Source organism: Papaver somniferum, chromosome 6, assembly GCF_003573695.1.
Source record: "Papaver somniferum cultivar HN1 chromosome 6, ASM357369v1, whole genome shotgun sequence".
In the NCBI taxonomy this organism is placed as follows: Eukaryota; Viridiplantae; Streptophyta; class Magnoliopsida; order Ranunculales; family Papaveraceae; genus Papaver; species Papaver somniferum.
In genome coordinates, this window is record NC_039363.1 from 172,397,531 (window position 1) to 172,469,619 (window position 72,089).

Below are 72,089 nucleotides of genomic sequence, written 5' to 3' on the forward strand. Positions count from 1 at the left end.
AGAACCAATGATTTATATCAAGATGTGTAGACCTAATAACATGCTCACATGAAAGTCTTCCCAAAGCTAACACGACTGGTGGGCATAATCCAGAGTCTTCTACAAGATGTTCTCATCACCTCTACAAATGAGATACAACACACTTCAGGCCATGGGTTTGCAAAAACGTACCAATGGGTGAGGAATGGGACAATGTTTCCTCAACAAAAGATGTTCGTCTATGTCTCTTCTACAACATACCAAAAGAGTGCATCAATCGGACATACGAGCTGAAAGATATGGCCTTTACCGTCAGGTCTACGAAATCTGAAAAATTTGTACGGGATTACAAATTACAAATGTGCACGCTTCGTTGGATGACATGTACAACTACAAATTGAGTATTCTTATCTTATTAGACAACTCAGTCTCTTAGCTTCAAAAGTTGGGGTCAAGCATCAAATTCCGACGTCGTATGAGGTTCCTACAGCTTCCAGAGCGTACAACATGCATGCAACAATTCTTAGACGGGATTCATAACTTCCACAGTCGATCGGTGTCCACCAAGTCTTTTCGCTAAGAGAAAGTCTTATGGTGGAATCCAACCTATTCCACGTGTGGAAAAACCATGGAATGTCAAGTCTAATGGCTTCCAAGTTGGGGTTTTCCACAGAAAATCCAAGCAAGGTTCCACCGTTTCGTGGAAGGGTTCGTGGAATCCATCTGAACGCCAATAAGAATAGCGTTAAACGCTATTAAGAATAGCGTTCTTTTTTTCCGTAGATTTAGGATGAGTTGTTGAAATCTAACGGCTGAGAAAAAAACGCTATTCTTAATAGCGTTTTTTTAGCGCTATTAAGAATAGCGTTTTCACTATTCCACCACTACACTTGCACTTCCATCCACGGTTCCAAATGCTGAGGTGGCGTGGAAGATGGAACTCTTCCACCATAAGACTTGCTCTAAGTCCTTCATAAAGGTACCTCCAACTTCGAACACCTGGGTCTTTACATCAATTTTTCTACCTGGGTCCTCTATCCAAGTCTTGCCAGAAGAAGAGGAAACGAAAAGAAGAGATTTAACAAAATACGGGGGACTGACGATCCACTGATCATAACGATCAGTTTTACAGTCCAAGACTCGTGACACCAGACTCTCATGTGCTAATCATTCATCATAAAATCAATGCTACCACCGGGACATGAAACCATGGTCATTACATCATCCCGTCTCGAGAGCAACCTCAGCTACGGTCTCGTGACCAGGGTTTCAGAAGTGATGTTCTACGACTAACAGAAGCAAGATGGCGCTGCAAGCACCATGCTCATGTATCAATCGAAGGGTCTTGATCTCAAAGGAATCAATGACATTAAAAGCCTTCACCAACCGTTCAAGACACAAGCGAATGGTCTAAAGACACAACATGAATGTTTTACAACAAGCTCGTCTGAGATGATTTTACACTGCCCTGTACAAACCGACGATCTGGGAGAAATTGGTGAAGAATTTGTGGATGGGTCATACACCATTCTCTTCGTATGGATGTCCTCTTCAACATATCCAAACTTCACAGCAACTGAAGAAATGAGACAAAAGTTGTGGCCAAAACATTGGACCACATGCCAGCTGAAAATCTTCTGAAGGTCTCCTGGAAGTTTACTGTTTCGTCGATTTTGGATCCTAAACATGCTCGGAACCCAAAAATATTCTTTCATAAAGTTTGAAAATTTCCTGGGCATGAGGATACATGGGTAGACCGCGAAAATCCAACATCGAACGAAGATTCTACAACAATTTCAATGAAGACCTAATTTCTGAATTTTCTGATGACGAATTATGGCGAAATTCTTCGTTCATCCACATCTGAATCAGGAGCTACACCATCAACACAAAGCCGAACTTCATCTTCAGCCGATAGTCTCATTTGCTGAAGTCGGCGGTGCTTCTACTGATAATGGACGACTCACAGATGATCTAGAGACATACAAAGTACCAGCTTTCCAGCGTCTCTGAAAGGTTGATTCATCCCAGGATGAACATATGCAAACGTCTTCATGTTTGACTTGATATTTCTAGAGTGTTCGCCGGAAGATCCAGAAGGGTGGTTGTAACCAGAAGTCACCACTATCCGAGGCGAAATACATGGAGTCATGGATATACCAACAACAAGCACGCGCTGAAACGGTAACAATCCAACTCTTACCTATTTACAATTTCACTAGCTGTAGTGATTATAACGTCAAAATTTCGAAAATTTGCTCGTTCCTTCAAACCTGCAAAGTCGAGCAAAATTCATTATTCATAATCATGACTTGATTTCATCAAACCGTGAACAACCCACGTGAATTTTAACATTCATTGGTTTTTCAAAAATTGGACAGACGTCCATTTTACAATTGTGAAAACTCACATACAGACATTATTTCATCATATATAATTGTCTACTTTCAACAGTTGTTCAAAATCAAAACATGATTTTACAAAATATATAAATATTTAACGTGAAACTCACGTATATTTGAAAAACGATGTTTATATATTTTGCTCCCTCGCACGAGCATCTGTCTTTGAAGTGAGAGTATATTTTCAAAGATTTCTGAAAGCTCGAAGATAAAATTTTCATGAAAGCTCATAAACAAAATTTTATTACTAACAGACGCAATGTCTATTAAAAAAAACTTTTCTCTCGTACGAGCATTCACCTTTGAAACGAGAGTTTATTCCACTTTGTGAAATCTTACGTATTTAAAAAAAAAAATTGTTTTTCGTGAAAGCTCATAGACAAAATTTTATCATTAGACTCAGGTCTATCTTGTTTGTTTCTTAAACTAACGAACGAACGTCCGCAGATTCCCTTTCTTGGTCCTGGACCCGTGAATCCTAAATCGACCAAGGTTCCACCATCGAATCAACGGTTCTCCACCAATTTATGCTCACTGGATGATGCTCTATTACGCCACTGGGGTTCCGCTTAAACCATGGTTTGCTCATTCAGTCGAAATCCGATAATGTCTTATCTTATGACTAAGTTCAATTACTTATTTTTGTCCGTACCTGGAAAATCACAATTCAATGCTGACTGAGGAACATGACTGTTCCTCACTAAGCAGGGGACTTAATGTAGATGGTGGATTTTCGAAAATGGGTAAAATTGTAAAAGTATACTCCGGATCCCCGCAATCGGATGAGTATTGAGACCCACGTCTCTCATTAAAGCGTGAAAGCTCATAAAACCTCAGATTGAGAAAGTTCTCTCAAAGAAGATGTGGATGTGTGGTCTCTCAGCTGAGACCACGACACATCTCATGAATACTGAGCAATTTCAGTAATTACTCTGGATCCAACAATCGGATGAGTATTGAGGCACATGTCTCTCAATAAAGCATGAAAGCTCATGCCATAAAACCTATGATCGAGAAAGTCTCTCAGGGAAGGTGTAGATGTGTAGTCTCCCGGCTGAGCCACGTCACATCTCATACTGTATAGAATCGAAAGATTGGGCGGCTCCTAGACAGCATGCCTGCTACTATAGAGCGATAACGTCTTCGGGATGTAACCAGGTTTTCCCCGACTATGCAAGAGGAATATGACACTCCAGCAAGTTCATATTGCTCAACCCTCAGATAATTAATGCTCCTAGACAGGAAGCCCTTCTAGTATAGAGCCATCAATTAATTGTCTTAAATCGTCTGAATATCCAACAATATTCTACGAGCCATCAATTAATCGTCTGAATATCCAGCAATATTCTACGATTCTTCGTTATATTTCGTCACTTCAATTCATGGTTCTTCCCAGCAGAATTCCACGGGTTAGTGATAAATATTCAATGAAACAGGCATCTGAGCATCGAATAAGCCCTGACAAAAATGGTGCAAGTGTACTTAACAAATAATGCACACACCAGCATTTTGAATGCACGAACGAGCATTTCAAAAAATATGAATGAACGAGGAACCTATGCAAAATAGGAAGAAAATTAATAATAATATATTAGCAAAGGCGCCAGGGGACTGGGCTCATCAGCCTGCCGCTCATGCCGTGACCAGTCCCGCACCCAATTTTATACTTTATCACATTTTATTATTTTTCGTTAATCTCACGAAAATTCTCTCGTTCGAGCAAATTTCCTTTATTTCAAAGAAGTTATTTAAATCACATGATTTTATCAAAAATAATAAAATTAAGGAAAGGTGTCGCGGGACCGAGCACCAGCCGGCCATGCCTTGGCCGTGGCCGGTCCCACACCTCATGTCTCCATTATTTTATTATTTCTCTCAAATTATGAAAATTCCTTGATTTCATGAATTTTCCCTAAAATCATGAAAATTACCTAATTTCATGTATTTTTATCTAAATCACATGATTTTATCAAAAATAATAAAATTAGGGAACGATGTCATGGGACCGCCAGCCGGCCGGTCATGCCTTGGCCGTGGACGGTCCTACACCTCACGTCCCATTATTTTAATATTTCATCTTAAATTATGAAAATTCCCTTGATTTCATGAATTTTCCCTAAAATTACCTAATTTCATGTATTTTCTCTAAAGTTATAGAAAATATTAAAAAATTAGGGAAAAACCTGTGGGACCGGGCCCTAGCCGGTCCCACATGCCTATTATTTTATTATTATTTGGTGTTTTGTTTCCTGATTTCATGAAAACTCCCTGATTTCAACAAAATATCTTGGTTTTCAACAAATCCTTTTGATTTTATAAAAGTTAGCTAAAATCATCAAAAATTACATAAAATTGGGAAGAGTGGCTTGGGACCCGCGCTCATGGCCGACCGGCCATGCCGGTCCCACACTCCCATTCCTTATTTTATTATTATTTTATATCTCATGAGAGTTCCCTAATTTCACCAAACTCTCCAGTTTCATGAAATTTCCCTCAAATCAGAGAAAACACATAAAATCACATAAAACTGGGATAAACATGTGGGACCGCGTTTGTTAGCCGGACGGCCATGCCGTAGCCGTGACGGTCCCATACCTTGAAATCTCATGTTTTATTTATTATTTACATCATCTCATGTATTTTTGCCGGTTTCAGCAAAACCATGGATTTTGCATATTTTCTCCAAATGTTGCTCAAACGTGCATCAGAAAATATCAAAATTCTCAGGACTGAAGCACGGACACTGTGGTGACACGGGCACATACCCTTGACCGACCAAGGGTGACCCTGAGGCTTGCAAACAGCTGGTCCCGCATGTTTTAATGATTTTAATCTAATTTGCTCAGTTGCTCATATTAGGTTCGAACTCTTTCCAAACAATTGGAAGTTCGCTCAAACGACCATCTACTGGTCCCACGACCATCAAGATCCGGTCTCATGACCTCTTGGTCAGCCCCTCATATTTTCTACATCAGGTTTTATGATTTGTTGCACACACGAGCATTATTTCAGTAAATGATTAAACCAGCATTTAATCATTCTTTCACCAACTGGTCCTCAAGAGACTTTGGTATTTTTTGCTCATTCGAGCATATGGGCGTTATATGGTGAACCCGTCATCCCATGTAGCCGGTCCCTTGTTGATTTGCAATAAATCATCATTTCGGTAAAATCAGGGTTTTGAATCCAGAGCTCCGCAGAAACGTGATTCTGTGCAGATTCGAACACTCTGGTAATTTTATGTTGATTCCATGATTGATATTCATATTTATTTTGCTTGACCAAGCAGTCAGTAACTTAAATTAATATTTTATTTGGTCCAGCTACCAACAATTCATCAAAAGAACAATATTTCCTCGAACTAGCAATATTTGTTCGAACCGGCAATATTTATTCAATTAGCAATATTCGCTCAGACTAGCAATATTTGCTCAAATCAAAGAATATTGGTTCAACTACCAATATTCAACAATTTAGCAACACAGTTTTGCTCGTCTTAGGTTATAATGATACCTCGTCTCAGCAGACACATTAAATTCATGAGTTTCGAAACATTTTCTAATCATGTTCAACTCAGCAATACATGGACTCATCGTCCCATAAAGTCATCAACTGACTCCACAATCACGAGATTTCAATCGTGTAACATGGGGGGATACCAACTAGGGTTTTGGTCTGGCGGTCTACGGCACGTGTGTTCACCCACGATGAGAATGTGAGAAAGTCGTGCAATCAGTTGGAAGAGTCAGCAAAGTAGTGGGTGGAAAGTTAACCAAGTCTCCGCACGATGAGTAATTGGTTTTAACACGATTTCCCCATTTCCCATTCTATGATTCCAACAACTGTCACACTTCATGGGATCATGGTGTTTTCAACTACGGCATTATAAAATGTCTCTGAATCCTGATTGAAAAGACAGAGGTTTTTCGAACAATCGAACAACATTTGCCAAAACGAGCAATTTCTCATCAAAGTTCATACAAAAAATCTTTCGTCTTCACGAACTCACAAAAATTACTCTCAATTGAGCAAAATTCAATCATTCAGAGCATTTTCACGCTGAATTCACAACACACCTACAATCTCAGATCACCATTGATCTCATGCAGTTCTCAGCTTTCCTCCTACAGATCGACCCATCCTCTTTTGTGACCGAATTGACTCTGGAACGGCCATTGTTCTTGGTTTAGGCCGAGGTCTTACAGATTGATCTCTCGAACTTAAAGCACTCCAATCTTTCAGTGCATCTGTGTGAGGTTCAATATTTCGCTCGGTTCAAGGAGTCTCCACACGGTCGACTTTTCAATTCCGTAAAAACCAGCAAATCGTTTTTCCCCATCCACAACTGCATTAGCTGACGTCATCAGGATGATGTCATCAACCCGTCACGATCACCTTCTTCGACGCCGTCATCTTCTCCGGAAACAGCAGGAGGTTGCCGGCGACATTACCCCGGCGGCCTCACCCAGCAGTCGTACCCAATTCCGTCCAGCGGCGGCAAGAGTGCTACCATGGTTCTTGGCGTAACTTACTTTGGTAGTCCTTGTTTATTTACACCCCTTCTGTTTACACTGCCGGATATTTACGCCCCAAGCAAGCCAACATGAGCCGAACACCAGTAAGCCAAGCCAAGCCGAGTTGCCGGCGAGCCAAGCTGTTAGCGAGGATTTTTGCGCCCCATCAATTTGCTTCTTCGGATTTTTATGCCCCACTATGGGCTTGAGCACACTATTCTTATTGGGCTTGGTCTTCAATTTTGTTTCTTTGATATCTCCTTCATATGAGGTCCGAATTGGACGATTTTTGGCTCGTTGCGATCATACTTCAATGAAGGTAAAATTTATACATTTGGGAAAGAATATTTTTTGGAGCAAGATGCTCATCACTTCATCATCATGTCACTGCCACAACGTCAACTGGGTGCCAAGTCAGCTAGCACCTTGCCATATCAGTTGTTACATAAACAGCTTGACACCATATCAATGGAAGTTGCACTACATCAACTGCTCCTATCTCGTCAGCAATCTATCCACCCGGCTTAATCCACATGAAATCATTCATTCGATAACTTCTTCATCATACGTCTGAATTGTGTGATTTTCGGCTTGTGGCGATCACATGTCAATTTCCAACATCATGGGTGGAAATTTCATCGATTGGAGAAAATTTACTTTTTGAGAATGGAGCGGCGACATCAAAAAAGGACGCATTCAGCGTTTGTGAACGTTTTTTATCCAAAAATTGCTCATATGCAAAGTTCGTGATTGCTGATACCACTACTGCAGTCCAATTGATCGCACTGTTGTAGTCCAATTCCTCAAAAATAGCTGCAGTCCAGTTGATCGAACTGCTGCAGTCATTTTCCATATAACAGCTACAGTCCAGTTGATCAAACTGTTGTAGTCCAGTTTCTCAACAACAGCTGTAGTCCAGTTGTCGAACTGCTGCAGTCCTTTTTTGAATTACAGCTGCATTCCAGTTGATCGAACTGCTACAGTCCAGTTGATCGCAACTGCTGCAGCTAAGTTTTATTCATAACTGTTAAATTCCATCTGATCGCAGCTATTGTAGACGAAATCCACAACAACTATCTGCAATCCAGTTTTGATTCAACTGGTGCAATTAACTCTCGCAGACAGGTCCATATGCTATGTCAACCCATAACGTGAACCATAAGTCGTCATCACCAAGACGACACGCTAAGTCAACCGCACCAGGCATAGCCATTGCACAAAGCCAAGCTGTTCGAGCCGTCTTCTCCAGCATGAGGTCGTCGTGAAGCTACCCTCATTCACCAGAATAGAATCAACTTGATGCCACCTCCCACTCACAACATGACGTCGTATCCCACACATAAACCTTTCAATATGGTGCATATACAATTTACATATTTTTGCATCTTTTCATCTGATCAGTCGTACTTCTGTTCAATAGGACACCTACAATGTGGAGAGCATTTTCTCACAAGCAAATGCACACATTTCAACTCTGCGCGCATCTGGAATAACGGGATTGTCCCCCGTGCGAATTCCAGGTAGCAGACAGCTTCAAAATTTGATGCGCGAGCAAGATGCAGCAAGGAAGTGCACCATTTTGAGAGCATTGAGCAGCATGACTGTAACGATCCTCAAGCTCGTCAACGCTTTTAGACCAGTCAAAATGCAATTTAGCCGCTGATGACTCGATTAGTTTAACACGAACGTTAATTAATAGAAATTAATCTAACAACGATTTAGATACAAAACTAGTACTGTTGAATAGATCTCGAAAAGCTACGTGGAATGGATTACTCGAGCGTGTCAATCGGATATCAGACGAACACGTATACATCAGATACATGTGAATGGCGAAATAATCATTTATGCATCTAGACCGAGTGGCTGCCTGTATCAATTTTCTGGGTGCCTTAATAAGTTTTGGTCGGCCTTATCTCTAGATCGTGAAGATAACTCTCGTATTTCCTCTTTTTCTTCATTATTATTTCTCTTTCTTCTTCCATTCTTCTTCTTCTTCTTCTTCTTCTGTTCTTCACCTCTGGTGGATGATCGTGAGAGTTTTGAGGTTGTGAGGTCGGGAGAATTAGACAAGTCATCAAGGGTTGTTTCTGGAGGTGGTGTTGTTCTTTGCTGGACGAGGAGAGAAGAGGAAGTATTAAATCAGAGAAGATATATAATTAGGGTTTCATGAGAATCGCAAAAGAGGATGACAAGATGAAATTGAGGGTCTAAGGAAGTGATTAAAGATGGGTTTTGTGTATTGAGAACAAAGAAGAAGAATTCAGTATTCAATTTAGGGATTGGTTACAGAGAAGAAGTTTAATTAAGAATTGAAGGGTTAGGGTTTCATAGAATGTTCAGAGACGATTTGACGAAGAAATTGGTTATGGTCTTGAAATTTATTATATTCAAGGAGTCAAGGTTTGAAGAATCGATTCACACAAGAAGATGAGCTGATGTCAATTTGCTGGAATGAAATTATTTAAGGTAAATGTTTCTATAGGTAAAATAGTATAGCCTTCAGTTCATTGTTGAGTTTATATGTTTCTTAACGAATTAAGAATTCAAGTGGATTTGTTGGATATGTGCTTGAGCTATATTTTGGTTAAGTTTGTGCTAGAATACAGGGAAAAGAATTAGATGAATGATAATTTGGTTACAAATGGTAATTTTGAGATGGATGGTGTTGTGATAGATGAACTGAGTTATTGTGGTTGTAGTTTAGATTTGGTTGAAGAACATGGGACATGAATAATAGTGGGGGTCTGAGAATGTCTGTAATGGTGGTGATAATGGAATAGCTGAGTTGTTGTTGATCTGAGCACAGATTGAAGCTGATTTATGTCTAGTGGCATTGGACTGAGATGGGTTGAAGTAGATTATTGTTTAGCTGCAGTTGTGAGAATTGTATTGCAAGTGGTATGGGATTAATCCAATGATGAATGAATGTTTGTGGTTATTGCAGATGGACAGTATATTCTGAGTTGAAGTTTAATGTATGAATTAGGGGATCTATGAACTGTTACATGTGAAGTGGATGAAGATATTTGATTTTGTGGTTATTGCAGGTGCAATACAACTTTAGAGTGTTTGGGGTTCTAGTAGTATTGTTACTGGTATTGTAGTTGTAATTGAATTGTTGAAGTTAACTGATCTGGTAATGATCCAACAAAAGAAGTTAGGTGATTGAGGTATTAGAATAAGGGTTAAATGAATAGGTGGAGTTGAATCTCTCTTGTTTAAGCTTAGAGCTGCAATTGCAGGTAAGCTGTAATTGTATTTGTAATTTGATTTTGAAGTTTATTTATAAAGACTGAATTGAAGTTGAAATGTTAAAGAAGAAGCTGGAGTTGTTTGATTGATGCTGTAACTGTCGTAGATTGTCCTTGACTCAGATGTCTAACTTAGTTGAGTTAACCCTGTTAAACCTGAGTTGAGTCTTTGGCCGATTCTATGGACTCAGTTGACCGATTTAGACTTTTGACTTATTTGACCAAGACTTGGACGTTCAAGACTTTTGACTTATTTGACCAAGACTTGGACGTTCACCGTTAGTGACCCACTAAGACTGTTAGAGACTGTCAGTTGACCAGTTTGACCAGGCCTTGGATTAGTGGGCTTGTGTTGTGGACTTGGGCTTAGGACTAGTATTTCTATTTTAATGAATTGGATCCTTTATTGTCCGAGTTGAACTTTGGTTCCTTCTACAAGGTTGTAGATCTTCGTAGGACTTATTTATTGGACTATAGAACCAACCTCATTGGATTAATATACTTTTGATATGATAATAATAGATAATGAAAAGGTGTAGAACCATATATGGGCTTAGAACCATTAGATAGTTCACTTAGTTATAACTAGAGATTTGTATGAAAATGTGTTGTGAGCCTTGTATGAGCCTTTTGGCTAATTCTTGGAGTGCTTGTGTGATTAACAGTTAGTCTTTATTAACAACGATCGATTCAAAGGATGAACCAGTGGATTGAGAATCTTGAGGTAAGCGAGGCTTGTCTTCAGATCAGGTGGGAACTCTTGTAACTCTCTTGTAATCATTAAGTTAATTTGAATGTCGAGCATGATGTGTCTTATTATTTTTGAGCATGTCTGAATGTAATTATATGTTCTTATGCAATACATGTTTGAGTGCAATTGATTGAGTATGTTGCGTATATGTATTTTCTAGTCTCCTCGCGAGGATTGTCTGTGTTCCCCACGGATTCTCGCTAAGCGTTTATAGGTGGGGAAGGCCACGCACTAGTATATAGGTGAAGATCGGTACCCAATATTATTATAGGTCAAGCAACCTATAGATTACATAGACCCTAGAAGTTGTCTGGTGGCAGCTATGGGTTGATATTATTATTTTATACCTATTTTATTATAGGGGGAATGACTCTCTGCCTTGAGGGTACTTGCGGGACACATCATGGTATCACTGGGTAGCGGAGAATAATAAGCCCCCCAACTATTGAATATATGTGGGGAGATTGGTCGTTTGCATATTATGCTTGATTGTTCAGTCTTAGTAGTATGACTGGGTTACTATGATCTCGACTCAGGAAGAAATTCTAGGTTCCTGGTAGGATGGGACCTATTGGGAACCTGTTGTGCGGAGTCGAGTCATAGTAATCAAACCTTCTTATATATTCTAGACTTAGATGGTGGCATCCGTACTTATGAGGAGTATGCATTCCATGAAAACATCATATGGTGCCTGGATTCATGCTATCATTTGAGACTGGAGTTATTCTAGCATCTTCTCCTTCATTAAGTGAGACGAGGTTAGGATGACATATGTTTAAGTTGCTGTATTTCATCTCCGTAGATCCATCCGGTGGTGGATATTTTATAGATATTGTTCATGGACACAATACCTAAGGAGGAGAGTTGGAGCAATCTTCTGCTTTGTGTTGTGTGTATCAGATGTGCAATCATTTGTCTTTAGTAGAACTGTGAAGTATGTTAGTGATTGCCTGATTGTTATAAAGGTATCCACTGAGCCCCCTTTTGGGATGATGTGCTCACTCGTTCCCACTTCAGTTTTTCGATTACCAGAAGATATGGTGCACGCGAAGATATTTGTTTCCGTCTCTTAAATATTTTAGAGTTGTCGCGAATTATTATAGGTTTGTACATATTTTTTTGTAATCACAAACAAACTATTTAATTCATATAACTTGAGAGATTTTTTCATTTATAATTGTTCGAGTGATGGGATTAGTTTTGGGTTAACTTTTGTATAAGATTTTCTATTTGGAAGTTAAGATATATGATTGAGATGTTTAATGCCTCATTAGGTAGTTAATCACTTGGATCAATAAGTAGCTTAATTTTGGGGCGCTATAATGACAATCACTATCTTCTGGGGGTGAGTTGCATATCACTTCAATGTGACTGACCATCACTTGGGGGCGAGATATGTAACACCTCACGGTCTAAAGCAACTCTTCTGGGGGTGAGATATGTAACACCTCATGGTCTAAAGTAATCTTTCGGAGCTAGTTGCGTAACACTCCACACACTTGGGGGACAGTTACGTAACACCTAAATACGATGCAAAATTCAGCTGCTGGAAAGCGGAGCAAAGGTAACCGGAACTTCTTAATCCTCCAACGAGTTACAGGATTAAGAAGGGCGAGCATATACCCTAATATTTCGATGCAATTATTGCAATCAGTAACGTTAAACTGCTACAGTTAAGTTGATCGAACTGCTTTAGTCCAGTTCTTAAGCAACTGCTGCACTCAGTTGGACGCAACTGCTGCACTCAGTTGGACGCAACTGATGCAGTCCAATTTTGCTCATCAATTCTGTACTCAGCTGGACGCAACTGATGCAGTCTGGTTTTATTTATAACTGTTACACTCAGGTTTATCGAACTGTTTAAGTCCAGTCCCTCAGCAGCTGCCGCAGTCCAGCTGATCGAAGCTGCTGCAGTCCGGCTCTGCTCGTCGCTGCTGCATTTCAGCTGATCGAAGCTGCTGCAGTCCATCTATGTTCGCAACTCCTGCAGTCCAGCTGATCGAAGCTGATGCAGTCCAGTTATGTTCGCAACTCCTGCAGTCCAGCTGATCGCAGCTGCTGCAGTGCAGCTTTGCTCGTTTCTGCTGCAGTCCAGCTGATCGAAGCTGCTGCAGTCCAGCTCTGTTCGCAGCTCCCGCAGTCCAGCTGATTGCAACTGCTGCAGTGTAACTTTGCTCGTCACTGGTGCATTTCAGCTGATCGAAGCTGCTGCAGTCCAGCTATGTTCGCAACTCCTGCAGTCCAGCTGATCGCAGCTGCTGTAGTGCAGCTTTGCTTGTTACTGCTACAGTCCAGCTGATCGAAGCTGTTACAATCCAGCTATGTTCACAACTCCTGCAGTCCAGCTGATCGCAGCTGTTGTAGTGCAGCTTTGCTCGTTTCTGCTGCAGTCCAGCTGATCGAAGCTGCTGCAGTCCATCTCTGTTCGCAGCTCCTGCAGTCCAGCTGATCACAGCTGCTGTAGACCAGCTTTGCTCGATGCTGTTACTACCCAGTTTTGCTCATTACTACAGAGGACAGTTTTTTGTGGCCGTCGTTGTCCAGTTTACCGCAATTACTGCAATCCAGTTCCACAACAACTATTGTAATCTAGTCGACATCGTTGCTGCTATCCTGATTCATATAACTATTGAAGACATATAAACATCGATGTCATATCCAATAGCACAACCAAGACCATTGGAGGTCCAACAACAAAGTATGTTACCATCTTAACTACTAAAGGGTCACACCCTTTCGCTCACAACTACCACGGCTCAGTCCGTAATTGACAGCAGCTTAATACCAACAACTACTACTACCTAGTTTGGTCGAAAATTACTGATAGTCTGCAAATTCAAATTTCGTTTACAACAATAGCTTACACAGACTCCAGCCGAGTGACGTCAAATATATCTCATCTTTTACAACAGTTACTAGTCAAGTTCTACTCAACTACCACAGTTCAGTTTTACATCAACAATTACAGCTCACTTTCCACACCACTTTGCTCCAGCATCATGCTTCCGTTGCAGACTAGTTCGGCCTTCAGTCATGTTTTTGCATACAACAATGGTTCATACTCAACTGTTTCCCGCCGATCTTCCAATCACAATAGCCTCACTTGGGGGCGACTTGATTATGATTTCCACAATCAACGAAGGAAGTTTTCTTTGCGCTTCAACAATAGAAGTTTACTCTTGGGGGCGTCTTGATTTCCGCAAACAACAAGAGAAGGTTGCCAATCACTTTAGCAGCACTAATCCATACTTAAGGAAGAATTTTGTCATTGATCAAGGAAAATGAAATGTTCTTAACCCCCAACAAGTTGCAGGTTAAGAGGGGGCGATGTTTGTACCATGAGTAAAAATACCACATTGGGCCAGAATATTGTTTTGGGCCACTATTCAGCTGTTACCAGCCAACCCACTGAAGTAGCTACCAGCAAGTCCAGGGCTCCATGAAGTCCATACCAGGTCAATGGTCAAAGTCAACTGTCGGTCAACTGTCGAAGTCAAGTTGCCAGTCGCGCTTCTAACCAGTTTCAGTAAAGTACTATGCCTCACTGCCAGCTAGTCTCTGCTCGTGTTGTCAGTTGTGCTGCCAACCAGCATCCATCCATACTGCCAGCTAGTTATGCCAGTCAAGCAAGTCTGCCAGCAGGTCATGCCATTCAAAGCTTGACAGTCACAGTCAACAGCAGAATGGAACCATGCAGGGCGGATTAATGTAGAAGCCAACCAGTGAAGAATTAATACATGCGGGCAGTTTCATGCGGAGTTAATTCAAGGAGGCATGTAGGCAGTTTCATGTAGAGTTAATTCAAGGAGGCATGCAGGCAGTTTCATGCATAATTGATTCCAAGAGGCATGCAGGGAGATTAATGCCATTTAAGTTTATCTCGAAATTAATTGTTCAGCGGTATAAATAGTGACGCCCTGGTAGAAGAAATGGGACATGAAAAAATCCACTGTAATTCTAAATATCAATAAAATGTCACTCCCCAACGGGATTCGTCCTTTTGATGTAGGCAAACCATGCCGAACCACGTTAAACTTGTGTCTCTCATCTTTATGCTATTACATGTTTTTAACCCTGTTTTCATCAACAACACCAAAAATCATCGTGTTTAGTGCCCGAAAATATTTCTAGGTGAAAACAGTAGAGCTGAACAATACTTTTTTCTTCATGAAATTCCTGAAAGTGAACGTGTTTCTTATGCTTCTTATCATCATGATGATGATGCACAAATATGGTACAAAATATTGAAGCAAGAGCTTATTTACGTCACCTGGGAAGATTTCTTTGATGATATTCAAAGTCGTGTCCTGTTACGGTTATTGTTTTAGTTTCTTTTGAAAATTTAATATTTGGATTTTGTTTTTAGTCTTATGTCAGGTTAACAAGTTTAGAGAATAATTAGGTGTTTACTTGTTCAACTGTGAATGTGTTTACCTTAGTTAAGAGTCCATATCAAGTAGTTTTAGTTGGTTTTGAATTAGTTTACTTCCTAGTTTGTAGCATCCAGAGGGTTAATGGGATCGTGCCATATCTTTTGTAATCTATTTAAGATTTGAGAATGAATGAAAAAGGGTATCAATCGAATTAAGTTATTGAAAGGGATTACACTGTGTGTTATCTTGGACGGAAGGCTCGTTAGTAAGCCGGAGGTTAAATATCCTCAGTAAGCTTGGACGTTGGGTTCGTTTGTAAACCTATCTATCTTCACTTCTTCACCGTCAACTTTCATATCCTGACCATTGTTATCCATCTTAAACTATCATCAAGTCATCCCCTATACCATATACTGTGTATTCCCTTATGTGATCGTAACAAGTGGTATTACCAGAGCAAGGTTTTCACTTCCGCAAAACACAATCATTGCTTCCTAGAAAACTAATCATACTACTGCATTTCCACCAGCTTGGTGCAATAATCAGAAAATGGATGCGAGGGTTGAGAATATAGAAAAAACTACATAAGATCTAAAAGAAATTATGACAAAAAATCAAAAGGTAATCGTTGAAAAAATAACTGCTCTAACTGATCTCCTCGGAAAGTTTGTTCTGATGCAAACCAATACAGAAGGTGATGAAAAACGGTCAACTGGTGAGAGACAACAATCAAATGAAAATGGAGGTTCTTTTTCAAAAACTTCTGTAAAACTGAAAGGTGGTGTTACACTAGTTTTTCCAAGTCTCAAAGGTTCTGAAGATCCTACTAGTTGGTTATGTAGAGCTGAACAATACTTTTTCCTTCATGAAATTCCTGAAAGTGAATGCGTTTCTTATGCTTCGTATCATCTTGATGATGATGCAAAAATATGGAACAAAATATTGAAGCAAGAGCTGATTTACGTCACCTGGGAAGATTTCAAATCAGCGCTTCAAACCCGTTATGGTCCAAATAACTTTCTCGATTTCTTTGTAGAACTTTGTAAGTTGCAGAAAACTGGAAGTGTTGAAGACTATCAAAATCAGTTTGAAAAGTTAGTATCAAAGTCTGGTTCAATACCGCAAACTAGACAAGTCAGTTTGTTTGTTGGCGGGTTGGGAGAATCCATTCGAACTGATGTGCAGGAAAATACACCAGCAATACTGTCAAAAGCAATTGGTTTGCTACATTTGTATGAGGCTCATGATAAGTCACAATTATTTGCTGTTACTCCAACAACAACTCAAGGAAAGATTCCAATAAGGCAGTTAACTGCTATGCAGTTGCAAGAACGCAAGAAACAATTAAGGACTTTGCTTCCACTGTGATGACAAGTTCATGCCGGGACACCGTTGCAAGAAACTTTTTATGATTACTACGGTCATTCAATAACTTGAAGAAGATCATGTCATGGAGACTGACAATCCATAGCCTTGAGGACAATGCTTAAGTTAAGGAGAAAGGAGCTGTTACGATTATTGTTTTAGTTTCTTTTGATAATTTAGTATTTGGATTTCGTTTTTAATGCTATGTCAGGTCAACAAGTTTAGAGAATAATAAGGACTTGTTCAACTGTGAACGTGTTTAGTTTAGTTAAGAGCCCATATCAAGTAGTTTTAGTTGGTTTTGAATTAGTTTACTTCCTAGTTTGTAGCATCCAGAGGGTTAATGGGATCGTGCCATATCTTTTGTAATCTATTTAAGATTTGAGAATGAATGAAAAAGGGTATCAATCGAATTAAGTTATTGAAAGGGATTACACTGTGTTATCTTGGACGGAAGGCTCGTTAGTAAGCCGGAGGTTAAATATCCTCAGTAAGCTTGGACGTTGGGTTCGTCTGTAAACCTATCTATCTTCACTTCTTCACCGTCAACTTTCATATCCTAACCATTGTTATCCATCTTAAACTATATCAACTCATCCCCTTTACCATTTACTGTGTATTCCCCTGTGCGATCATAACATGTCCATCTTTAGATTCATCGTATGACCAATCGGCTCTTTGTCTGAAAGCTTTGCCAAAATAATTTTCCCTCGTGAATCACGTCCAGAGTATGAAAATAATTATGAAGATCATTACACATTTAGAATCCGCGATCTTCTAAGGAAACAAGTTGCTTGAGTTGTTTGTAGAAGGGGACGTTAATGATATAAATCTAGTGGTTTCATGAAAAGAACAAGTGGTCTGGTGGTTGGCATACTCCCTCCCACTACGGAGTAGGGGTTCGAACCCTGTAATCGTGCTAAAAACAAAAGAAAAAAAAAACACGACGCAAATTTGTCCTGGACTTGTGATGATGTCCCTTCTTTAAGATAAATAAATAAATAAGAATATCACAAAATGAAAAGTAAATAAAAAAAAATATCACTTAACTAGAGTCGTAAGGATTGTCACTTGTCAGGCCCTATAAGGAAAAAATATGGGGGACTTAGGCGCAGGCCAAAAAAAAAAATTTCTTACCGCCAGGCCCACAATTAATTTCTGATACAGTCGCACCTATAATTATTTAAAAATATTTAAAACGTACTGAAAGACTCTATTACCCTTCATCGTTTTGGGCATAATTTTTTTTCTTCTCCGCCTGTTTCTTTCCCTATTCCTCCATTAATCTCTGTAACGGATCTGCAAAGATTTTTTCTCCATCATTTAAAGAAATAAATCATTTAAAATCGATGATTCAAAGAAGTAAATCATTTTTGACTAAACCCTAGAATACATTTCAACAAAATGGATGAAACAGACGAAGAAGAAAAAATCAAGTAGAAGAAACAGAAAAAAAGTTATGCAGCTAAATTTTCCATTATGTTGTCTTATGCACTAAACAAAATGATGCAGAAGACATTATGCACGTGCATAAAAATCCATAAATTAAAAAAGTGAAAAAAGTAATGCATAAGACAATATGCAGCTAAAACAAAATAATGCATAATGTCTTATGCATCTAAAAAAACTGATGCATAACCAGAAAAAGTGAGAAAAGTAATGCATAAGACATTATGCAGCTAAAACAAAATAATGCATAATGTCTTATGCATCTAAAAAAAACTGATGCATAACCAGAAAAGTGAAAAAAAGTAATGCATAAGACATTATGCAGCTAAAATGAAATAATGCATAATGTCTTATGCATCTAAACAAAACTGATGCATAATCAGAAAAATGAAAAAAGTAATGCATAAGACATTATGCAACTAAAACAAAAATAATGCATAATGTTTTATGCAGAAATAATAATGGCATAGTGTCTTATGCACTAAACAAAATGATGCAGAAGACGTTATGCACGTGCATAAAAATCCATAAATCAGAAAAGTGAAAAAAATAATGCATAAGACAATATGCAGTTAAAACAAAATAATGCATAATGTCTTATGCATCTAAACAAAACTGATGCATAACCAGAAAAGTGAGAAAATTAATGCATAAGACATTATGTAGCTAAAACAAAATAATGCATAATATCTTATGCATCTAAAAAAAACTGATGCATAACCAGAAAAGTGAAAAAAAGTAATGCATAAGACATTATGCAGCTAAAACAAAAATAATGCATAATGTATTATGCATCTAAAAAAAACTGATGCATAACCAGAAAAGTGAAAAAGTAATGCATAAGACATTATGCAGCTAAAACAAAATAATGCATAATGTCTTATGCATCTAAACAAAGCTGATGCATAACCAGAAAAGTGAAAAAGTAATGCATAAGACATTATGCAGTTAAAACAAAATAATGCATAATGTCTTATGCATCTAAACAAAACTGATGTTATGCATAAGACATTATGCATAACATCTTTAATTCAAATCTAATCATAAATTTCCGATTGAGATCAAAAACATGGAGACAAATAAGGTATGAAAATTTCCAATTCAGTTGATATCGAAATACTGCAACACACTTCTTACCCTTTTCAACTTCAATTTTAATTTCTTTTTACTTCTCGAATAATCAAAGACAACAGAAACCCAAAATCCCCAGATTTAAACCGCAGATTTTGAAACAGAAACCCTAATTTTATTGAGAAGATTATTCAGAAAAGGATTTGGGAAAAGATTTGACAAAGGGAAAAATCCAAATGTTAAAAACGAAGAATCGGAGTTCACCATTGTTTTCTTCTCGCTTCTCTCTGTTCGTCGCTCGAAGAAAAAGGTAGTTTGGCCTTTTAAAAACTGAGAAGCGGAATTTCATAAATTATGAGTCTGCTACGAATTTTTGACGGGAAAATGGATGCGCGCCTGAACTTTTCTATCCGTGGATTTGACAGTGGAAAAATCTGGGAGAATGGGTCTCCATGTAGTTTTCACAAAAAATATTCCTCAACCAAACGCTGTTGACCAAGATTTTATATAAGAAGGGGAATTTCAATTTTGCTCCTGGACAGACCAAAAGGCAAGTCGGTCCCATTGAAACTTTTTCTTCCCCATTGGTCATCTTAGACGGTAATGCATGTGCCAAAACGGAATCACGCCATTCCTTTCTCAGCAGCGATGAGGTAAGCCGCTAACGATCTTATTCCTGTTTCTCTTATTCCTTTCTGAGCGGCGATGAGCGAATTCCCAACTTTTTCTAATTGCAGGGAAGAATATGCGACTCGTACATATCTTGATCCTTTTAAACACGTAAATCTTCGGGATTCAAATATTGTAGATTTAACCTATCCAGAAACTGATGTCGATTCCGACGACGATTTTGATGGTGTCGTTGAAGAATTAACCTATCCAGAAACTGATGTCGATTCCGAGAGTGACGACGATGATTATGATGAGGTTGTTGAAGATTTACCCGATCCAGAATTTGATATTTTATCCCAAATGGACCGCGATTTTGGTGATGCTGCAGTCATGTCGAGCAATACTCTAATAGAAGCACGTTCAGCAGGTCATCTCTTGTGGATGAAGAAGCAGAGGAAGAACCAGGGGAGGTTGGAGTCGTCTTCATCTGAAAAATTCTACATGGTTTACGTTGATGTCTATTTTAGAAAGAACAGGGAACCAAGATATGGGATTACCCCATCTGTGCTTACGTTGGTCTCGTCGAAAAATATTCGGAGTTATTCAAGTTCATGCCTACTTGGTGGCAATGATTAAAGCTGCGAAACTGCTCAAGACATATATACGTACAGCAAGACAAGTATACTTAATTGGAGTGGAGTAAGAAGGGAGCCCAAGGCTGTCGAGAATCCAAATGTTGGAATTGGTAGATCAGATGACTAACAGCGATACACAACCATGCATGTTGGTAGCACGTAGATGCATTACTATCATTTCCGCATCAACTATTTGTCACCCATGGTTGGCACACTGCATAGACAGCGGCAAAGATAACGGAAGGTAGCACATGATGAATATGTTCCCCTCTTGTACCATGTAGCTTGTGTATAAAAGGAGCACCAAATGAACAAACCTTCATCAAACAATTTCTACTTACATAACTTGTATATCCAAATACCTTCTTCCTCTTCTACAGAAGCTGAAAATGTCTTCCTCAAACAAAATTGCTTACCACACTCGCTCCACCAGTCTGCCTACCAGATCTCACCCTCTTGCTCTTGCAGTTGAGGAACAATTGTGCAAATTGAGATCTTCAGATCTCACCTCATCCATCTCCAACAACTTGGTTGCTCTAAAGAACTTGTATGAATGTGTTGAGGATTTCCTTTCTACCGAAGACGGAAAATGCTTAGACGCAGTCTTGGACAGATCTGTCATGTTATTGGATGTGTGTGGAACCATTAAGGATGTTTTGTCCATGATGAAACAATCTGCCCAGGATCTTCAGTCGTCTATCCGAAGGCGATCAAATGAATTTGACGCATACATGAGCTCAAGAAAGAAAGCATGCAAAATCATCCGAATCTGCCTTTCAGATCTTAAAAGAAACACCAACAAGAACAATGATCTCGTCACCGAAGTCAGCCTCCTGGCAGAAGTTGAAGCAACTACGCTTGCAGTTTTTGAATCTGTATTGTCTTTCCTATCTGGGCCAAAGCAAAGCAACTGGTCACTAGTCTCAAAGTTGACCACTAAACGCGCAGCACAACAAGTTGTTACTGAAGTAACTAAGGTTGATGCCGCATTGAAAAACAAAGTCATTGAAGCAAAAGAAGTGCAGAAGCCATTGGCTTCCCTTGAGATGAACCTTCAAGATCTTGAAGATGGACTAGAATCTGTCTTTCGGTGTTTGATCAAGAACCGAGTTTCACTTCTTAACATTCTTAACCAGTAGATCCATAGATATATTCACCTCCCATTGGTATTTTCCGCATTTTATCAGGAATTGCCTAATGGAATTTTGACTGTACATTTTGTATACAAAAGAAAAATCAAAAGTATATTATTAATACAAGAATTCACTTACTCAAAACATTGGTCTCAAATTCACATTATATCTTCTTTTTCGTGCAAATTTACATTTGGTAATTATATGTTGCATCATTGAACCATACGTAATTACTTGGTAACTAAAATCTTGCTCCAGGTGTATCGATAATGGTTAGAATTATTGAGGAAGCATTGACCTTGATGAAAACATCAAATGAACATGTGAAGATTCTAATTATTGAGGAAGCATTGGCCGATCAGCGATTTATTCGCCTCGCTCTCAAGTCTGTCAAGATTCTTCTTGTTGAAAGAGTTTATGCATCATCATATCTGTTTATTTCTTTTATATGTCAACTTAATAAATAAACAAACTCATAATTTTCTACTTTTGCCATGTATGGTGCTGGTTGTTAACCATTAATTGCATTCGTGAGGCTGGAGCTGTGACAACGAATTCTGTTCCAAGTAGAATCTTAGAGAAAAATAATGGCCTCTCCGTATCATGTGAGAGGGAGACAAAAAGAGATGACAGAGGGAATCGCGTGCAAAATCTTGTTTTCGCAAGGTCAGTGCTAAATGTTCTTGAAGGCAGGTATTAACTGGTAGATGCACAAACAGTGCCACTCGAGCACATGCATATATTAGCATGTACAGATTTAAGCTACAGACAAACAACCAACAGACATGGAAAGTAAATGTGGTAGTTCCGCCGCATGACAACCTGAAAGAAGTGACTATGAGAGCCTTTAATGAGATTCCTCATGTTCCCTTTAGGTTTGTATATATAAGGTGCAATTGAGTAAACCTTTCATCAACAAAACTAAATTCATTTCTACATCTTCTTCTGCAAATCAAAGTGAATTTCAATGGCTACCTCAAACAAAACGTTCCATGCTCGTTCAATCAGTTTACCCACCGAATCTCATCCTCTAACTCTTGCAGTTGAGGAGCAACTCTGCCGATTAAGATCTTCAGAACTAGCCACTTCATCTTCATCCATCTCTAGCAATTTAGCTTGCCTCAAGGACTTGTACGAATGTGTTGAGGATTTCCTTTCTACCCATGATGGGAAATGTTTAGATGCCGTCTTGGACGGATCTATCATGCTGTTGGATGTTTGCAGCACTGTTAAGGATGTTTTGTCTCAAATGAAGCAATCTGTCCAAGATCTTCAGTCGTCCATCCGTAGACATTCAAATGAAGTCGACACATATATGTCCTCCAGAAAAAAGGTCACCAAGGTGATCCGAAAGTGCCTTGCAGATCTTAAAAGAACTGCCACCAAAAAGAATGATGTCAGTCTTTTAAAGGAAGTTGAAGATACCACACTAGCAGTTTTGGTATCCATACTATCATTTGTGTCTGAACCAAAACAGAACAAGTCTATGATTTCTAAGTTGATGCCCACCAAAGGTGCAGCACAACAAATTAGTGAAGTAATGAAGATCGATATCGCATTAAAATCCAAAGGCATTGAAGTCAAAGATGTCCAGAAGCCATTGGAAGCAGTAGAGATGAACCTTCAAGATCTTGAAGTTGGACTTGAATCTGTCTTCAGGTGTTTGATCAAGAACCGAGTTTCACTTCTCAACATTCTGAACCACTAGGATACTTTTACCTCCCATTGGCATTTTCCGCATTTTATCAGGAATTGCCCTATGGAGATTTTACTGTACATTTTGTATATAAAAGAAAACAGCTACCTATATTAATACAAACAAATCTTTACTCTAAACAATTGTTGCAAGTTCATGTCGTTCACTATTCTTTTACCTTTGTGGTGTGTTTGCAAATTACACTCGTTAAATATATGTTCGTTCTATCATAATGCACATGAATTACCCGGTAGTTAAGGTTAGAATGATTATGGAAGCATTGACCTTGATATCAATTATCAAACGAGCATGTGAAGATACTAAAATTTGGTGATTCGAGGGGACATAACCTATAGAATGATCAAATTTAAAGCTGTCAAGATTCTATCTATTGCGACGTTAAACAACATACATAATGAATGACCATTGTTGTACCTTTAGGAAACAAGATCCGGATATGATTGAGACAATAAAAATATGAGTACCTCAAACGCGGACTAGAACTGGAAGCTGTCAAAGATTCCAAGTGATTCTTTTGAGCTGGGGGACTTCAGCTGTAATTCCCGGACTCAGAGTTGGAGTCATCATCATCCCCAATGCGGCATATCTGTCTTTCATTCACGTATTTTTGAAAAAGAAAGTCCTCCAAGAGTAAGGTCGCGAGTTGTGATTTTTCCGTGCTAACTTGTTTTCACCTTGTACTTCACCTTTTTCTGCAGAACTTGACGATTCATAAGCCTATAACAAGTCCATATTTCTCCCAAACAACTCAATATGAGTACCTTGTCTCTCCAGGATTCATATAAGCACAAACCAAAGAATTCTAGTCATTTCTTCAAATGACTGTAATGCAGAACCAACATTCTCACTACCCTTGAGAGTAGAAATCCAAAACAGTATTCTAAACAAAACAAAAAAACTAGACCCCGATCCTGATTTCTAAACATGAGTTGTTTCCATTCTCTGATATATATTTCTACATTTTGTAGAATTTGGAGTAGTTTCTGTTCCACTTTCTATTGCCTCTTCAGAATATAGAGTCGTTACACTTCAGTTGACCCCCCGAATTTCCATTTTAAGAAGATAAGGAAATGTTTCTGTTTTATGTCCATCAGCAGGGCATCTGGTCTAGTGGTATGATTACCGCTTAGGGTGCGACAGGTCCCGTGTTCAATTATAGCTCAGTGGTAGAGCGTCAGTCTTGTAAACTGAAGGTCCGCAGTTCAATCCTGTTTGAGGGCATTTTGAAAAAAAAAATCAGTCCCATTTTTTGAGTCTTGTAAACTTGCGTGAGGGAATTTTGGGAAACTTTTTCCCATTTTTTGAGTTCAGTCTTGTAAACTGAAGGTCCGCAGTTCGATCCTGCGTGACGGAGTTTTGGGAATTTTTTTCAGTCCCATTTTTTGAGTCTTGTAAACCTGCGTGAGGGCATTTTGGGAAGTTTTTTCAATCTCATTTTTCAGGTCTTGTAAACTGAATGTGTTCAATTCTGCGTGATAATATATGTAATTTTGTTGCATGGTTCAAGAAAAAAGAAATTGATTTTGCTGCGTCCATATGAGCTCTGAGTTCCATTCAATGTACAAATAAAATGTTAGCAAATGATATATGAGTTCCTCTTTACGAAATACCAACAAGATGCTGGAAAAAGTTTAAAAATATCTACCATAGATTAGATTTTACTGATAAAAGATTAAACGAAGTTTGAGATAAGAATATTTTGGTATATGTTGTCACTTGATCAAATTGTGCTACATTCAACAATCATTTTTATGTTGATAGTACTGATATGTGTCTTGTGTGAACATTGAATTTATCAAGCTGAATAAAAAAGATTTTTGTTAGAGGGAGAGCAAAAGATGATTCGAGGAGAGCAAAAATCGTTGTTGACTCGTTAACTCGACAGATTTGATAAATTTATTTGACTCGGACCAGAATACCCTTAACGATACATGTTCCTTTCACATGCTCTGATGCTCACACACCTAAACCCAAATATTAACCTAGTTTGCGACAGAAATTTTGAACCAAAATCACGACCCTTTACTCCTCCTTCCTACTTAGCATCCATAAACGCTGCTAAATCCTCCTTCACTTCTTTGATTGGGTAACTTTATTTTATATACGGAAAATGGATCATTTGTCCAAATATTTTTAAATCACGGTTCAAATGGACGAGTAAAAAATAGTTTGGGTGAAATGGCCAAAAAAAATAATAGCAAGGATGAAACTGGATTCATCCTAGCTTAAATTTAAAAAATAGTAAGGATGAAACTGGATACATCCTGTGTAAATTAAAAATAAGAAAAAATATCTGAAAATGGGCACGATGAAACTGGTTACATCCTGCCTATTTTTACATTTTTGTCCATTTAAACAGTATCAAAATCTAACTGTCCATTTCACCCAGGAATTATTGATTTTGGTCTTTTTAACCAATTTTGTGTTTTTTTTATATATTGATTGAGAAAGGAAGATCCTTATTAAGATAGGAAAAAGCAATTACAGATTTAAGATACAACAATACTAACTCCAACGGTTTGATCAGTTGGTGCAACAACAACGAAACACTACAGTACGGTTTGACACATCCCGTCCATTAACTCATCCTCGTTACTCAAAAATTCCCATCACAGTTTTCCCAAAGCAAAAACAACTTTATCCGTAGAAACTAATTTACCAATATGAATCGCAAATGCGACAGACCAACAATAGATTTGATTCCGACTGGTTTAAATTCACTACTGCTCCCAGATATATAATCAAATATAACAAATTGATATTGGCAACTTGCATATAAACCAGGCGTGGTATAATCAATTAACAACTCCTACTTCTTTACGCATTTGAAACCCTTCATACAAAGCTTAAGTATCTCAGTTGCAGTTTTTCTGTTCTTCAAAGTATTCATTCATAAAGATCAGCCCATTTGAGAAATTGGGAATTCGGCCATTACTTGACAAGTTAAATTAGATAAAATTGTTAGCACGTTTGGTTAGGGGAGAAGGGTATTTTTCGTCACAAAAAAAGAGAGTTATGGACTCACTGAAAAAATGGACCGAGTTAACGAGTCAACAACGATTTTTGCTCTCCTCAAATCACTTTTTGCTCTTCCTCTAACAAAAATCATAAAAAACTAACTCAGAAACAAAAACAACTCTCTGACAATTGGAATATGAATGCAAAAGATAGGAACAAAATTGGTTGTTAAATTCAAAACATCGGTACACTCCATATGGCATTCGCACTCAAATTTCAGAGGAAGGAAAATTAGTTTTTAACCCAAACGGAGAAGCTGATATGCTCTAATCCGATCATTTTGCCTTTTGTTCTCATGCGCTGCTGTGCACATGTCAGCTTGAAAAAAAAAAAAACCTAAAAGGGCCCAACCGGGTTCGAACCGGTGACCTCTTGATCTGCAGTCAAATGCTCTACCACTGAGCTATGGACCCATTTGTTATTAACGTCCTTTATTTACTCCCAATTACCAACTGTCAAGATCAAATTTGTACAAAATCTCAGAATTTCTCTAATTATTCTCTGTGTGTCGATAAGTGACCTTAATTTCGAGGGACACGGCATCGAGAGACGGACATTCAATTTTCCTTTCTTAACGACACGTGTCAAATATAATCATAAGGGAAGAATTGATGTGGCAGCAGAGTGGTCATCTAGATTAAAAATCTCCCTCCTTTTCCTGATCTAAATTAAGGAAATTCTCAAATTTATCAGTGAAGTAAACAGTAATTGCAGTTGTTTGAAATGGAAGTAAATCGTTTAAAGATTGAAATTAGAAAACTGGAATTTCTAAAGTTGGATTTGCTTCTAAATCCAACAATCAACTTATCTCAATTCTGGGAATCTGCAAGTAATGTTGATAACCTGACTTCCATTTTTCGGTATATTGGTTTCAGTTTTGTTTCCTTAACTGACCTCCTTTATTTCTTTATTTATCTTCAGAATCTTCGATTATATGATGTCGATAGCTCTAAATTTAGGTCAGAACTCCATTACAAGTGGGACTTCTTGGCTGCTGTTTCCAGGATGAATCTATTTGCTTTCAGCATTGATCTGATTATTTGTCTTATAAGGTCTGTTGCTTACCTTTTCTAATCATAGCGTTGGTTAATTGCATTTCTTTTCAGGTTGTTATTGGGCAGTGATTTTTCATGCTTAGATTTTAGCTTTTTGTATCACCAATAATAGGCTTACTGAAAAGAATTAAACTTGGGAAGATTCATGGAATAGTCTGCGTAGGAAATCTTTAATACGTATATATAACCAAACTGTAGGGTGCATAAAAGGTTAATGGAATACAGGTAATCTTGTTTATAGCTTATACAATGGGCAGCGAGATTCATGTACAAAATTCAACCACTTTTATTAGAGCCTACAAGTTGTTTGTCCAAGGTGCCAAACCACACACTGTACATCGGAAGGACTTTTAGAAGCAAGAAAATTAATTTTTTACTAAACAAATTTTGTATAACTTATCGGAAAGTGGTAAACATAGGATTTCCCAGTGAGATCAGGAGTAAGCTGACAACAACCATGAAAACTTCAAACACCACCAACTATTTCCACTCCCAAACTAAAAAGTGCCAAAGTGATAAAATACTAGTAAGCCAGCTAGTCAATCAGATTCTGCCAGACCATATAAATTTGTCTTGCCAAAAAAAGCAATTATTCTTACTGTTTGTAATGACTTGTTTACATCTAGTCTTTCAGAAAAAAACAAATTATACATGATAATTTAAAGAGAATAAGTTAAAACCTTTTCTTCTCAATCCAATGACGAGTCAATAATGAGTCTTTGTCTTCAACTACCACTGTTTCCAAACTGTACATTCTTTGGATAAAAGTTTCTAGTTTGCATTTCATGTATCAAGAGCTAAGTTAATGAACTAGTCAGTTCCATTTTTGTTACGGATCTCTAAGCGAACATTAAAAATGCCGGTGCTCGATTTGGTTTCACCGGTTACTGAAATTTTCAAGTGTCTACTGCCTCCAATTCTTCTTCAAATTGGATACTTAGTTCGGCATCGGAGAAAGATCGAAAAACTTGGGAAAAAAGTAGACAATTTGAAGAATTTAAGAATTGATTTGCAGGTTAGAGTTGATGCAGCCAGGAGGAATCTTGAATCGATTCGCAGAGTTGTACAAGTGTGGCTTGAACGGGTAGATAAGGAAATTAGTAAAGATGAAACAATGGAGAGACTAATGAGTGGCCAGGCTCTTGAAGCTCTTAATTCTCAGTCTTGTTTCAGCGCCACAACTTCTTGCGGGAGCAGTCGCTATACTCTTGGATGCAAAATTGAAAGGAAGACTATCATAATCGAAGAGCTTCTTGAAGAAGGTAAGAGTTTTCGCGATATTTCTGATCCAAATTTTGATGGTATAGATTTTCTTCCTGCAAATCCAGATTTTGAGTCATTTGCATCAAGAAAAATTGCTATAGATGCGGTAATGGACGCATTAAAAGACCAAGGAACTAGTTTAATCGGTGTGTATGGAATGGGTGGAGTAGGAAAGACTATGCTAATGACTGAAGTGAGCAAACGGGTGCAAGAAGAGAAGCTTTTTGATGTGGTTGTTATGGCAAATGTGTCTCAAAATGTGGACCTGAAAAAGATACAAGCTACGATTGCAGAGGTCTTAGGCTTGGAAAGGATTAAAAAAATGGAAGATACAAGAGCACGAGCAGCAATGTTATCAGCCCGATTGATGGATGAAAAAAGTGTGCTGGTTATCTTGGATGATGTATGGACACAAAATCTTAATTTATCTGATGTGGGTATTCCCCGCGGACATAAAGGGTGCAAAGTTGCCATCACTACAAGAATGCGAATACAAGTGTGTAATTCGTGGATCGTTGACAAGAATATCGAAGTTGGAGTCTTGACAGAAGAAGAATCGTGGGATTTATTCAAGAAAAATGTAGGTGATTCTCCGGATACGCAATTAGAACTGGCAAGGCACATTGCAAATGAGTGCAAAGGTTTGCCGATAGCACTTGTTACACTTGGCAGGGCACTGAGAAACAAAGACAACTTGTTGTGGGAGGATACTGCTCTTCAACTGAAAAATGCCACCTTTAGTTACATTGAAGGTATGGATTCTCAAGTCTTCTCTTCAATAAAATTGAGTTATGATTACTTGGGGAATGATATATTCAAAAAGTATTTCCTGCTTTGTTGCTTATTTCCTGAAGATTATCGAATTAATGTGGATCATGAATTGATGATGTATGTCATTTGTGATGATGAGTTGCTTGAAGTAGATAATCTAAAGCAGGCAAGAGGTAGATTACACACAATACTGGATAAACTTGTAGGTTCGTGTTTGTTATCTCGCAATGAGAAAAATGTATCTCTTGTATGGATGCATGACATTGTTCGAGATGTAGCAATATCAATTGCATGCGGAGATAACAACGGGTTCTTCGTAAAAGCAGGCATGAGATTAAAAGTTTGGCCAAAAGTTTTACAGTCGAGGAGGAGTAGTAACGTTAAGCGCTTACGACTATCACTAATGCGAAATCAAATCAGTGCACTTCCAGAGCAACCTGAACTCCCTCGGCTCTTGAGCTTGTCTTTGGAAGGGAATGAGCCCTTGAAAAAGATCCCAGATAGTGCCTTTGTGAATATGAGATCAGTTGAAATTCTTGATGTGCGCTCGACTGGCATATCTTCATTACCTTCATCACTTCCACTCCTTGTAAACCTCCGGACTCTCTTTCTAGACTTTTGTAATTTTGATCACTGCACGGATATATCTCTTGTTGGCAAGTTGAAGGAACTCGTGATACTTAGTCTGCAAGGGTGTAAATTAAGACGGTTGCCAGAAGACATAGGAGAGTTAACAAACTTGAAGCTATTGAATCTGTCATTCAATGAGTCTCTTGAAGTCCCACCAAATGTTATTTCGAGGTTGTCTCAATTGGAAGAGCTATACATGATAAAAAGCTTCACTGCGTGGGAAGTCGATGGGTGGGAGAACAAAAATAAAGCTAGTTTAGCCGAGCTAACATCTATACATACCTTAACTACTCTACACTTTAGTTTACTCAAGGATGATCCTCTTGGGGATAGACGGAGATTACGTCTTGACGTAACTTTTGGTCAAAGAACAGGCTCAGATTATAGGTTCTGTCACAATTTCTGCGAGCTTATGGTGTCACCTCCTCCGCTTTGTGATTTGATTAAGGTGCTGATGGAAAGAGTCGAAAAGTTAAGTGTCAGAAACAGTAAGGGACTCAAAACTGTGGCGGAACTTGTTCCGAGTAATGTTGGATTCAAGAAAATGAATTCTCTGCATTTGCAGCAATGCGACGAGATGGAATATCTAATGAGTGCAAAAGAAGGAGAAGAAGATGCTGAGATTCCACCAAATGCATTCATTGTTTTAGAGGAACTAATTATCTGTTCAATGCAGAATTTGAAAGAGATTATTCATGGACCAATACCTGCAGGGTTGATGGACAAACTGAAACGAGTAATCATAAATAACTGCGAAAAACTGACCAGTGTTTTCGCTTCCACTTTGGCGAACAGGGTACCCAATTTGGATGAGCTTAGACTAGAAGGTTGCGCCATATTGAAGGATATATTTAACTTAGAAACAGAACCCATCAGCCAAGAAGAGGTAGTTGTTACATTCTCAAAACTAAGAAAGATATATCTGCAGGATTTGCCATCTCTAGAAACCATATGGAAAGGAGTCATTCCACATGGATGCCTGGGAAACCTTCAAATACTCGATCTTTACAGTTGTGAGAAGTTGAAATATCTCTTTTCTACGGCCATTTCGTGTAGTCTTAAACAATTACAGGAGCTTACCGTTCTTTTTTGTTTGGATATGGAGAAACTAATCGAGGCAGACGAAGAAATGTTTGAAGACTCATTAGCATCTACTGAAATAGTTTTTCCAAATCTTGAAACGCTCATTGTCTCACACTGTCAGAATCTTGAGCAATTGTGGGATGGAAGGGGTTCCAAAAATGTTACAATGTCGGATAAGAAACCGGTTCTGCTTCCTAAATTATTGAAGCTTGAACTAAGTAACTTGCCAGCACTTTCTTGTTTGAATCAAGGGTCATCATATTTTGATTGTCCTTCTTTACAACACTTGCAAGTGGTTGGGTGTGATAATTTGAAGGGGATCTCTTTGTCTCACCAAAGAACACCAAAATTGGAGAAGATTGTTGGGTATAGTGAGGATTGGTTTCAAAGTTTTGAATGGGAGAAACCAGGTGATAGTTTAGCTATGCGTCACTTATTTCAGGTATATATTTGTGTTTAATGTGGAAATGAAATAAATTGTTTGCTTATTTTGGTTAGTAGCTTTTTCTTTCCTTTTTCTTTCTGCAGGTCAGGTTCTGGCCCCCTCATTTTCTGTTTTTATTTCTTTTATCAGTAAAAGACCTCTCTGGTAGGCAAGAAAATACTACATTGGTTCCTGACATCCCCATTTTATCTTTTGTATTAGGCGGATTATCAATGTGATGATGATGAATAAAAAAAACTTAAGGAGAACAACTGCAGGAAGAAGAACTGCCACGTATTAAAGGTGTGTATGCTCATTCTACATCATAATTGTTTTCTAGTTTCGACTGCTGATTGAATGCCTTGGTCTCATATGAGTGAAATTTGTGTCATTCTAGATAATGTAGCACAGTAGACGATTCACCATGGCGGTACAACAGAATGCATGTTTATAATTAATCGCTAATTCTGGAACACAAATTTAACAGTTGGGATTTACATTCAAATTGCTTGGTTGGGTTGTCCGGTGCAGGAACAAAAATGGCATTTTCAATCTTTGCCAGTTTGAGCAACTGCAGACGGACTCTTAAGTGATGATTCCATCAAGCGTTTTTCATGAATTCTAGGTTGGAGCAAAGACGTCATCTCCTTTGCCTTTCTCATTCGCCATTGAATACTTCACTGATGGGTGCATACTACTACAGCCACCACCCTGAGCAGGGCCTGTCCAATGGCACAGAGTGACAAAAGAAAAGTGTTCCCTATGCCAGATCTCTTTTTTCTTTCCGAAGTACCAGATAAATGCTGTTAATATTCCTGAATAAGTTGCTTGTTATAGTTTTTTTTTTGTTTTTCTTGCAGTTGTTGTTCCAGTATAGTGATACACTTGTGTATAAGGGTGGCAATTGGATGCTTATTGGTACAGATTGTTTGTACCATATTAAAACGGTACATGGATAATGGCTTATTATTGAAGCCCATTTTGTTTATTATGGAAACTCAAACATAACTGGCTAATTTGGGAATCCCATTTGACTTATTATTGAAGCCCATTTCATTTATTATGGAAAGGGGAAATTAGGAGGAGACCCAAAAAAAAAATATTCTCATTCTCAGGCCCACAATTAATTTTGTATACCGTGACACCCATAATTATTTCTCTGACACCCAAAATTATCCAAAATTATTAAGAATTAATACATAACTCGTTATGCATACTATTTTTTTAGACATAACTCATTATGCAGCCTAATTTTTAAGGGTATAATTGGCAACACAACTTGGATATAACATATCTAAAAATCCGCGCCTTGAAATTTTACAAATTTTATATCGTTGGAAACCTTTTTAAGAGAGCTACGCAACGAGTACAAACAACAATATTGAATATTTTTTTTTCACGAAAAAATCGGAGGTGATCATCATTTTAGGCAAAATTTCGAAAACTGACTACATAACCCTTATGCAGCCACCAAAAAAGATGCGTAACACATTCTGCAGACGCATAACGAATTATGCAACCATTTTCTCGACTGCATAACAAAGTTATGCATCTATAACAAGTTATGTATCCATTGTTTTGGTTGATTTTAGTGCGTACATAAAAAAATTGATGCATAATGCATTATGCAAACATATTTTCGGATGCATAACAGGTTATGCATCTATTTTCTCGATGCATAAAAGATTGTGCAACAAATTTCTCGATGCATAATGCATTATGCAGCCATATTTTCGGATGCATAACAGGTTATGCATCAATTTTCACGACTGCATAACATGTTATGCAGATATTATTGTAGGTGCATGAAAAGTTGTGCAGTCTTTGTTTTTGTTGGTTTCAATAGTGACGAAAAAGTTGATGCATAACGTGTTATGTAACCGTTTTCTGGACTGCATAACAAGTTATGCAACAAATTTTGTAGATGCATAACAGGTTATGCATCCATTTTCGTAGCTGCATAACAACTTAAAACAACACCCAACAGACTAAAAACCAAATCTGATCTTGACATGTTATGCAGGTTTTCTGGACTCTTGGTCAAAATCATGTATTTACACCATCATCTTCTTTCATGTATTTACACCATCATCTGCAATTAAACCTGCATAACATGTTATGCAGGTTTTCTGGACTGCATAACAAGTTATGCAACAAATTTTGTAGATGCATAACAGGTTATGCATCCATTTTCACGAATGCATAACATGTTATGCAGACAGTTTCTCGACTGAATGACATATTCATTCACCAGATCAGTTCAGTGGTATCTCTTGCCATCATATTCATTAAATAGCTGCAATGTCAGCTCAACATCATCTCATTCTTGGCATCTGCGTCTCCAGTTCCACACTCCACTAGTATCATTCCCATTTAATCACAATTTCAACTACAATTCCACCACCAGACCAGTACATAACAACCATCATCTAAATCAATTAAAACCCATCTCTGCAACCTCTCTGATTCCATCTCAATCTTATTCAAGCCTTATCTCAGAACTACCCTTCAGCACAATCACCAGTTCCATGTCAGCTTCATTGCAGAATCATGTCAACTACCACTGCATTCATACACGAACGCAACAGCGGCACCTGCATCTCAGTTCACATACTACTTACAACATCACCTGCAACTCAAACAAAGCTACAACTCCATTTCCTTAAGCCGTTCTTCGCAGAAGCACCTTCTTCTTCTCTTATCTTCATGACTGTAGCAGTCACATCCATTGCCAACTGCAACAACTTGAACTACAACTCAATCTCAATACCATGAACAACATCTACTTTCTTTCTGTGTTGTTCTCTATAGCATCAGCACAACCATAACACCTACAGTTCCCTGTAATCCAAATCACCAGATTCTTCAGTTTACAATCTCAGCACAAAGCCAATCCATTCGCAAGCACACAACCTCCTCAATTGCAGCGCAGTAAACCACATTAGCTTATTTCAGTTCTCGGCACATTTAGATTATCACCAACATATGTTACCAATTTCACTGCTCTTTATAACATCAAGGGAACCATTCAAGAATACTTATCAGCTGTCTCACCTGCAACTGCAACCTAAACATACATCTACTTCACTGCAACTGCTTCTCATACTTCATCTCAGTCACACCACCTGCAAGTCTATCACAGACCCAATCTTCACACAACAACACCAATACATCAACAAAACCAATACATCTCAGTTTATTCTCTTCCTCAATTGATCAAACACAAAACCCAGTTTCATATTTCTTCACTTAAAACCCCCAATTCACAACAGCAACAGATTATCTTCTAACCCTTGAAATTCATCTGAACCACCATTTTTCTATTAATCATCTGTTTCTCAAATAGCCGCTTTGAACTAAAATTCACCACCATTTCCATCTAAATCTCAGAAGCAGATTCAGAATCCGAGCTTCAATTTCTGAGCAACTCTTCTCTTTTTCTCGATTTGTAGCAGCATCAATTTCAAACCCTAGATGCAGCAACAAACAAGAGATTAATCACAAACATTAACAGCATCACCATCTTCCAGTTCTAACTTGATTTCTTCATCGAAGGCAACGACAACCCCGGCTGTATAATCTGCTGGTAATTTGATCGAACCTGCACCAGAGATTTTAACGATTACTTCACAGTTGGAGGAACAGGAAAAAGAACTGAAGAAGAAGTGTAATTCGACCATTAAAACAGACGAAAACATAATTTTTGAAATTGTGGGTTTGAGAATAATTTTCTTCCAGAAAATGGGTGCGCGCCTGTGTTTTTCTGAGCGTGGGTTTCATAGTAGAAAATTCTGGGAGAATGGGTCTCCCTGTAGTTTTCACTTATGGAAACATAACTGGCTTATTTGGATTATTGAAGCCCATTTCGTCCTATTATGGAAACACAACTGGCTTATTTGGGAAGCCCGGTTGGCTTATTTTTGAAGCCCATTTGGTTTATTATTAAAACTACCAACCCAAATTATCTTTTCTCTAGGAAAAGGGTTTTAATTTGAATAAGGATATTTAAAATTGAATATTGGCTTCGGAATTATCTAAGATGATAATTATGGTTATATTAAATCCCAATATTAAGAGGATAATATTATCATGGGATAATTATCTTGCACAATTATAGTTAATATCTAAGAGCAACTGCAATGGTGCGACCAAAATTAAAGACCAAAAACCATAAAAAACTAAACATTTTGGGTTTAGTCCGTGGTGGAGAATAATGGGAAATGACCAAAATTTGGTCAAGCGTAGATTATATGTCCGCCCAAGTGTGAGTGGTTTAATATATTGGGTTATATTAAATAGGCGGACTTTATATGTTCGCTCAACCATCGCACGCACATTTAATTCCCGTCCCACTCCAAACGGTTATTATATCAACGCCCCACTCCAGATGAACTTTTAGTCTCCGCTCGACCAAATATAGTTTTGGTCCGGGTTTCAGACCAAATATAGTATGATATTTGGTTATACTCTAGGTTTTAATCTTTACTCCGTCCCACTGTGTCTGTTTTCTGGACCAGATTTATGGTTTTATCGTCCACTGTGGTCGCTCTAAGATAATTGTAGAAATCCTAAGAAAAGAGGATAATTATCTTTAATTTTAATTATTATTTAAGATAAAGGCAAAACCTTAGCAGAAAGAGGAAATAATTAATTTAGATTTTATAATTATTTAAGATAATTATAATTCCTAAAAGAGAGGATAATTATTATTCAAGATAATAGTTAAGATAAATAAGAATTATGATAAATAACAACTTTTATCATGAATCTGGATGTTTTCTTGGTTTATCATAAACCTACTCTTTGCCTATAAATAGAGGCTAAATCCAAACTCAAAAGGTACTGATTTTTTAATCCTTTTCCACACAAAATACATGCTGAGAAACTCTCTCTGACGTTAGCATTTGCAGGTACCCCCCACCATTCAACATCAATCATATCAGCGATTTCTTGTGGAGTTGAATCAGTAGTTGAAGATCAATCAATCAACATCAATCACAATTTCTTCAGCTTCTTTGGTGGAATCAAATCGACGACGAAGATTTAATCCATCTACACACATCTCGAAGAGTGTTGCGATGAATATTTTTGCACCAACATCTTTTGGCGCCGACTAAGGGGACATGAACCCTTGACCGTTCTCCCCTTGCGAAAGAAGTTGTTTTTCCAAGCTTTTTTAGAAGAGCGTTGCAGAAAAGTCCCAACAACAGTTGTCGAAGTGTTACAGATCTGTGCAAAACATCAATAATTGATCCAGTGTTACATATCTGTCCAGAAACATCAACAGGTGATCCAGTGTTTCAGATATGTCCAGAAACAGCAATAGATAACTAACGTTGCAGAGAATATTGAAACAAAATCAATTTTCTGTTACAAAGTCAGTGTTACGAAAGGGAGCAAAACAAAAGAAGTTACATGGAGTCTTCACGAGAAAATCAGCATGGAGGGAACAGAGATGCGCCTACCGAAAATCCTCATACTCAACCCGTCGTCAATCGAACACTATGGAGTGTCGTCGTCCAAGCTTTCCAAGATGGAAGGGAAACTTCAATTTCGTCAACAACATCGGGTGCTCATTCTGTAAGAACTTACCCGAGTTTCAGAGGAAACAATGTTTGGGTATGTAGACCACTTCCTCAGACTAATAGCGAGAACCTTAATCGTCATGGAGAAGTTCGTAACCTGCATCCAAGCACTCAGGGTATTCATCTTGAGACAATTGGTAATAAAGGTGTACGTCATCCCCACGTACCGAGCAAGTTAACAATCCGCATGTGACGCCCATAGATTTTGGCTCTACGTGAGCGTTACCAGGAGTTAGAAAGGGAAAACAAGCGGCTCAAGGTCGCATTGGAGAAAAGGAAAGAGCTAGAAGAAGTAGATGCCTCACGTTCCGAGAGCAACATGACAAACCATCGTACACGCCAAGAATATGACACCGCACGCTAAAGGATTAAAGTTCTTGAGGGACGACGGACCATCCGAAACGATGGAAGAAGAGTAGAAAATAGCAGAAGTGATTGTCAACACAGTCGTAACCCTCATAACAATGATTACTATGATCGTTACGTACCTGATGATGGACATTATCACACGATTGAGAAAGATAGACGATCTGGGACGAGCCATAGACGATCCAAAAGGCGCAGGCATAGAGACGATCACGTCACCATGGATCATTCAAATAGATCAATGCGCGAGAGAGATCGTCCATAAAAAAGGACAGAGCTGCACATGAATGAACGGATCCGTAGAGAAACTGAGGGAGACTCGACACGAGACGAGGAGCTTAGCAGAAAGAAACTTAATGAAATGATTGAAGAAGTGTTAGCTCAGTAGCAATCCAAAGACGAGAGACAACATATATTGACGATGAAAAAGTCAATGGATACATCATTTGTTGACAAGATAAAATGTTTCCGCCTGCCTTTAAACTTCATCCAACCTTAGTTCAAGGAGATTTTTGATGGAAAGAATGGCGATCCAGTTGAACTTGTCCAACATTTCCAAGCTTCAACGAGTTTGTGGGGATATAGTGATGAACTACTCTGCGAGACCTTCCCGATAACCTTAATTGGTAAATCTTTAACCTGGTTTTCGAATGCAAACTTTGGAATGTTGTCGGATGCATTTTTCGAACAATATAAAATTAATCTCGGGAACAAAAAGGGGAGTAGACACTTGTTTCTCTTGCAACAAGATATAAATGAAAGTATTTTAGATTTCACACGAAGGTTTCGCTAAGAGGTTAGTGAAGTTGGAAAAGTTGATGCCAGTCTCGTAATTGAAGCTTACAAGAATGCTTTACCTTATGACGAATTTGGGATATACAATTCCTTAACTGTCAAACCAGTCGGAACCCTCAAGGAGTTGTACGACACGGCGGACAGATATGGACGAACATCGAAAGGGTCTATAGTCGAAGGACATGTCAAACCAAAGCAACAATTCGAGGGTGACTATGAAAAGAAAAATCAAGATGAATCTAGGATTAAATCTGGAAATGGAGAGGATCTCGAAGGAGTCAAGGAAGAGAAAATGTGAAGTTTTCCAGTCTAAACATCGGACTCGGAGAAATTTTCAAGAAGATTAAAGACTCGCTTCCAGTTCCGAAGCCATTTTCGGTAGAAACAAAAGATAAGAGAGACAAGAATAAGTATTGTGCTCATCATTAAGATCATGGAAACAACACGGACTCTTGTCGTACGCTTGCGGCTGAAGTCCAAAAACTGATTGAAGATGGGAAGCTGCAGTAATACGTGAAGAAGTCACATGAAAATGCAACCCTTTTGAAGTTGCGTCACATCCATAACTGGCGAATATTGAACAAAGTTGATTACGCCAATCTAATTGGTACTGAAACTCTAGAAGAAGGGAAGACCGAGATATCTTTTTCGGACGTAGATCTTGTTGGAGTTTAACATCCATTGAAAAAGCGGGGGTACAACAAACACACCCAATATTTTGTTCGGAAATTTGTATGGACTAACTCTAATACAATTCCGAGACCACCGACTTATAAAGCGAGCTCAATCAAGAATAGTATCAAACAGTTATATCTTTGTTTCTCAATGTAATCAACAAATCAAACAGATATGAATCAGTGAGCCTGATTATTATGAGAAACAACTTGGATGGTACCAAAGACCATTATCCAAGTGTCAATCAATTTCAATCAACAACCAAAGGTTGGATTAACTAATTGATTGAACTACACATAACTTGTGATATTTCAATTATATAAAGAGTATAATGCGGAAAAGAAATAACACAGACACCAGAGATTTTGTTAACGACGAAACCGCAAATGCAGAAAAATCCCGGGACCTAGTCCAGCTTTGGACACTAAATTGTATTAAGCCGCTACAGACCCTAGCCTACTACAAGTTAACTTCGGACATGAATGTAGTTCAGTCCTAACCAATCTCACACTGATTAAGGTACAGTCGCATTCCTTACGCTTCCAGAACCATGCCAGATTATGCGCACTTGATTCCCTTAGATGATCTTACCCACAACTAAGAGTTTCTACGACCAGAAGTCGAAGACTTATAGACAAATCTGCCTCACACAGAAAAGCCTATTATGATAGATAAATTTGTTTCCTACAGAAGTACCTATGATGTTTTTGTTCCGTCTTATGATAAATCAAGGTGAAAAGGAACCAATTGATACACCGAACTTATATTCCTGAAGAACAGCCAAGTAATATCAATCACCTCACAATAACTTAACTATATGGTAGTAGAAGAAGTTATTGTAGAATCACAAAGAATGAGACGAAGATCTTTGTGATTACTTTTTATATCTTACCTATCGGAGATAAATCTTGAGAACATCTTAGAGAAGATAATACTCAAATATGATAGAACAAGTAAGATCAGAATACGTAACTACAAAGAAAATAGTTGGATGTGGCTTCAGAATCCCAATGAAGTCTTTAAGTCGTTAACCTATAATGGTTTTAGAAAAACCTAGGTTAAAGGAGAATCTACTCTAGTCGTAACTAGTATCACAAAGGAGGTGTGGGGATTAGGTTTCCAAGTTGTTAAAGTTCTCCCTTATATAGTCTTTAAATCAGGGTTTGATAGCTTTGAAACAAAGCATGCTTTCAAAGATGATTTAATGTTGATAGCTTTGAAACAAAGCATGTTTCAAAGATGATTTAGCAACTTGGAATGCTTTCAAAGATGATTTAATGTTGATAGCTTTGAAACAAAGCATGTTTCCCAGTTGCCAATGTTTGTACCCGAAATTATTTTTAGGCACTAAACACGATGATTTAATTTTGATGATGTGAAATTAGGGTTAAAAACATAAATTAAAGATGGATAAAGAGACATGAATTTAACGTGGTTCGGTGGGTGATGCCTACATCCACGGAGGAACAGAGAAATATTTTATTGATTATAGGATACAATAATTTTCCACGGGTTAGCTAACCTAAAATTCCATCTCTTTTAGGGTTTAGGATGCATGTATTTATAGGGTTATATAACACTAATTCTGGTGCATACTTGATATGCAAGCAACTTGGGAAACAAGAATTCTGGAAACTTCTGGAATCTTCTTTATGGGCTTGATTAGCGGGCTTGATGATGGGCCTTCCATGTATTTTATACACGGTGCAAACGCTACCTTTAGGAGAAAGTGAGAGCTTGATTACCCTATTGAAGGATAGTAGAGATTTGTTCGCTTGGAACCTCAGAGATATGCCGGGTATTGATCCTGCCATCGCGTGCCATCGATTGAATATCAATGAGGGATATACGCCAGTAAGGCAGAAGCTGCGAAAGATGGCTTCATAACGGAAGGCAAAGGTAGCAGAAGAGATTGAAAGAATGCTAGAGGCCAGGAACATCATACATTGTTAGATATCCAAAGTGGTTAGCAAATATTGTAGTAGTTCCGAAGAAAAATGGGAAAATCAGGGTATGTATTGATTTTACAAACTTGAACAAGGCATGCCCAAGTGATTCTTATCTAATGCCCAGAACTGTCGATTTGGTGGATGCCACCCAGGGATATGGTAGATTGTCATTCAGGGACGGATTCTCTGGTTACAATCAAATACCGTTATACAAAGATTATCAGGAACATACAACTTTTATGACAGACAAAAGGATATATTGTTACGTCATCATGCCTTTCGGATTAAAAAACACATGGGTGACCTATCAACGCCTTGTAGACTTAATGTTTAAAGATATGATTGGGAAAACCGTCTAAGTCTATATCGACAACATGATGATCAAATCCAAGCAGAAGGAATCCCATCTTTCGGACATGAAAAGAACCTTCAAACGATTCCGACAATATCGAATGAAGCTGAATCCAGCTAAGTGTTCTTTCATACTCACGTCTGGGAAGTTCCTCGGGTACATGATGACACAAAGAGGAATTGAAGCCAATCTAGAGAAAATTAGAGCAATATTAGAGATTCCTTCACCGAGAAATGTAAAAGAAGTGCAAAGACTCACTGGAAGATTGGCCGCTTTGAACAGGTTTATTTCGCGAGTATATGATAAGTGTAAATCTTTTTTCCAAATTCTAAAGAAGGAAGAAAATTTTGGTTGGAACGAGGATTGCATGCTTTCAACGAAATCAAAAGGTATTTAACCTCTCCTCATGAGCTCACAAGCCCAAAGACGGGACAAACCATCTACATATATCTTGCTGCAAGTGAATATGTTGTGAGTGCAGTTTTATTCGTCCGAGAGCCTGATAAAAGGCATGTCTACTTTGTTAGAAAATCATTAACACACTACACCAAATTCAAGGATTAGTAACTAGATTTCGCAACAGCTTTGGCCCTGTTGCGAATTTCAGTTGAAAAAAATTCGCAACAACTTTCATTCATTAAAAACTCGCAACTGTTTATTTCTGTTACGATTCGCAACTAAATTGAGTTGTACGCGTGCGACTCATAAGTGTGGCATCCCACACTTTTAAGCCAGCCCATTCAGATGTTCAGTCATCTTCAAGACTGACTCGTATTTACATAGACTAAAAAACTGATTGAAAATTCATTCTTCATTCTCTTGTCTCTCTCCCTCGTTCTCTTCTTTTCTTCTCTTATTAGGGTTCAACCTCTTTTTCTTGGTTGGAGGTTCAATAATCATCGATCTATATACACACAGTGATTAATATGATAATGGTTATATCATGACGATGAACTCTTTCTCTTCCTTTATCTTTCTTCTCTGATTCTCTCTCTCGTTTTATTGTCTATTCCGAAGAACCCTGAGCTCTACTAATCAAATCATTATATTCTTTTAAAACCCGTACCAAAGATCCAGTAGCCAACAGTTCAGGTATGAAGATCTCTTGATTTGTTTTTTTTGATGATTTTATTTTTGTTTGATTTTGACCTAAGTTTTTTTTAACTCCTTTTTTCATTCTCGTTTTTTTTCTTTACCCTTTCTTCAGATGAAGAATTAAGGAACAAGAAGAAGACTTCTGGAACTTCTAAAAGGTATATTTTATAGAACCCATAACTCTGTTTCTCTTCTTTGTTGGTGTAGATGTTCAATTTTTGTTCTTATTTGGTGTTTTTTTTACGCTATTTTAAACTAGGGTTTTTCAAATTTGGGGATATTTATTGGATCTTAAATTAGGGTTTTTTAATCGATTATCAAATTTGGGTTTTGGATTTAGGCCGTTTTTACTGGGTTGGAATTAAGGTTTTCGATTTAAGGAATTTTACAATAAGGTCTTGATAGTTGTTCATTCTTGAAATGATATCCATTCTATTTGTGAAGATGATATCTATTTTTTTTTAGTGAAATGGTGTATCCATGTCCCTGTTTCATAATGTTTTGATATGCACATGAATCATTCCTCCCCTAAAGAGATAACCAGACAATGCTTATCTCTATCTTGACTAACTTTATATTTTCTTTTACATGTATACTATTGGTCTCTGATTTTCACGAGCATGGGTTTACAGGCCACAAAGATTGAGAGGCGTGTAACTCAAGAAACGAAGGCTGAGAATCATAATTAGAAACTACTACTGCTTGGTAAATATAATGTCCATTTGTATTTATTAATGAAATATGTTCACAGTGCATTAGTTCAATAGAAGCATATAATTGGTTCCCTATCTGTTTAGGGTGCATTTGAAAGGGTCTTGTGCCACCAGCCAAAGGGAGTGACTGAAGATGCTTTAAATTGCAATAAGTCTACACAACCAACTGTTTTGAGCCACTTGTTGGAGTCTAAACCAGATTGTGAAAAGCGGGGGTACAACAAGCACACCTAATATTTCGCTTAGTAATCTGTATGGACAAACTCCAATATACTTTCTAGAGAATCAACTAGATACAAATGAAAGAAAATCCTAAATGTTAAATCCCAACACCATGAGTGCTTCAAACGCCCAATACCTTAAATGACCAATAATTTCAGATAAACGCCTTGAGCCAATTTTCGTGAATTGCTGGTAGGGTTCTGCCATCGGCGTTGGTCAATTTGTAATATCCTCCGGCCACAGATTCAATGACCATGAATGGTCCTTACCAATTGGAGTTCCTTGTAGAATGAAGACCGCGCTGAACTGCTTTGAGAACCAGGTCCCCTTCATGAAACTTGTTAGGCTTGGTCGATCGTGCCTTGAATATCTTCCGTTGATTCGGAATTCTCTGTTTGATGGAATTCCTCGATTGTGGCCCGTAAGGACACTCGCGCGGAAGAGAGTATCCAGCATAGTGTTGGTCATGCTTAGCCAAGTCTTCAGCAATAAACCTCTCGATGGAGTGACCGATTTGAAGAAGTTCTGAACCCAACCATTGAGTGTAATATTGCTGAGGTGAAGTCACCCACTCGTAGATTTTGATGACTGCTAAATTATTCATGGGGAAAATTCCCTGGACCATAGTAGCGTATTTGAACATTGGTAATATTGGAGCAAGAGGAGGAATAATACTTGTATGATCTCAAAACCTTCTGACAAAGGTGTGCGGATTATCTCCAAGTTCCTGCGTAAGTCCCATCAGAGTTTTTAATTCTTCCAGATGCTCAAACGGTGGTGCGTACTCTGCTTCGTCTTCCGACTCGGAATCCTTGTCGATGATAGGATGTGTTGAAGGCATCGTTGTACTTTCATCATGAATCCAAGTTCTCCCAATGACCATGTCATATCCAGGGTCTTCCCGGATTATGAAAAACTTGGCCTTAGTGCAGATCGATCTTTCCGTAACTTTGAGAGTGATGAAGCCGTATGCGTTTCTGGAGATTCCTTCGTGGTCCCTGATTGCTATGGGAGCATGGGTGGCTTCCCGTCGAGTAATACCAGCATATCTGAGAGTTTTCAAAGGGATGATGTTGACGGCGGTACCAACATCGATGAACGCCCTCTTGAACTCATTTCCTTTAATGTGCACTGTGGTGAGCAATCCCCAATCATACATTTTTGTGTCAGTGGTTGAAGATCCGGTGGTAGTCTCTAGGATCAGCGGACGTCTTCCGGACACGATGTGGTTCAGTGCAGCAAACATGTCTTTCCTTTGAGCTTTCGAAAGATACAACAGCTCGCAGACATGTTCGATCAGAGATTTGGACCGTTTCCTTGACAGGAGGTTCGGAGATGGTAAAAGTTCTGACTGGGAGGGTGTTTTTGTGTACTCCTTCATTCCCCAGGTTGAGCTCTCCTGATTCGACCTTTTCTTTGAATATGCGCTTCAAAATTTTGCAATCACTCGTGGGATGGATGACGTATCTATGGAAGCGACAATCTAATCAGTTGGTTCCTTCTTGACATAAGGCAATTTGATTGCGCCGTCTTGAATCCAGGCATCGAGTAGTTCATTAACTTCTTCCATTAAACATGGAAAATCAGGTGCTTCTGGATCTTCCGTATGCAGATCGAATTATCCTTCTTGTGTGTCTTTGAAGGGGTGGAGGAAGTCTGCTTGTGTTGTGGTTCTGATTTTCGCTTACTCCCTTACGCGACAACATTTGTTGAAGGTTGCAGGTTATACTACTTGTTGATCAGACGCCTGCTTCCTCGAGTGTCTTTTGAATCTTCAGTCTTTGTAGACTTTTCTCTTTCCAAAAGAGCGGGTGCAGTGGTTGCCGACCTCTTTGCAGCTTCGTGAAGTTCTGAGAAAGTCTGGAATCGAAGGTTTTATAGCAAGGCCTTGTAGACCGGGAGCATTCCATTGATGCACAAGTCCACCAGTTGTTGCTCCGTGACGTTTGGGTCATGACAATCCAGGGCTTGGACTCTGAACCTTTTCACATAATCATTGGGATTTTCACTGACCCTCTGAAACATTCTTCCAAGGTCGGAGAGGGTGACTTGTTCTGACACGAAGAAGTATTTCCTGTAATATGCGTTAACCATTTCTCTTCAATTGTTGATGGTCCCTGGTGTGATGTTGTTATACCAGGTGTATGCCCTGCCTTTCAGAGATTTTGAGAATTCCTTGAGACGGACGACATGATTATGTTCATGTTCTCCCAAGGCTTCGAGAAAACGAGAGACATGTTCCCGAGCATTGCCAGTTCCATCATACAAGGTGAAAGTTGGAGAAACGTAACCTTTGGGGAGTGGAATCCTCTGCGTAGCGACAGGATAAGGAGGTTGATGACGATGGTCATGCGATGTCTTGCCTTTTCCGTGGTTCCCCAAAAGGTGCTCCAGATCCTCGCGAGTGATGAAATTCGATGATCCCTTCGCTGATGAGTTATCTGCAGCAGTTTTGTGGACTTCGTCGTCTTCTACTGTATGGATTGGAATTACTTCAGGACCGTCGTCTGAGGATTTCTCCTTCTCCTTTCCCTTCTCTTGAATCTTCTCTGACATCTTGTCAGTAAAAGTTTTTTGATAATTATACAACTCCTTCTGTGTAGCATCCATGTCAGTCTGGTTCTTTGCAAGAGTCTCCTGCGCTTTGATAAGATCAGCAATAGTAGGCGGTGGATCTCCTCTGACTTCTTCAAGGTGTCGTCCGGACAGTGGATGACCTTCGGCGTGAGGAGGAGTAGTGTCACACCATCAATGTTGGAGGTCGGAATTGTCTCCGGGATATTCCGATTGTTGTTGTTGCTACTGCTAGCACAGTTTGTCTTAGGATTCGTAACTGAACCTGACCTGAGATCAACCATCTTGTGAAATTGTGAGATTGCAATCGAGAGAATGATCTCCCACTGTGGTCGCCAATCTGTAGATGAGGAAAAAAGATTTGCTGGTTTTTAAGGAATTGAGGAGACGACCGTACGGAGGAGACTCCTCGAACCGAGAAAAATGTTAAACCTCACACAGATGCACCGCTGCAAAGGGGGTGCTTTAGATTCGAGAGATCAATCTGTAGTACTCCGGCCTAAATCAAGACAATGACCGTTCCAGAGTAAATTCGGTCACAAGAGAGGATGGGTTGATCTGTAGGAGGGAAGCTGAGAAATATGTGGAATCAATGGTAATCAAAGATTTTGGGTGTGTGAATTCCGAATACGATAAGCTCTGAGTGATTGAAATTGCTCAATTGAGAGTAGTTGCTCAATTGATGAGTTGATGATCTCGTGTTGTCGATGAGACGTGAGATTGATGATACTGTTGATGCTGATTATTCAATCATGATTCAGAGACTTATTTATATTGCTGGAATTTTAGACACCATGACCCCATGAAGTGTGACAGTTGATGGAATCAAAGAGTGGGGAAGTGGAGATCGTGTTTGAAACCAGTTGCTCAACGTGTGGAGACTTGGTCGATTTTCCACCCACTACCTCGTGAATTCCTTCAACTTATTGCATGACTTGCTTACATTCCATCGTGTGTTTGAACACACGTGTCGTAGACCGCCAGACCAAAACCCTAAGTGATATCCCCCCAAAGTGACACAATTGATGTCTCGTGGTATGTTAGTCAATTGATGACTTCGTGGTTTGATGGGACGATGAGTCCATGTAGTTGCTGAGTTGAACATGATGTTCTGAAACTCATGAGTTGAACATGTCATGAGACAGAGGTATAGTTCTTACGATGAAGTGAGAAAGTATTGCTCATTTGATGGATCGTTGAATATTGATTGTTGAACCAATATTCCTTGGTTTGAGCATATATTTATCATCTGAGCAAGTGTTGATCATGTGATGAATTGTTGAATATTTGATCGTCTGAGCATGTGTTGCTCATCTGATGGATTATTGGCAGCGTACCAAAAATATTAATTAGAATACTGGTCGTTGAACCAAGCATAATTAATAAAATTAATGACCATGAGGTCGTTGTAAAATTATTAAAGTTGGAATCTGGAATGATGATCCTTGGATTCAGAAACCCTAATTTGATCAATTCATGGTTCGTCAGAATTTTAACCATGGGATGAAGGAGGGAGCGACTACATGGGACCGTGGACCAACCATGTAGTGTCCATATGCTCACGTGAGCAAATACAAAGAAATCCTGAAGAGTTGGTGAAGAGATGATCAAATGCTGGTTTAATCATTTATTCAAAAATGCTCGTCTCAGCCTTAGGTGAAAAAACCTAATTAATTATGACGAAGTGAGGGACCGACCATGGGTTCATGAAACCGGCCCTGAATATTCACGTGACCGCCTGATGATCACTTCATGAAAATCCAAAGTGTTTAGAAGAGTCTTGGACCTAATACGTGCAATTGTGCAAATTAGGTCAAAACTGTAAAACTTGATGGGGCCGGCTTCTGTAAGTCAAAGAGCCAATATTGGTCGGTCAAGATAGCGCGCTCGTGTCCCCAAGGCGTCCGCGTCTCAGTCCTGAGAATTTTGATATTTTCTGGCGTGCAATGGAGCATCCATTCGAGAAAATATGCCAAAATTAGGGTTTCGACGAAACTGAGGAAAACACCATGAGATGATGAAAAATAATTATAAAATAAGGAATGAGGAGGCGTGGTACCTCCGTGGTCAAGGAATGGTCGGCCGGTCGTGACCACGGTCCCGTGGTGCCTTTTCCTTAATTTTATAAAATTTTGATGATTTTATGAAAAATTCATGAATTTTGAGAAATTTGATGAATTTTAGGAGTTTCCATGAATTGAAGGAGTTTTCATGAGTTCAAGGAAGTAAAAGATATTAAAATAATAAAACAAGGGCGTGTGGGACCGTGGAAGGCATGGCCGGCCGGCTAGGGCCCGGTCCCACGAGTTTCCCTAATTTTATAATATTTTTTAGGTATTTTGATGATTTGAGGGAATTTTTCCTAATTTGAGAGAAATACCATGAAATCAAGGAATTTGATGAATTCAAGTAAAACTAATAATAAAATAATAAAACAAAAGGGCGTGTGGGACCGGCTAGGGCATGGCCGGCCGGCCAAGGCCCGATCCCACAAGTTTTTCATATTTTATTTTATTATTATTTGATGATTTGTGCAAAAATACCATGAAATCAAGGAGTTTTTTCATGAAATTAGAGAAATAATAATAATAATAATAAAATAATAAGGAACCGTGGGTGTGGGGCCGGTTGGGACCAAGGCATGGGCGGCTGGGCAATGGTCACGCCCCACACTCCTTTCCTTAATTTTATATTATTTTTTATGGATTTATGGAAGTACCATGAAACCGAGGAGTTTCCTCAAGACGAAGGGGATTTGATAAAATGAGAGAATTTTCATCAAATCATGGAAAATAATAAAAATGCATTAAAATATAAAACTGGCATGGGATTGACCACGACATGGCGGTCGGTTGTGTGTCCATGCTCCCAGCACCCTGGTTAATATTTTTAATTATTTATTATTTTCTTCTTTATTTTGCATAGGTTCATTGTTTCGTTGTATTTTTGAAATAGTCGTTCGTGCGGTGATTGTTAGTGTATCATCGTTGAATACACCTTCACCATTTGAATCAGGGCTTACTTAGAGGTGGCTCAGACGCCCAGTTGTTGATCATTTATTACTAATTGTTGGATACAGTGGAGAATAATTCACAAAACTGAGTAATAAGATGTTTATTATTAATTCATAGGATCAGCTGAGGATTCGACTACGAATTCATAATAATAAAGTGAGCATTACCATTTCATGGGATCGTAGATTCGACCATGGAATCAGAGTAATTGAAATTTATCTATTACCATTTATGAGACCAGTTGTGGATTCGATCATGAAATCGGAATAATGAGATAATATAGTTATTGCTATTCTATGAGATCAAGCCGTGGATTCGATCATAGAATCAGAACAATTGTTATTGCCATTCCACGGGACCAGTCGTGGATTCGACCATGGAATAGGAGCAATTAGGAATAATTAACTTTGTGGCTCTATACTAGCAGAGCAAGCTGTCTAGGAGCATTAATTATCCCGATATGAGCTTGTCGGTAAGTCATATCCTTTATATAGTCAGGGTAAACTCGTTGTTTGTTCCTGAAGACGTTATCGCTCTATACTAGCAGAGCAAGCTGTCTAGGAGCCGTCCATCTCATGATGATATATAGAAATAATCACTGAAAGTATTCAGTATTCATGAGATATGCCGTTGTCCAGTCGTGAGACTACATATCTACATTGTACCCTGAGAGAAAGTACTCTCTGTTGAGAATTCGATGAGAGACCCGTGTCTCGATACTCACGTCAGATTGCTGAATCAGAGCTTCGTATAATTATGAGTTTACGAATTTAGCCTTTGTCGAAAATCCACCATCTACAGCCGGTCACCTGACTTACTTTCCCGGCCAACTTCCGGCGATCAAACATTTCTTTTACAATGTTTTTTTCATTTACAAATCTGAATCCGTGCAATCACGTTGTGGTGTTGTTTCGTCAAATTCTTTGATCGGCCCTCCCAACGTGGCAACGGTTGTACTAGTATAATAAAATGAGGTTAACAAATTTGACAAACAATTTGATGCCATCAGTTGAATTACATTAGTAATTAAAATTTACGAAATTACAAACACCAAATCCAATCTTTTTAATGTCAAATTGGAAAAAAAAATCATGCTTCGCATTGACATAAAGTCACCAAATATAAGGTCCTCCCTCGCTTCGATCGGTCGGCCCAATAAGCGCTAGCCTCTTCGTTAATAATTTTAAGTTTAATCAATCCTTTTGGTTATTGCTTCCATCCTTCCAAATAGTTTGCTTTATCATCTGGTTTTCCATCCTGCAGCAAACAAGCAGTCGTCCATGAACTAACGTTAAGCACCCTTATAATTGTTACACCAGCCGTTATCTATGTACTATACGTATACGAATTGATTCATACCTTTCGGGTGAATGAAATGCTGACTCGAATTTCTCCAGAATAGGTTCTGTTGTGTAAAACAACGCTGCTAGCTCTAATTTCAGATCTTCCATTCTTTACGCCGAAGGATAACACATCCGTCACACAAATCCTGCAACCATAATGTAGACAGTACGAAAATGTTAATTATCCGCAGTCAAAACATTTACTAGTAAAAAATGGACTTAGAGAGATTAGATCGAAGTACTGGAAGAAGAAAAAAACGCTTACGTCGATTCGCCTACAAAGTCGTCCCTGCTGAATCTATCTTTGTCCATGATGGTGAAATCGAGTTTATATTGGTGATGTTCATCTCTAATATTATCAGGATACTCCACATCAAATGTAAATTTTTCGTTCCACACCGGTGCTTTTCCTTCTCCTACATTCGCCAAATTCCGCAGCCTTAGTACTTCATAATCACATATATAGGACATGACTAGTTAAATGAATGAAATTTCCTTGAATATACATACCACGGGCAACGGTGCTCTTTCGCTTCTGATTACCAAACTGAATTATTACGTAAGGGTCCATTTTACCTGCAATAACAAGTTTATACATTTTTAAGATCCTGAGTATAAGAAACTTTACATGGAATGCAATTAAAATGCTATTCTTTTCAGTAATGCAATTAGCCGATTACGCAAAGCATTATACAAGTATAAGATACGATGACATACCAAAAAAATCGGTGTCTTTGAGTTTAGAAGCATCGGCGAGCAAAACCTCTAGTGTACCTCTGGTAGTCTCTCTTCTTTTCTGTACGTATATTTTTCAAGTTAACTATCTGCTTCCAGGTAAGCTCAAATGAGGTTCAGAAAAAGGGTCTAATTTAGGTCCAAGTATAAAAATCACTTATGATTTTTTTTGACCTACTATTGGAAATGCTGTCACTTTAGATCTTAGTGCAATTTTCTTTTAGGATATAAGAAAATTCAGTTCTCAACAAAAACCAGGAATAAAAATAAACGTGAATGGAGTTTGCACCTTGAAGGCCACGTATTGATCCAATCTGTTGACAAGCTGAATCCCCGGCCCAACTAGAAAAATTGAAAATAGTCAGTATCAAAACCCTCTTAAGTAAACATTGATAAAATCTGAAACAAGATAACAAAAGCTACTCTTTGTAGTTGTTCTGCAATAATAAAATACTGTAAAATGGCGTGAAATTAGACACTGAACTGTAAACATGAGGACAGAATCACTTGATCATTAGCATGTTCTTAACACAATAGTTCACCGATACGCCTAAAAAATGAATGATGCTAATACCTGCCGATAAAGTTGTGTTGTGTCCAGCTAATTAATTATATAAACATGGTGAAGTACTAAATTAAGCAACTGCTATTACCGATAGTAATCCAGTTTATCAGTTAATTCAAGTGCAAAATAAAAGCCTTCAAACCTGTGTATGCAAAGGAAGCTAACTAATTCACAATTACGACAACAACAAACAAATCATTTACCAGGATCATGAACTCCTTGGTCACCATCTGTAGCTCCAGCTCCAACGTTCATGGTACTAGTGCTGGTTCCTATCTCTGTTTTTAGCAAATCTAATTTGTGGTCAAAAAGAGGCACCTTACCCAGCAGTATCTGTTTAATATCACACCGCATCTGTTTAGTATCACACCACATATCTGCCTGCACATCCATCTGGAAGAACCTTTTCAAGTCATTATCCAATTCAAGTATCTTCTTTGAGTACCTCGTTTGCAAGTAATAATTCCAGGGTTGCACTCTTCCACACTTTCCAACTAGGGTCTTTCCTTCTCTTAATTTCATTATCAATTTCCTTATTTCTGTCCCTTGATCTATTCCTCCGATCTTTTCAATTCTGAATCTCACTGATTCTAGAGTCTCGCTGAGTTGTTCTAAAGAAGGTTTAAAATTTATTAACGTAATTTCGGCATCAATAACTAATTTCAGTAATTCTGATACTACTGCCCCAAGCGCAGCTCCTATTAACCTTTTTATTTTATGACCTGTTTTCCCTGGCCGTACCCAACATCCGATCAATTTTTTCTTTTTACAATTACCGGTTATTATTTAACTGTGGCTTACGTGGGTGTTGGAATAGCACATCCAGACACCGTATAAATGTCTAGAGGATAGGCACAAGGGATGTTGTCAGAATCCCGACATCAAATTTTGTGGAGTCCCGACACTGGATATTTGGATCTCATTATACGTTTGCTAAACATGATTATCAAAAAATTATACAATCATTAGTGAAATAGTTATCATTAATCGGCCCCGATGTCTAGATGTTGTTACTCAAATCTTTTATTTCTCCTCTTACTCTTCACTTCTATTTCTTCCATTTTTCTCTTTCCACGGAACACACACCACACCCATCTTCTTCTTCTTCTTCTTCCTGTTCCTGGTTCTTGTTATTTCGTTTTCTGGTCATGTTCATATTGTCCTCTTGTCAGTTCCACTGATCTGTAATCTCATGTATGAAAAATCCGTCTTCCTAAAATCTTGATGTAAACCTTATAAATTGGATTTCTAATCCTTTTCCCCATTTTGACTTCCACGTCTGGATATAGATTGAAAATTAGGCTAGGGTTTTGATGTTTTATATGTTTATGCATCCTTGATGTTTTCTTTTTGGGTTCAATTTCATCTTTGATGATAATGTTAAACTGGATATAAATTTTGATTTTGATTTCATGGGTTTAGTAGGCAATTTCTTAGTGTTAGATTCGAATTTTGGTTACGAAATTATGACACTGTTTGATTTTGGTTGTTCAGATTTTAAAGAGGAATTAAAGCAAACATCTGATATGGTTTTACATATCAATAACAAACTAGCATGTTTGTACATACTAGGGTACTTCTCATACTGTGTAACTGTGTTGAATTTTTAATATTTTGATGTTACTATGTTGAATTTTTGGTGTTCGAGGAACACTCATTTTTGATAGAACAATTTCTGGAGATGTATGAGCTGGTTTAGTGTTGTTCATACACAGCTTATGTCTCTCTAGTAGTGTTGGTGAAGAAAGACTCTCTTAAACTATATAAAATCACTGTTATTAATCTTCTTGCTCAGGTTACAACTGATGATATAAATGCCTATTTATAGGCTACAATTGACTCTCTAATTTTGTCTAGAGTTTTCCTTTGTCAGTCACTCATTACAACCGTCTTTAACTATCACCACAGCCCTAGAATACTCTAGGATACATCAATCTTATCAATTTCTTTTTGTATACAGAACTCTCTGGTCTTGGCAACTAACTGACATGGTGACTCTTGTTTGTTCATTCTAGGGTGATAAACAATAACTGTGTGAAGACATGAAGATAGGACTAGGTATCACAATCACTGACAAGCAGGGTCTCACTAGTTGTAAACGGGTAATTGAAGCGGTTAGAGGTTCTCCTGAACAGTCATACCAGCACCTGGTCAGTCACAGTAACATGCTTGTAGAACACAACCCAGGAACGCAAACAACAATTGAACCCTATACAAATGGTGGTTTTTTGTATTATTTTTTGCGTTGGGCGTATCATTACAAGGATTCAAGTCTTGGTGTAGACCCGCATTTGATGTGTATGGTATGCATCTAAGTGGGGAACGCACAGGAACTCTACTTTCGGCAATCGGGTATGATGCCAATGGAAAAATGTACCCTATTGCGTTTGCCATCGTTGATTCTGAGAACGGTGATTCCTATTTATGGTTCATGCAAAATTCATTCAATGCGCTTGGTCACGAGTATTCGGTGAGAAAGGACCTAGTTGTGTGTTCAGACAGATCGACAGGCTTCGAATCAGCGAGTGCGGAAGTGTTTCCTGAAGCATGCCATGTGTACTGCGCATACCATATTAAAGGTATTTAACAAAAACACTTTATAGTCGTGTTACATTTGTTAGAAACTCATCTTTTTTAAAGTTTAACCCTTGAGCTATGTAGCGCGGGACAGCTCCTAGTTATCTTTGTCGATGTAGTTTACATATAATATTGAGGGCATATTCAGTTGTCATTTTTTCACAATGCAGGGAATATCATCAGGAGGTACCACAACTTCGCCGCTGCTAAGGAATTTATGAGAGCTGCACAAGCGTACACTATAGATGGTTATCGGAGGGCTATGTTACAAGTCAAAAAGGATAAGGCAGTTTTTTCCTATGTGCAGGAAATTCATCCAAGGCATTGGGCTAGGGTGAAATCCAAGAGAGCCCGTTATACTCTCATGACAACAGACATCTTCTTGGAATAACCTACTTTTGAAGGCTAGAGATCTCCCTATAATCCATTTAGTGGATTTCATTCGAACAGAGCTGATGGGAGGGTTGGATTGCAGGCTTGCAGTCGTAGTGTTATATGGAGAAGTTGGATTGCAGGTACCAAATGTTGGCGCGGTGGTCAATCAGCCAACTGCAACAGTGCCATCCCCAGCCCCAGCCAAAGCATAGATCAGAACTTTCTGGATGATTTCCGAATCTCTTGTTTAGAATGTACGTTTTTATTTTGAACCAAAATATTGTCATGCGCTTTAACCTTCAAGTACCCTTGCAAAGTAAAACTCTTCTGGTTATGTAAGCTGTTAAGCCTTATAAGGAAATGACCTTTATCAGTGTTAACTATGTTTTAAAATTCAGCGTCCTGGAAAATTTATCTATATCGTTATATTAGAAGAACAAGCAAACTAAAGGTCTTCTTTCTTTTCCAAGGCTTATCAACAAGATAAGTCATTTGTAAACTGACATAATAATAGGTTCCATTTGTGTGCAGCTATTATCCACGATGTTCTTCTAGTGTGCAACTATTATCCGCAACAAGAATAATATGTTGTGCAGGAAATATCTACAACTTATTATGGTCCCTAAAACCTGTGCAGGAAATATCCACAAAAATAATCTTACCAAATCTCTCTTCGAAACAATTATCTATTCATCCTAACTCAATAATCTAATTCATCAGAAACAAACATTTGAAAATCAACAACCATGAACCATCTATAAATAGAGATCACTACAATATCCACGGTGTTCTTCTAGTGTGCAGCTATTATCCGCAACAAGAATAATATGTTGTGAAGGAAATATCTACAACTTATTATGGTCCCTAAAACCTGTGCAGGAAATATCCACAAAAAAAAATCGTACCAGAAACAATTATCTATTGATCGTAACTCAATAATCTAATTCATCAGAAACAAACATTTGAAAATCAACAACCATGAACCATCTATAAATAGAGATCACTACAATATCCATTTAAAGTTCAGGCACCCATATCCTTGATATAACTTTCAGGCCCATCCAGATATACATCCAGCCTCAGATTCACAACTGATAATCACATGTTATTTGAAGTTGGCATTGGAAATAAAAAACCGGGTTGGTTAAATGCTAACTGAACTGTAGGAAAATCATAAACTTCGGGTAAGAAGTTTTTGATTGGATATCAAAAATGCTAACATTGGAAATCAAAAACTACTTTCTTAAACACAAGTACACAACAACACGAAATGAACAAAACCCTGGCTCCCATGTGAAGTTGAATTTTTTCGGTGGGTTTCTTTAACAAGAATGGTACAATGTTAGGTTTGAATATAATGAGAAAATTCAAAAGAAAAAGTTAAATTATTTCTTACATATGATTAAGAAACTATACTAAAAGAAAACAAAGGACCCTAGAGAGAACATTGCAGGCTTGCAACATGATGGTGCAAAACAGATTAACCATTTACATTGACGTCTTGGTGTTCAGGGTTGTTCAGGTGAAGAGAAACCTGAACAATCCTGTGGGGTGGAAGCATCTGTCACGCATGTGAATGGCACGCGCGGAAACATGTCCTTATAAACAGGGTTGTTCACGTGAAGATAAATGGTTGCATCGAAATATGTTATTGGGTCCACGACATCTGAACAACCCTTGTTTACAATTATTCTTAGCATGCAGCTGTTATCCACGGTGATACAGAAAGACCATAATAGCCTTATAGTTGTAGATATTCCCTGCACAGGTTTCAGTGGATATTTCCTGTACGGCCCCGTCTGACAAAAGATAAAAGCTTTATTTTTTTTCTTTCATAATTTATGTAAATAAAAGACAAAATCACATCACGTGGAGGTCAATTGCTTTGTGAAAAGGATTGATGATTATCATTACATTTCTCAGATGTTTTCTAGTTGCTCCAAGTTCAAATGCAATATATAAATCTAAAGAAAACAAGAAGGATCCCAACTATTTACTGAAAATAATATCAAAAGAAAGTAAAGCTCCAAGTTCAAGTGTAACATAAAAATCTATAGAAAAGAGTAAACTAGCCCAGGAACGCTAATACAGTTGATAAAAGATATGGAGAGGATGAAGTTGACCTAAACGGAATGGAGAGGTGGTGGATGAAGTTGATCTAAAAGAAATTGCTACTAAAGATCTGCTCTTGTCTTTTGTATTAGTTCTCCAAGAGCTCCTAAAGAAACCAAAGTATTCATGTGATGGGAGGGCAATCCAACAAAACGTTGATCAATACCGGTAAGGGTCTCCAGAGATGAAGATTCTACGTCATAACGATGGAGAGTGGAACGTCCGTTAATATGTTTAATCCCCAACACCGCACCACTTTTCGTGAAGGAAAATGGTTCAATTCTTGCATCAGCTAAGCTTAACTCTTCACCCCAACTCTCCCAATTGCAACCTACCTACCTTTTCATTTCATCAATATGACTTTCCATCTTCAACAACCACCAGTTCATCCTAACACCTTCCACCAGATTCTTTTCTACACACATCAAAAAATCGTCCAAAGGCCAAACTGAAACACCAAGCATATTTATAAAGCTTAAAGAGTTGTCTCTTTCCAGAATCGCAGGTAGTGGAATATCCTTAATCTTCTCATCGTCCAAATCAAAGACAAGGACGTTATTTGCACTACATAACCAATAAAGAGCACCATGTACAAAGACACCCACTTTGCCTCCAAACCTAGTGTACTCGAAGTTTCCTATGTTTATCCATTTACAGCCACTACCAAGAGTGTATACTTCGACTTCAAAAAAATCAGAATCTTTTAGTAACATATACATTCTGACAACTTTGTACTCCTCAGTTTTGGGGAGGTAACCAAATCCGCAGAACATATACCCGCTGAATAAACTTTCATCTATATGGGTAGGTGGTGTAAGTTTGGGAAGAATGACATACTCTTTGATGATGGGGTTACTAATAATAATAGTATCATCGTAATTGAAAAGACAAACCAGACCATTGCAGGAACCAACAATAGTAAAGTTATATGTCTCTTGAGGGAGCACATCGATCTTGCTAACGATGTTATTGTTCTTACCATAACCAAAATAATAAATTTGGTTGGGTGTAGGAAGTAAATTCAACTCATCGAAGATGCTAATAAGAAAACTCAACTTACCAGAATCAATAAGACGATTTATGTGGATCTTAGAGAATGATGGATGAGAAATAAGTTTATTCCAACCTTTGAATACTAATTTGCAATCCATAACCGATTCAGCAGGTAAACGAGATAATATGTCTATCGTGGTTTCCATGGGGAGATTCTTGAAATACTCCATTGAAAATAAGGTTTGTTTTTTTTTTCCCTGGTTTGGTTTTTCTGATCAAACGGGGATTTTTTTTTTCTTCGAAGAGTGAAGAGTTTCCTTTTCTTCAGGGGAATAAATTTAATTGGAAAAAGGTCTTGGGATCCCAAACCAAATAGTCGATTCCTATACCACGTGCTATCCCTCGAAATACAACGGCTCATTTTAATTCGAAAATGATTCACCCACCGAATCATATCCCACTCGTCCCAACTTCCTATCCCAATGTTGATTGTTGACAGGCACACCTTGACCATTGGATTCAAGCTCGGTGCATGTTTCCGTGAAAAGCTTTGAATAAGTCTATATCCACTTCGTATTTTTCACCGACTTAATCACTAGCATTTTCCCATACTAATCCCTTTGAAGGGAACGCGACATGCCATCCGTGCGGGACAAAAATTTCAAGGAAGCCGGGACCACTCCCCCAGAATTCTTCAGAACAGAAATTTGAAGAGTGTCGAGACACGCTTACGAAACATGTCCAGACATCGCTGAATTTCACAAAAACTAATCCTTTGAAAATTATTATTAGATAAAGAATATTACTAGATAAAGAAGACTACACGTCCTAGCCAAGCATGGTTAGATGAGCTAGGGTGTCGGGAATGGAATCACATATTTGTCTTATAGTATCACCTTAATAGAAACTAAATTTAATACTATCTTTTAATTTTTCTTTTTTATTTTTCATTGAAAATCCTCCTAACTGTTATTGTAAATATGTTGTTGGGTCCAATATATCTGAAAACAACCCTTGTTTACAATTATTCTTAGCGTGCAGCTGTTATCCACGGTGATACGGAAAGACCATAATAGCCTTATAGTTGTAGATATTCCCTGCACAGGTTTCAGTGGATATCCCTGTACGGCCCCGTCTGCCAAAAGACAAAAGCTTTATTTTTCTTCTTTCATAATTTTTGTAAATAAAAGACAAATCACATCACGTGGAGGTTAGTTGCTTTGTGAATAGGATTGATGATTAGGGTTTATATCCAATCCAGTGCGCAAAAAAGTGAGCTTGTTTTTGGACCCATTGAAGACCCCAAGAAAGAGATCATCAGAGGCTTGAGTTTTTGATCAAATCTTTAAATCTTGATGATGGTTAATTTTTTATTCTTCAGTTAAATGATAATATTAATTTGACAAAGCACACAATCCCTTCAAAAATAAAATAAAAATAGCATTTACAAAGATTAGTGCTAAGTTGGGAGTGTTGAATTTAAATCAACTGATTAAATGACAAAGGCAAAAAGATCTGTTTCTTTAATTACCTAGACTAGACTAGAAGAGAGTTCAAAAGGATACTAAGTTGTGAGACAGTGTCTTGGCTAGTCCTAATTCTCGTAAAGAACAAAAGACTCGGGTATCGTCTATACATCAAAACATTGCTATTCTAGTGCAACTCTTGTCCTACAAAAGGCCTACTACTTTGCTGCCTTATAACTATAGTTGTTGACTGTTATTATAGACTAGCTTCAAAGTGTGGACTGTGGAGGCACTGAGTTGGTCCATATCCATAAGACTGATGCATAGTAGGGGATTGCACCCACTTACTTTTCATGCCTTCTAATAGGGGAATATCACCCCCTATTAGCATTGTTGCTACTTCTCTTTTTTGGGTCAATGTATGAAGGTAATAGTAGATAGATCACATTAGCATTGTTATTTGAAAATTTTTGTGACACCTTAATATTTTTTATTCCACTGATCTTGGGTAGGTGCGGTGGTATAATCTTTAGTCATGCACCTTTATGGTGTTATTTTATTCCACAAATGTAAGGGTGTCGGGACATCGATATGAAGCATGTCCGGACATCTCTTAATTTCGCAAAAATAATTTTTTTCCTTACTTTTCGGTTTTATTTTATTTTATTTTGCACTTTATTGTAATAAAAGATTCCATCCAAGGCTTTATTTTATTTTCTTTTGTACTTTATTGCTTTCCCTGAGCTTTATTATATTATTATTACGAAAAGATGCTAGTCAAGGTTTTGATTGAAAAATAAAGAGTATTTACTTTTTATTTTATTTTTATTATGAAAGGATGCCATTGGGGGCCTTTATTAAGACAAACGAGTTGAAAGTTTACATAATATGTGTTGGCATAGAAACTAACTGGGCATCAACACCTTTCTGAATAGTGATACCTATTCTATGAAAAAGCGAGCCTCCTACTTTGTAATTAGCATTGAATTACAGAAGAGGCCTTCCGAAAGTTAAATCCTAATAAAACTGAAGAGAAAGAAGGAAAACAGCGGTTTGATGCACGGAAGAAAGGGAGGAGAAGTTGCAGGTTTTCAGTCTACTGCAAATCGTCCCCAAATTGCCGGACTTTCTCTCTCTTCTATCCTAATATTTTTTTTGATGAAACCAAAGAAAATTCAATTGTATTAAAACGTTTATATATATATATATATATATATTGATAGTCTGCACTATTTCTTTTAAGATGTGGTCGTACAAATGAGTAAATTTTTTAAAGATGATAGATGAGCTTGTAAATATCAAGTAGGCAAAGTACCCATATGTGTCTATCACAAAACTGCTGACAAAGGTAATGTAGTGTGGAAAAATCAAGTTGTAAACTTCCCCATCGATGCTAATTTTGTCAGATTTCCACTTAAAGAGGTCTATTAATACATATTGCTTTTCACGCATGCATTACTTTGTTTCAGACGATGCAATAAGACAGCCAACACAGGTTTGAGACCATTTGCATGTTAATTGCAGAGTCTTGTCTTTCAAATCACAGGAATCACTCAAACCACACAAATTACAAGACTCTCTCATCTCACTCAAATCACAAAACTCACCCATGTCATTCAAATCACATTTTCAAGAAGTAACACTCAAATCAATATAACCTCACCTGATTTATCATCTATTGCTACTGAAAACATCACCACAATCTACTTTTCAATTAAAAATTTCCCTCCCCCTGGGATAATCTTTCTCTCTGAGTACTTTTATCATACTAAACTAGCTCCATGTTATTCTGTCAATCTGGGGAAGTTTACCTACATTTTAAGCTCCCTCAAACTACCAATCAAAAGCTTTAAGCTAGGCATCTCAATCTCAAGATCAGGCTCAATATTGGACTACTTCTTTCAAAATCAGAGGCTGAGGTATCCAGCCTTCTATGACCCTTTGAGCATCTGCTGGAAACATGCTAGCTTGAATTCTGGTATGTATCTTTTCTCTAATTTGGATGCTCCGCCTGAATGTAAGATTTTCACTCTAATCTCCTTTAGTCCTTTAATCATATATCTCTCCCATCCTAGTCATTTATTTTTTTTTCACTCAATTCCATATGATTTCTTACCACAAGGTATACTAGTCCTGCTCTTACTTCTAGCCTTGATCATAATCTGAACCTGACTATCTCTCAGGGCTTGCCCTTATAGGGGATCTACACTGACTATCTCAATTCTATTCCTATAGATGATCTGCATTGCACATTAATTTCAAGCATTAAAAGTAATAATATACATTTTGATTTAACCAAAATTAAACAAATTCTAAGACCCATTCTTTTATTGGTTCCCATACTTGAATCTTGGTCGTCTCAAACAAAAAATGAAACTTCTTGTCTGTTTGTTACTACTAATTTCACTATGTGCAGCATTTTGAAAACTAACTGGCTAGATCTATTTTTCTTCTCCAATTGCACTGGCAGCATCCCTTATAGCTCGAGCCATTACATTTCTGTACACCTGTGCTACAACCCTTGCATCATCTCCTGGTGGCAATGTATCTTCAGCTGGCAATTCAGGAAGTTGAGGCTCTTCTCCACGTATTGCACTGGCTTTTGCAGATCTGTATATCTGTCCCACAATTCTAGAATCAACACCAGGGATTACATGCTCGTCTCTAGGAACTTCAAGTGGATATGTAACTTCTCTAATTCCAGTCTGGGATACTTCGACCACATCCTGATCCATCAGCCTAAGTGTAGGTGCAAGCATGAACAAATTTGGGAAAAAGATCTTGCCAGGAGTAAGAGGACGAGTAGCATTAATTCGAATTTGATCCTTGGATGCTTCAGGAAGAGGGGAAACAAAGAATCCCTGCTGAGTTCCACCACATACGATCCTCTCATCATACACTAGTACAATTCCCTCCCTTACTCGTCGGCCCTTCGTGGGATGAACAACAAACAGAACCCATCCATCTTTAATACCCACAAGTTCCTCATTCTCAATTTGTCCTTGTTCAAGCCTCTGTGATGGTCTCCCAACTCTGGTGGATGAATGCACAACCATTCCCTCAGCACACTCTCTTCAACCTCCAGTACTTGCTCTTTCAACTCCAAAACCTGCTCTTTCATGCATTGCACCAGGAAGAGAGTGCAATTGATTCTCATTATACCCAGAAAAACCTTCACATACAATTGCAATATCAACCTACAAATTTCAATTGTCAAATCTCCAAGCATCTCCAATTGACCACATACTTTAAATATCAAACCATACTCAACACCAATTTGAAGTACAGAAAAACTAACATGTTCCACGGATTCTCCGACTCGGGCTTTTTTCTGTGGTTCACCTTGTACATGCTCTTGGGAATTCTGACCTTTTTCCATACCTTGAACTCTCAAAGAAAACTCTCTTACGGAAATCTCTTTAGACAGGGGGGAATTTCAGTAACTATTGTATTTTCTCCAAGAAGAATGACTGAGAAACTGAAAAGTATTACTCTCTCGGCGATTTTATTCGGGCAAAGAAGAGTAACAGTTGCACAATTTCAACCGTCAAAATCTTCTAGGGGCAACCAGAATCACAACATTAAAGATTGGTCTTGCAACTTGACGTGTATATTCAAGTCTATTGGCATCATATTTTGCCTAGTACAAGCAATGACACACCATTGGCTCATGAGAAGCGGCAATCAACACTTGGCAAGAAGATCCTTCTCCACGCTGCTTCGGGTCAACCCACGAATGAACGAATACGGAGCATACCCACCAAAACCGACTCGGATACACCTCCCAGTCTGTCAGGGCTGACTCATTTTCTCAATCTGACTCAGATAACTTCTACCACCCATATGCAAACACAGACTGACCCCAAAAGTCCAACTAAGGTCTGGTGGATTTCAATCTTTCTCCTTATAGGATCCCATAAAATACAAAGGGCCTACCGGGGAGCTGAAACCACATCAACAACCCAAGGTAAGGTCTTTCTGGTTTGGATTGCTATGATCAGGTCCTGGATAACTGTACCACTTAAACTGCTGGCAAGAGTCAACAACTCTTTCTCTATCCGCCACAACTGCAAGTACAAGGACCACTTCAAACTCAACACATTCCTAGATGACAAAAACCAGAATCAACTCGTGTCAAAATTTCAAATTAAAGTTAGACACATCACTTTCAGTTTCTCTGAAGATTATGCACATAACATCTACCACCCCCAATGGGAAGGACAAGGTAAAACTCTCAACACTTTAGATAACAATATAAAATTTTCTGTGTGCAGTTGCTTGAGCCAGATCCCATTAGTCATCTACATCAACAACAGCTATCCTAAGTATAAAAACTTTGAGACGCTCTCATCCCTTGATAACACCTACCAAAACCATATTGGCCTAGCTTAAGGACAACCCACAACTACTTACAAAAACCTTGCATTACTGACACGGTCAAGAATATTTTTCAAATTAAAGTTTGGTTTGATTCCCCTCAACATCATTACTGGTCTAATCCCACCACAATACACATTGGTCAATACACTTACAAGTTGCTTTCTGTCTACCACCCCCTCTTCCACCCAAAAATGGCTTCTTCATCAAAATCTCCTAATCCATCCATTGAAAACCTTGTTTCTCAGATGAACAAAACCCTCAAAATGCCTGAAGAAGACTTATATCCCAAGGTTTTCTTAAACCCTGAAAACATCAGAACCAAGCAAGTCTTAGACTGGAAATGGTGTTTTATTGGAAAGCTCTGCAGCAACGTATGTTTTGAAACATCAAGAGTCAGCAATTTCATCAACAACAACTGGGAATTCAATGGCAGAGTTGAATTGGATATATGGAACAGGAGAAGGAACTACTTTATTCTCAGACTCACCCATGAAGAAGATTATTCTACTCTCAGGAATGGAGGAACTATATGAGTATTTGATAAAATTATGGTATTAGTAGGTGTACCCTTGGGAGGTCCAGACTTAATTCATGAAGAACAATTCTCTAAGGTTATGATTTGTCTTCTCATCAAAAGAATCCCAACTCATATCATACCAGATATCAACAACATTCTGCAACCTGTTGGAGAATATCAAACAGCCAAGAAACCTTATGGAAGGGACAATTTTGAAAAAAACTTAGAAGTCAAACTCACCATTGATGTTACTAAGCCATAAAAGTTTGGTATTGAAGCCTTTGAAATCCCAACCATCTCTCACTGGCTTGAATTTTCCTATGCTCTCAATGGTATCAAATTCTGTAAAGTTTGTAGAATTCTATATCACACATCCCACCTACACCCTCAAAATCCCACTATTCTAACTACAAAAACTTGCCAACTCCTCAACCTCTACCACCACCTCAAACTGTTTATCAAAAATCTGTCCAAGAAGGTAGAAATGCCATTCACAGAAGTTACACTGATGCTGATGCATCCCAAATCTTTGAAATGAAAATGATAAATGCAAGACAGAAGGAACTTGAAAAGACAATAGCGAAAATTGCTCCTTCATCCTCTCAACACCTCACTTTTGGAGCTTCTACCAGAGCTGATCCCAATTCCCCACACCCAGATGTCATTCCTAACCAAATAAGGAATAGGAAACTTGAGTTATCTAAGAAAATCTCCACCAACTACAAGAACCATCAAGCTAAGTTAAAGATCAATGAAACAGCTAGAACCAAACACCCTAACCCAACAAACACCAATGTCAATCAAGCTCAAGACACTACTGGTATCTTCCCAACTATCCCCACCAAATTTTACCAACCCTTTCTCAAATCAAAGAAAGGATGGATGCTGAATCTGAACAATTCAAAAAGAAGACCTGGAAGGCTAGAAAGACACTTCATATCTTCGCTGGAGCAAACTCACCAACTGATCCCCCTTCTCTTAAAGATTCTGACAAGCAAAAATCCATGCCAAAGAGGAAACAATCCACCCATATTGAAGTACCCATGGAAACTAGTGAAGCTGATAACATCAAAAGATTCAAGGACTATTCTGAGACCTATGCTGAACCTCTGGACTCAAGCATTCCCCAATTGATTAATGGTGCTTCTGGCTCATCATTATCAACCTCTGAGGTACATCTATTTATTCTTTATCTTAGTCAAAATCACTTGCAACATTACCATGTGCACTTATATTGTTGCATTATATTCTTTTATGATCCTATAGCTAGGAGACCAACCTCAAAATATCCTCATGTATCCTACTTTTGGCAATTTTTTATCTTCATAGCATGGAACTGTCAAGGGCTAAGAAAAGACATACCAAGAAATACCTAAATGATATGTTGACCAAATTCAACCCTGACATCTGTTTCATCTCTGAAACAAAGCAGAAACATGGAAAACTTTTAAATTCCATGCAACAACTCAATATTCAGAATTATTGGCATGTCAATCCGGGAGGGGCTAGTGGTACTGCTGGAGGACTAATAATGATATGGAAGAGAAATCTAGATGTTGAAATTATGGACTATTCCATTCACCATATCAATGCTACCATCAAGCCTACCAGTAACCCCTCTTGGCTTTTACTGGTTTTTATGGCAGCCCCTATGATACTCCAAGTAAACTTCACTCTTGGAAATCCTTTGAAACAACTGCTACCAATCACTCCCTCCCTTGGTTGGTCATTGGGGATTTCAATCACCACCCCATTCTTCTTAACACTAATCCTCACTGGTTAACTTGTAAAATTCCTTTCAAGTTCTTTGGTCCCTGGTTGGGCCATAAGGACTGTAAGGATATTGTTCTGGAATGCTGGCAAAGAAACTTGTCTGGTTATAGTGCTTTCCTCATTGCTAGAAAGCTCAAAGACATTAAGCTGAAACTTAAAGTTTGGAACAAAGAAGTGTATGGCAACATAAAGTCAAATATTGAAGAAAGTAAACAACATCTACATTGGCTTCAAGAAAACTACTTCAAGCACAACAGAGGTGAAGCTTTAAAAACTTCAAATCAAGTTCTCAGAGAATGGCAAGACATTGAAGAAAAATTCCGGAAGACAAAAAGCAGAGATCAATTCATCAAACTGGGGGATAAGAATACAAGTTATGCCATAGAACTACAAAATGCAGATTAAGAAGAAACAAGGTAGATTCTATACAAGACAATACTGGAAATTGGATTGAGGATTACCAAGAAATTAAACAATGTTTCACCAACCATTTTTCTAAGATGGTTATTGCTGAATCTCCTGACATGAACCCTGAAATCATTAACCTCATTCCTACAATTGTCACCAATGTTGATAACAACATTCTCAACAGAATTCTTGAAAATCATGAGGTCAAAGCTATTCTTTTTAGCATGGACAAAGATAAAGCTCCAGGTCCATATGGTTTTCCACCAAACTTCTTCCAAGCCAACTGGGATATTGTAGGAGAAGACTTAGTTAAAATGGTGCAACATTTCTTCAAGTCTAGGCATCTTCTTAAATAAATGAATTCCACTTTTATATCCCTGAAACCAAAAATTGAAAACCCAACTTTCCTCAACCACTTCAGACCCATTAGTCTTTGCAACACCACCTACAAAATAATATCCAAACTTCTAGCTCAAAGAATGAAACATCTTTCGAACAAAATCATATCTCCCTACCAGTCTGCCTTTATACCTGGAAGACAAATTGTTGATAATATAGCTATAGCCCATGAAATTATTCACTACATGAGAACCAGAAGAGGTCTCAAAGGCAATAAAGGAACCATGGGGATTAAGATTGATATGAATAAAGCTTTTGATAGAGTGGATTGGAAATTTCTTCATAGCATTATGACTAAAATTAGCTTTGACTCTGAATAGTGTAACAAAATTATGTTGTGCATCTCCACTACTTCTTCAGTTGTCCTGATAAATGGCTCCCCTAATAAATTCTTTAATCCCTCTAGAGGTCTCAGACAAGGGGATCCTCCATCCCCGTACTTATTTCTTTTCTGCATGGAAGCTTTGTCCAGAACTTTATCTCATGCTGAAGACTTGGGCATCATCTCTGGAGTAAAAATCTGCAAGAATGCTCCATCTATAAACCATCTTCTCTTTGCAGATGACTGCATGGTATTCTGCAAAGCAAATCCTACTGAATCCCAAAACCTCAAGGACATCCTCAACATCTTTGGAGATACTTCTGGTCAACTCATCAACTTCAGCAAATCTGGTATCTTCTTCAGCAAGGATACTGACCCACCTCTAATGCCTCATATCTGCAATCTGCTAGGAGTTCAAGCTCTCCCCCTAAATGACAAATATTTAGGCTCTCCTATATTTACTCAGAGAAGCAAAATCCAATCTTTCAAACCAAGAGTGGATAAGATGAAGAGAAATCTGTCAAGTTGGAAGAATTCCCCTCTAAATCCAGCTGGAAGAGAAGTTATAATAAAATCTGTCACCTCCACAGCCAGCATTTATCAAATGAACTGCTTCAGAATACCTAAGAAAACTTTTCAAGATATGAACAACTTACAAAGAGATTTCTTTTGGGGGAAAAATCTGGAACACCCCACCGGGTTTTACCCAAAAGCTTGGACAGCTATATGCAAACCAAAGGATCTTGGTGGATTAGGGTTCATGAATATGGAACTCTTCAATAGTGCCATGATAACAAAAATAGGATGGAGGCTGGAATAGGATAAGGACTCTCTCTGGTACAAATTGATGGATGCCAAGTACTTATTGGGGAGAAATGTTCTAAACATGAATACCAAAGCCAAAGATGGAGACTCATGGATTTAGAAAGGGGTTCTTGAAGGAATTCAGAATATACAACACCACTGTATCTGGAGAATAGGAAATGGTAACAAAATCAAAATCTGGGATGACCTTTGGATACCTGACTCAACTGACAAGCTCACAAAGCCTGCAAACTGCCCCACTGATATACAACTGCTTGCTCATTTAATGACAGATCAAAAGGAATGGAATCTCCAACTGATTCAACAAATTTTCAGTCCTGGTACTTCTCAAGTCATTATTGATCTTGTTATCCACTCTATAGAAGAAGACAACATGCACTGGAAACTCAACAACACAGGAAAATTCTCTGTTAAAGCTTTGTACAAAACCAAAATAGAGAACCTGTATAGAAATGATCATACAACAAGAAACTGGGGAGCTATATGGAACTTGGAAGTGGTATCAACCATTAAAATCTTTCTCTGGAAATGCGCTCATGGAATCCTCCCAACTAATGCTAAAACTGCAAGCATTCTCCACTATATTAATCCCATATGCAAAATATGCAATAGTGGGGAGGAGACAATGACACATATGTTCCTCAACTGGCCATCTACCACTGAGGTTTGGAAGCACATGTTAGGTGGAAATCATGGTCTTTTTGATCACCAAACTCTTTTCATGGATTGGTTCAATAGTTGGTTTCAAAATGCTAGCTGCAGTGACAATACCTGCACTTATGCAACCACTTGTTGGTTCATATGGAAGGCTAGATGTGATCTAGTATTCCAAAACATTACTCAAAATGCTAAGAATACAACTCTCAGTATACAACAACATCTATGTGATCATAACAGAATCCACACTTTGCCCTACCATGATCTGAATACTCAGGGGCATACTTATGATACTAATCCCCATATAACAACAACAGGAAATTATGTTGGGATCCCTCCTCAAAAGCAGACTTTTGGTTTCTTCATCAAAATATGCACTATTCAGGATCCTAACACTTATCAGTTCTTCTCAGCGCTAACTATCACTGATTTCACAGGAAACTAAGTTGATAGCAGAGGACACACAAGTCAATGGGGAGCAGGAGGAGCCACATGAGGAGCAGAATTAGCGTTTGAGTGGGCAGAGAAAAGCAGTACATGAACATTGAAATACAAGCTGAAACCAATGAAATTCTGAAACACTTCAATGCTCTCTATCTCAAAGATATAAAGGCAAGATTCAGCAGGAACTATCATAAGGAAAACAAACATTGAATGAAGCAACAGTCTTAAATGTAAAACCTGTATCTTTTGTTTTAATGGGTCTTAAACTTCTTCATAGAACCCAAAATCTCCAAGCTCTAAACTTGGATATTACTTGTAAGAACCTTAGCAGTGGGTCTGATGTTTTTCAAAACAATGACACCACTAGCATTGCTATCAATATTTTATCTTAGGCTCTGCCTAAGTTTTATTTAAAAAAAAAAGCAGAGTCTTGTCTTGTCATTGAATTTGTAGTTTATTTGGTTATATCAGGGGTTGCCAGCTAAAAGGTTGACCCAATTTCATAGTCCAATGACATCCAACTAGCAAGTCTGACTAGGGTTGTCTTTATATTGGAACTGAATGAATTTTCATCTTATGTAGAAATTCTAGCCAGAAATGTGAGCCTGATGCAAATAATTTCAGAGAGAAATTTCTAGTATTCCTGAACTAGAAGAATCTAAGAAGCTCTCCAGTTACAATGAAGAACAAAACAGAGGGGAACAAGATAAATAAGTGTATTATTCCTTACATGGATATCAGTGTTGATGTGGTGGACTGTGAGGTTGAGTTGTGTTTATATTTCCCTAACATATGTAGAGATATGATTCATCTGAAACTGTTTCAAGAAATGGTGCATACTCGATTATGGCTCGGTGATAGACAAAGGGTTAATCTGATGTGGCGGAATGGTGATCAAATTGACAACAATGTTTATTGTGCGATGAGGATTTTGATAGGTTTTGGGAGAAGGCTGAACCTAATGGTAAGGGTTTTATTGAACTTCATGTGTCTGTATTTAGTACGGAACCTCCATTGTTGAATGATACTGTTGAATATGAAGTTAAAGAACAACATAGAGCTAATGGTGGGAAATCTGATGAAGTGGAAGTTAATGAACAACAAGGAGGTAATGAAGACGAAGTTAATGAACAACATGGAGATAATGGTGGAAAATCTGACGAAGTGGAAGTTAATGAACAATGAGGTAATGGTGTAAAATCTGATGAAGAGGAAGCAAATGAACGTCAGGGAAGTAACGGTGTCAAATATGATAAAGAACCTCACCTATATGAACAACATGGAGGTAATGGTGGTGTGGTAACAGCTGCAACAACACTAGATGCACAAAATGGTTTGGTACCATCAGGGATTTTTTTTTTTACGAGTGATACCATAGAGAGTTGGCCTCTATTTCTCAAACACTTGCCAAATTGATTTGTGAATGTTATCCTTTGGCAAAGTTTGGATCTGTTTGTTTCTGACTTGTAATTGATTCAAACTTGGAAATGTTTATCTTTTGAACAACTTCAGTGTTATTTTTATCTTGAACAACTTCAATGTTATCTTCGAATAGGTTATTCACTCAGATGACTCGACCCGAGTTTGTGCCATAGGGGTTATTCACTCAGTTGAACTCGACCTGTTATGAATACTCTTTGTTTATAAGGAAACAACCCGTTTAAAAAAACAAAATATATTTCTACATATATTTCACGTCCTTCAAAGATCACAACACATCCATTTTTTTTTATAGATAAAAGTTCCTAAAAACCAAATTACATGATACTGCTAGTTCTGGACTCCAGATTACTAGTACAGTTTGAAAACACATGAGTCGCCTCATAGTTAGATAACATTAAGTCTCCTGTGATAAATGGTATTAAGTAGTTTATATTGTTTCCATGCCAATATTTAGTAGAAATACTACCTGTGCTAATCATAGCCATATTTACAGACAAAGAATTTGCAGTTCTGTTTGACATCACCATCTCCTCTGTCTTACAACTTAGCATCCTTTTGAACTCTCTTCTAGTCTAGGGAATTAAAGAAATGTTCTTTTTCCTTTGTCATTTAATCAGTTGATTTAAATTCAGCACTCTCAATTTTTTTGAACTTGCACTAATCTTTGAAAATGCTATTTTTATTTTATTTTTGAAGAGGATTGTGTGCTTTGTTAAATTAATACTATCATTTCTGTTTGAATCATATAAATATGTGTTTAGTCGTTAATTGAAGAGTAAATTGAAGAGTAGAAAATCAACCATCATCAAGATTTAAATATTTGATCAAACAGTCAAGCCTCGGATGATCACTTTCTTGGGGTCTTCAATGGGTCCAAAAACAAGATCACTTCTTTGCCCACTGAATTGGATATAAACCCTAATCATCGATCCTTTTCACAAAGCAACCGACCTCCACGTGATGTGATTTGTCTTTTATTTACAGAAATTATGAAAGAAGAAAATGAAGTTTTCTCTTTTGTCAGAAGGGGCTGTATAGGAAATATACACTCAAACCTGTGCAGGGATATCTACAACTAAAAGGCTATTATGGTCTTTCCGTATCACCGTGGATAACAGCTGCAATCTAAGAATACTTGTAAACAAGGGTTGTTCAGGTGTTTTGACGCCAACAACATATTTAGATGTAGCGATTTCTCTTCATCTAAACAACTTTGTTTACAGCGACAGGTTTCCGCGCGTGCCATTCACATGAGCAACTAAAATAAATAAACACGTATTTTATTAATAATTAAAAACAAAAAAGAGTAATTTTTATGAAATTATAAAAGATGTCGGGACATGTGTATGGAGAATGTTCTGACACCCTTGCCCAAAGATTCTAAAAAAAAAAAAAACAATAATACGTGTATTCTTATTTATTTACCTGTTTATCTTTATATTTTTTAATTTTCCTTTATTATTTCCTATTTTCAATCCTCTTAACAATTTTGGGCAGTTTTTAATACTTGCATTTTTATTAACATTATAAATAGGTAAATAATTATGGATAGTCAAGTAACTGTAGTTTTCTTAATATTGTCTTATTTTATTAATAGTTTAAATATATATATATATATATATATATATATATATATATTTATGAAATTAAACGATGTCGGGACATGTATGTGAAGAATGTCCCGACACCCTTGCCCAAGATTAAATTTACCTATTCATTTAATCAGTTGATTTAAATTCAACACTCTCAATTTTTTTTGAACTTGCACTAATCTTTGAAAATGCTCTTTTTATTTTATTTTTGAAGGGTATTATGTGCTTTGTCAAATTAATACTATCATTTCTGTTTGAATCATATAAATATGTGTTTAGTCGTAAATTGAAGAGTAGAAAATCAACCATCATCAAGATTTAAAG

General features: G+C 37.9%; 5 protein-coding genes and 1 non-coding gene across 7 annotated transcripts; 3 read left to right on the top strand and 3 right to left on the bottom strand.

Annotated features, from left to right (window-relative positions):
• Nucleotides 1-19,704: 19,704 nt before the first annotated feature.
• LOC113286431 lies at nt 19,705-21,607 on the top strand. Of its 2 annotated transcripts, none has more exons than XM_026535053.1 (2): nt 19,705-19,811; nt 19,896-21,607. In XM_026535053.1, the coding sequence occupies exon 2, from the start codon at nt 20,795-20,797 to the stop codon at nt 21,542-21,544; it is 750 nt and encodes a 249-aa protein (XP_026390838.1). In that variant the 5' UTR covers nt 19,705-19,811; nt 19,896-20,794; the 3' UTR covers nt 21,545-21,607. The 2 variants fall into 2 exon arrangements, with proteins under 2 accessions (XP_026390838.1, XP_026390839.1); XM_026535054.1 differs by having other exon boundaries at nt 19,896-21,603.
• A 726-nt stretch (nt 21,608-22,333) lies between these two features.
• Nucleotides 22,334-23,246, top strand: LOC113286432. Its single transcript, XM_026535055.1, has one exon. It carries the CDS (start codon nt 22,506-22,508, stop codon nt 23,244-23,246), a length of 741 nt encoding a protein of 246 aa, XP_026390840.1. The 5' UTR covers nt 22,334-22,505.
• Nucleotides 23,247-26,614: 3,368 nt separating this feature from the next.
• On the bottom strand, nt 26,615-26,686 carry TRNAC-GCA. Its single transcript has one exon. It is a non-coding gene; the product is annotated as a tRNA-Cys (tRNA).
• Nucleotides 26,687-27,979: 1,293 nt separating this feature from the next.
• LOC113290135 (probable disease resistance protein At4g27220) lies at nt 27,980-32,491 on the top strand. The gene is made up of 3 exons (XM_026539670.1): nt 27,980-31,517; nt 31,722-31,802; nt 32,031-32,491. Exons 1-2 carry the CDS (start codon nt 28,185-28,187, stop codon nt 31,749-31,751), a joined length of 3,363 nt encoding a protein of 1,120 aa, XP_026395455.1. The 5' UTR covers nt 27,980-28,184; the 3' UTR covers nt 31,752-31,802; nt 32,031-32,491.
• A 17,318-nt stretch (nt 32,492-49,809) lies between these two features.
• LOC113286433 (elicitor-responsive protein 1-like) lies at nt 49,810-52,179 on the bottom strand. Its single transcript, XM_026535056.1, has 7 exons — nt 51,686-52,179; nt 51,207-51,259; nt 50,900-50,978; nt 50,693-50,758; nt 50,448-50,598; nt 50,199-50,328; nt 49,810-50,096 (listed from the first exon to the last, which is right to left on the bottom strand). Exons 1-7 carry the CDS (start codon nt 52,002-52,004, stop codon nt 50,046-50,048), a joined length of 849 nt encoding a protein of 282 aa, XP_026390841.1. The 5' UTR covers nt 52,005-52,179; the 3' UTR covers nt 49,810-50,045.
• Nucleotides 52,180-56,608: 4,429 nt separating this feature from the next.
• Nucleotides 56,609-57,769, bottom strand: LOC113291810 (putative F-box protein At1g53550). The gene is made up of 2 exons (XM_026541300.1): nt 56,886-57,769; nt 56,609-56,801 (listed from the first exon to the last, which is right to left on the bottom strand). The coding sequence occupies exons 1-2, from the start codon at nt 57,767-57,769 to the stop codon at nt 56,609-56,611; spliced, it is 1,077 nt and encodes a 358-aa protein (XP_026397085.1).
• Between the last annotated feature and the right edge of the window lie 14,320 nt (nt 57,770-72,089).

Bases quoted from the DNA above. Each gene is read 5' to 3' on its own strand.
- LOC113286433 (XM_026535056.1), bottom strand. From the start codon at position 52,004: ATGAAATTAAGAGAAGGAAAGACCCTAGTTGGAAAGTGTGGAAGAGTG. The intron at 50,979-51,206 runs GTGCAAACTCCA...ATATACGTACAG, and splicing joins ATCAATACGTGGCCTTCAAG to AAAAGAAGAGAGACTACCAG. The intron at 50,097-50,198 runs GTATGAATCAAT...TGTTTGCTGCAG, and splicing joins GCATTTCATTCACCCGAAAG to GATGGAAAACCAGATGATAA.
- LOC113286431 (XM_026535053.1), top strand. From the start codon at position 20,795: ATGTCTTCCTCAAACAAAATTGCTTACCACACTCGCTCCACCAGTCTG.
- LOC113290135 (XM_026539670.1), top strand. From the start codon at position 28,185: ATGCCGGTGCTCGATTTGGTTTCACCGGTTACTGAAATTTTCAAGTGT. The intron at 31,518-31,721 runs GTATATATTTGT...CTTTTGTATTAG, and splicing joins CTATGCGTCACTTATTTCAG to GCGGATTATCAATGTGATGA.
- LOC113286432 (XM_026535055.1), top strand. From the start codon at position 22,506: ATGGCTACCTCAAACAAAACGTTCCATGCTCGTTCAATCAGTTTACCC.
- LOC113291810 (XM_026541300.1), bottom strand. From the start codon at position 57,769: ATGGAGTATTTCAAGAATCTCCCCATGGAAACCACGATAGACATATTA. The intron at 56,802-56,885 runs GTAGGTAGGTTG...CTTCACGAAAAG, and splicing joins CATATTGATGAAATGAAAAG to TGGTGCGGTGTTGGGGATTA.